General features: G+C 47.1%; 2 protein-coding genes across 2 annotated transcripts; both read right to left on the bottom strand.

Moving 5' to 3' along the window:
• Positions 1-28,715: 28,715 nt before the first annotated feature.
• On the bottom strand, positions 28,716-29,579 carry LOC135369388 (uncharacterized). The gene has a single exon (XM_064602980.1). The coding sequence runs from the start codon at positions 29,577-29,579 to the stop codon at positions 28,716-28,718; it is 864 nt and encodes a 287-aa protein (XP_064459050.1).
• Positions 29,580-50,355: 20,776 nt separating this feature from the next.
• On the bottom strand, positions 50,356-60,396 carry LOC135369304 (uncharacterized). The gene is made up of 6 exons (XM_064602901.1): positions 60,258-60,396; positions 59,045-59,109; positions 56,227-56,304; positions 53,513-53,539; positions 52,715-52,785; positions 50,356-50,529 (listed from the first exon to the last, which is right to left on the bottom strand). Exons 1-5 carry the CDS (start codon positions 60,379-60,381, stop codon positions 52,738-52,740), a joined length of 342 nt encoding a protein of 113 aa, XP_064458971.1. The 5' UTR covers positions 60,382-60,396; the 3' UTR covers positions 50,356-50,529; positions 52,715-52,737.
• Between the last annotated feature and the right edge of the window lie 11,693 nt (positions 60,397-72,089).

The following is a 72,089-nucleotide window of genomic DNA, read 5'->3' as shown; positions in this document are numbered from 1 at the left end:
CAGAATATTTCAGATGTTGAGCAAGGCATCTTAGCACTCCCTGTTGACATTAAAAATTCAACGAGTGCTCTTGGAGGCGTCTTGAAAAGCATCAGACTCACTGACAGGCTCGGCGCCCCTGCAAAGATTCCCCTGTGTGCACCGTGAACAACTTCTGCGGTTTCTTAGCCAGCTTGGTGTATTGTGAACTGAGACACGACTGGACAGTTCACGTTTTTGCAAGTGGGCTTTCTGCAGCACGTGGACGTTCGTTGCGTCTAAAGGATCTGGATCCGATTGGCAACATTCATGTTTCAGGAGGTTTGTACAGCTGGTTACTTGTCTGCATCCATATAGTGGTCATTCTTAAACATACTTTTGAAGTCCTGGTGTGATAGCATATATATTGCCCTATGAAGTTACAGCGCTTTTTCCGCAGTCATTTATCCTGTTGTGATATCATTGCCCTTTAGGCCTCTTATTGGTGGTAAATACTATGAATCTCTATTGTGCGCTTGTGATATTTTTCTGAAATGTCCCCATCGCAGGTGTGTATCAGTGATATAGTGCATCACGTTTTAATGAAACATTCTTCAGATTGCTTGTGCTTATTGTTCATAAAATTATATAAATAAATCAAATAAAAATTAAAAAACCTACAGCGGAACGCGTGGATGGCCGGGTAATAGGACGCTGCCTGGAAACAGTCGAGAGCAGGTACCGGGAATCCTGATCGGGCCTTTGTCCTCTTTGTGTTACAAAACGTACGTAGGACCGTTGCTGGAAGGCGACACGCGTCCGACAGACCTCTACCGAGAAACGTCATCATGTCATGGTAGGCAGACTGAAACCAGAACAAATCGGAAGGAGAGGGCTGGGTTCCACGAATGGGCAGTTGTTCGCCTGCGTCCTATCTAAAGGAAAGGAGGACCGACTGTCGCGTCCCTTTCAGGGACCATCGTGATCCCTTCAAGACCGTGGCTTTCGGGAGCGACTTTGTTCACCTCTAGCTTCGAGCGAAGTTCAACTCTACCAAAGTGGTGGCGCTGTCGAATAGTATGACGTCATTTGCTTACGTACAGGGAGAGGTCTATTCGCGTGTCATCGGTCCGCGCGGCTGCCAACGGGTTGTGTTGCTTGGCCCTAGCCCTGATGGAGCCCCGATTCGGTTTAGGCAACACTTCACCCGAACTCTATGTAGGGAATATGTGTGATATAGATGTTTCAGGAAGGTCCCCAGCTGAATAATTCCTAAGCAAGTGGTGCTATCGAAACACAAATACCTTCTTTTCAGTGAGCATCCCTGAGATTCTGAGAACTGAGCAGTGACTGGCTCACACCCTCCCCCTTTGCTCTCATTAATTACACAAAAGTCATTACTTTTACATTTTATTTCGGACCTTTCGGAACCACTGTTTTACCGATCGTATCCTTTAGTGAAAAATATTCCAGATAAGCATCCGCATCGGCCACTGCACGCTTTTTCAGTAATTAATTGGTTTCGTTTTACACACTTCCTGCAAGGAGCAGCGTACTAGTGCACTGTGTCGCTCAGCTATCCACTGCCAATTATGTGTTTATCCGTCTCACAATTTCCGTGGTAACTTCGCCCCGAGTTCTGCGAGGAGGACTTCGACGCCTCGGGTTGAAATAGACGTGGTGTAATGTGGAAAGCGAAGAAAGAAACCCATGTCGGGGACTCCTCAGCAAACTTGTTTAGAAACTTCGTAAATATCGTTTCCTTGCGTTTTGCGGGATTGCTCAGTAGGAGCTCGGCAAAGTAGAAAAAATAATAAGAAAGAACAAAAACAAAGAGCCAACTCGCCAACTCCGTCTTTAAGACGCCAATCGAAACACAGTAGCCCAATCTGGCAACCCAGAACCAGGGTGCATCGATATCAAATTTTCTTAACCTTGAGGAAACCTTAAGGCGGAATCACTTCTTCAGAAATCTACGGGCGATTTTCGTTCGCACAAGACAAGCGAACGCTCTAAACGATCATCATAACATTGGTACTACGTGTTCTTTGACCTTTTCTCTAGTCAATGACGTATGTTTTAGGGGACAAGGTTGACCCGTTGATTTTTAATAATTAAAGTTTGGTTGCGTCTCGAACATGTGCTGCCATCTCGATAGAGCGTCGCACACTAAAACATTTGCGAATTCGCGCTCAATACAAATCAATGTATAGTCGTGGAATTCTACCACGTGTGTCATTGACAAGGGTAATACAAGGAGAACACGCCCGTACCTCTGTTTTGACGATATTTTACCCCGTTTCTGAGCGCTGTACGAACAAACTTTCTCTATTGTCTTGCGAAGAAGTGATTCCCCCTTAACACGAAAGCGAAAACATTCATTGCACAATATTGTTGCAAGGAAGACTTCTACCGACGACGGATGGCTGATGAATCAACTCAAGCTTGTGGAAGCAGCTGCCATTACTAGCACCAGCCTTCCATCACTCGTCTCCACTCTCGTAACTTCCTGTTTGTAAAATACATTTTTTTTTTTCAACAATAAGGCCAAATAAATTTTTTCGCTGGTTCAGAGTCGTCTGTTGTCTGGTGTGTACGGTATGGTTTCCTCAAGCCCAGGAGCCGACTTTCTGCCCCTTCCTTCCCAAGTTCCTCGACCACGGGCACGATACTACGAAGCGCGAATATTTCTGCACTTTTCAAGATCGGTTCGTCCGACTTCTGTCAACCTGTCTTTTCACCTTGTATGAATCCGTAATTTTCCCCCCGTAGAGACCGTGGCGGCAAATCGATATTAAAAGGTTATACTTACACCATCGGAGCTTTGGACAGGCTGCATTCCAGAAATGTGGTGAGAGTCGATTCATCCATGCCTGAATGAGGAAGAAGCACTCCTGAGACACATACAACACCGAAACACGCTCGTATTCGCACTATTGCTCTATAAGCAGTTACCATGCTGTGAGTGACTGCACGAAAGTTAATGATGTAGCTGCAAATTACAAATTCCTTGACTGGTAAAATCAAAATAACGAAAGGTACTTCGTCACTCAACGAATTCTGCTACTCCCATCGTACTCGCATTCTTCCAAGGAAGAAAACGTAAGTCGACACGCGTTAATATGACACTCGTTAGTATGACATCCTCACTTTATGACCAATTTTCTGGCGCACCGTTTATTCCCGGTGGAGGTCCTATGTAAAGGCCTCTCGTTATTATGACAACTCGATAATCCGTCTATGACCAACATTTTGTGGACGAACTGGAAGAACACGTGTATTCTCATCCTCTGGACCGAAAAGTCCAGTGGCACGGGAAACATACCCGCGGTTAATGCCAAACTCACGGCACGATTCTACCGAATCATCCTCCTGACCCACAAGTCCAGTGGTCCAGGGATGACCTACGCGCGATATCTATTCGCCATCGCCCGGGCGATTGAGTCACCGGAATAGTTTTTCAAGCAGACACTTTTAGCAGATTTCTTTCAACGATCAATTGTAAAGAAATTGTAAGGTTGCAGATATTCAATCATTCAAGTTCAAATTCATCAAGTGTGTTGGTAAAATAAAATAAAATAAATTTAATTGAAATACTGTGCCTGCAATATCTGCGTCTTCAATAAAGGAGACAGAGTGAAAGAGACTTCCTTTATGAGGGGCTTACCTGGAGCACCATAGATGTTGCTCGTTAATATTACAATTCGATTTATGACCAAAATCCGCAGGAACGGCCTTGGTCTATAAAGAAGGGTTGACTATATTCCCCAAATAGGTTGCCTACCTAATCATCATCTTCAACTATGTACAGTCGTAACGATGTCTACAGCCAACAACGGCACGCTGTTATACAACGCCCGGTATCAGTACATCTAATCGCGTCTGCGGCGAGCAATGAATAAAACAAAAGGTACTATTAATTAATACATTCATTTAAGTAGCGACGTAATTCACCGTTTTTAGTAACGATTAAAATGAGCATCCAAAATGCTCGCATACATTTATAAAAATCATTCTGAAACTCGGGAAGAAGATGCGGTATAGGGCTTGAGATATTTTATGAGAAGGCATCAGGTTGATGTACCAAGATAAATAAATGAAATATACAAAAAATGTACGTGCACATGACTGGTCGATTCAATGTGAGTCACGAAACCGCTGTTGCTTTCAAGGATTTAATTAACAGGTGTTTCCTTTTTCTTCTTTTTTTCACTGCACGGGAAGCACTAGCTTTTGCGGCCCTTTTTTTTTTCATTTCATTTCATTTATTTACCCGAAGAGCCTCAGAAGAGGCATTACATCAAGGGGGTAAAACATGCGCCCATAACCTATATTCGAGCACTAAACAAAAACTCTACTTCACACAAGGTAACAAATTCATCATGATTGGTAACAGTAGCAATATGAGAAGGTAAGCTATTCCATTCTCGAATACCAGACTGTAGAGGAGAGTTGAGAAAATATTCGGTAGATCCAAATGTCGACTGAAGTTTAAAAACATGATCAACACGGCCAGAGATAAAGCATGGCGGCCTTAAATATGTGGACTCTATGTGGAATAATTTATGCATGAATGACAAACGTTTGATTAAGCGTCGGCCTTAAATATGTGGACTCTATGTAGAATAATATTTGCATGAATGACAAACGTTTGATTAAGCGTCTATTCTCAAGAAGTGTGACGTTATTTTGCTGTTTTAATGCCATAATGCTTGTAGAATTATCATGGATATTAAAGATAAATCGTATAGACTTATTCTGTATACTTTCTAGTTTTCCAATCAGGTACTTCTGTGATGGACTCCAAATCATGGATGAGTACTCTAATTTCGGACGAATAAGTGTTTCGTACGCGATTAACTTAATTTCGGGAGGTGCCAAGTATAGCTTACGTCTTAGAAGACCATGGTTTCGTAAGGCTTTTGCGCATATGTGATTAATATGGAAATTCCATGACATATCATCGGAGAAGTAAATTCCTAAATATTTGTAGCAGCTTACTCGTTGGACGCAACAATTTGGCAGGAAGTACAGATTCATCTTGTGCTGGTTGCTTTTAGATATGGTCATATGCTTGCTCTTGGACGTGTTAATCTCCATTTGCCACTTCTTGCACCAGTCCACAATATGATCTAAATCAGACTGCAATATTAAACTGTCATTTTGATCACTAATTTCCCTATAGAGTACAACATTATCTGCATAGAGTCTAATATGAGCGAATGTCATTTCGAAGATCATTGATATAAATTTGAAACAATATAGGATCTAAAACAGAGCCCTGCGGAACACCCGACACAACATCAACACTCATCATGTGAGTGTTGATGACCCAATATACATCGGTTCCTACAGCGCAGAAAGGTACATATCCAGTCAATGATACTAGCATTGATTCTTAATGCTTTTAGTTTATTTATGAGCCTCTGATACTGAACACGGTCAAACGCCTTCGCAAAGTCTACAAATATTGCGTCTATGTAATGTTTGTTATTTAATGCAGTGAAGAAATCTGAAACAAACCCAAAAAGCTGTGTTTCACATGTTTTCTGTTTTCTAAACCCGTGTTGATAATTGCTTAACATGCCATTGGAGTCGAGATATTTCATTATATGTGAGCAAAGTATGTGTTGCATTATTTTACAAACTACACAAGTCAGGGATATCGGTCTGTAGTTCTTTACATCAGATTGTTCTCCGCCTTTGTGAACAGGGACAAGAATGGCATGTTTCCAGTCCAAAGGAATTTCGCAAGTATCTAGCGAAAGCTGAAAAATACCTGATAAAATCTTGCTCGAAACATGTTTGGTAAGTTTCAGTAACTTTATTGTAACTGTGCACTAGAGAAAGGCAAAAAACAAATACTTCCGCCAGGATTTACCTTCGCTCCTTATTCACAACCCAAGGAGATTCTGGAATGATATATCTCCTGTTAAGGACAACGGATCACGTAATCACGTAATCACTAACCTCCTTATCTTTCTCTATGCTTGCCAATTCTTGCCTGTTGTCCCGTTTCGTCCACGTGTTCGTGAACCTTCCATTTTTCTGTAACCGGTCTGTAGCCGAGATCACTACGTTCACATAATCCCCTCCACACTCTAACAAAGCAGCCATTCACTCCGGCCGTAAAACCCCGTACGGAACCTTTCTTCCCTCCGGGCTGTTGACCCACAATTCGCATGACCCTTTAAACACGTCACACCTAACCCTTTAAATACCATGCCAATGATGAGGACGGTGCCCAGAAGAAGAACAGTCTCTGTTCGAAATATCGGCGGCTTCTGTCCTGAGGCAACTCCTTCCTACATTCTACCGGTTCGCTGGATCTCTACCTGGCAAGATTGAAGTTCGCTTTCTATGTTTGGTAAGACAGTCTGAATCTTATCTACGTCTCTTTTTATTATGTCTATGTCCTTTTTCACTGCAATTATGGCTTCGATATTGGATTCGAGATTTGTCATTCTTTCGGTTAAATCATTGACACCTTTCGCTATATCACGCAATTTCAAAGAATTTTCTCTTTGGTTCTTGTTTACGTTAGAGGATAAAGATTCGATTGCCGCATATAGCTCCTCATAATCAGAAGGATCTGGGTTCAGTTCCACGTCTCCAGATAATAAAAGCAAACGGCTAAGGGGGATGGCCAAAGCAACATTGGTGGAGGAATGACGGACAGATAGTAACAACAGGACAATATGCACAAATTCCCCTTCAAACGGAAACAAATGCATTAAGATACGTCCACAGTTCAACTTTAGGCATTCAACTTGCGTTTCCACTTTTCAACTCGAATTTGGCTTCGCTACTCTCCAATCATCGTCATCAAATAAAGTTGTGTGTTTTCTTTTTTTTTTTTTTTTATTGTTGCACCTACGATCGTTGCGCGCAAATTGTTTGGCCGGAGTCCAGCACATTTCCACTTATTCGTTCCGCACGAACGGCTCTGGCGGTTTCATCACAACGCATGTAACTCTTGAAATAATCTCGCTTCGTTGAAACTTTATAGCCACTGATAACACTGCTGGAATAAACACATAAGGACTGAAAATAAAGTTGTTGTTGTTGTTTTTCCTGGAAGAGACCGACACGCGATCTTACGCAATGCAAAGGCCTCATTAAATGCAACCCGTCAAGTACTTGGAAATGCCCTCGACGTACGGGCTGCATGTGTAGCTCTTATTTTTCTTTTCTTTTCTACAACACACTTTATACTGTTCCTACTGCGTTGTTCTGGTTTTGTGAGGAACAATCGATATTGCGTTTTGGCTCTCTAGCAGCATCTTTGACAACTACAACAACAACAATAAATGAAGAAAAAGCCATGATGATATGGGATGCTTCCCCGTCTTTTACGGTGTATTCACATTCCCCAGAATACTCCAGCGGAAGATCGAAGAAGAAAGAATCCGAAACATAAAGAAGGGAAGCGTGAAAATGTCATATAGCTTTCTGCTGTCACGTTGGCGCGAGCGCTCAACATGGTGCTGGTGGGTGGTGGTCAACGTCGTGTCTTCACGCCACAGCCGCATATTAAAAGTTAGTCTGGCCATTAATGAGTCATACCTATACCTGAATCTCCACCCACTTTTTCAGCTTTCCGACCAATCAGGTCTTGAAGTATGGGGCGCTATCAATCAACCTATCCTCACTCTTTCTCCCTGTACCCAACATGGACAGCGCCATTTTGGGTGACAAGTGGATTGGATGGGATTGAAATGGATACATCTTGGAATCTGCAAGTCTAGTGGATTTTTTGTGCAAATTTGATGAACGTCACCTAGGGAGCGTAAGGCACGTCGGGAATTGTCGTCTGCCTCCGTTGTTGTACCGCTGCCGGCAGAACCACCTGCTGGGACACATTCTGTTGTCGGTATGATTCTTAAACAAATCTATATTAATAGTTCGAATATAAAGGCAAGCATGTTAATATCCATGAAATCACGAATATATGCAGCTAACATGGAACCTGTAGATCTGATATCTGTATACAAAAAGTGTAACACGCTTTCCAGAAAATCAGTCATGAGAAAGATATGAGATGGTTTTGAGATTAATTTTGAAGTTTTACCGTTTAGTACGCGGGGAAGTTTCATCACTGCTCGCAGACGACGGTGGTTCGTTTGCATGGCTACGACCGCTGAAAGCTCGTTCGTGGTTGGCCACAGCCGTTGAAAACACGATCCTGAATGGCAGACTATTACTTGTTACTTCACGTCGTGGAGCAAGCAGGCTTTCTTTATCTCGGTGGTGTTGGAACTGCTAACTGTGGGGAATATCCTGCGACACAGACACAAGGTATTCCGTAGCAGACGACACGAGCTGGCGGTGTCGTCTGCTAAGTCGCGGGGTACGCCACTCCAAATAGTGCTTACATAGGCATAAAAATTATGCGTGTGTAGTATAAAATGTACATGTGTAGATGTTTCAGTTATTAGCTCCCCCTGTCCCCAACTCGTTCCTGCTGTCCTCTCTCCATCTGTCCATATCTGTACGCCGCTCATAGCCACAGTTGCTTCGCGGTGCTAGCACGGAATAAAAAAGTTGCTAGCTCATGTGTATTTTAGTTACCGTACTACTTGAGCTAAATGCCGACATTGTAGCTCTTTGAACCTGGTGCCCTCGTCCTTGACACGTATACAAGTGGGCCCACATCCTCGGTTGAGCCTGCACAGTTGATGACTCTCTGTCCAGGTGGAACAGGCAGATTTCCGCCAGCAGACCAAAAAACAGTTGATATGAAATACATAGTAACACTTACTTTTTTCCCTTTTCTTTAATTGCAAAATATAGGACATGTTTCGTGACTACTGGGGCTTTTGCCTCTTTCAACTACCTCAACTGGTGACTTCAAGCATATGTAACACCATAGTATAAAGTGGCAATGAAGCAGGCGAGCTGGTGTCGTTAGTTTCTGTCCCCCAGTCTCTCGGTTGATTATGAATGCATTACAGAGTGTTGTAAAAGTGGTTAAACAACAAATCTGTTAAACTTGCAGAACACTCCTACAGAATACGCTGCATTTGAGTTTGTGTAGGCATGGTTGTTGTTTATGCTAACTGTTCATATTTAGGACGTGCTCAACACTGAATACCTCATAAAATAAAAACACATGCGTGAAACATATTCTTAGGCAAACAATAAGTTCTTTGACGCAAGGAAATACGGCCAGCCCGTCGCGTCTGTAGACCAGAATCGTAAATCAGAACCGTTTGAAAACGCGAAGCTGCTTCGAATAATAATAGTAATGGTGAACACGAGTTGAAACAAGGTAAAACAATACATTAGACCATCCAGTCTTTTACATCGATAATTCGTGCAAACAAATCGTGCAACAAAACGGGGTCAGCTTCCAAATATCACAGTCGCACTTCGCAACGCACTTGGTTTGTTGTCAGGTGCCAACACGTAAATATAATTGCAACGCCAGGCAACCACCAGACACTTTCCATTTTTGACGACGACACAACCAATAGAACGTCGCGGTGAATCGCCAGAGGCCCCACGTATCTCGTCAACAAAATCCTCATAGCCACAGAGATGGGTACTCGCGTTTCCTATTGTAAACGGCCGCGTCGAGTAGCGCCGAGGACACGCCAGACTCTCACTGGCTTCATAGCTAAGGACATCATACCGCCGGAAGCCCCCTGGTCTCTGCCGGTACCGCCGAGTTTTGTACGCCTTCCAAACCTTCTGGAAAGAAGAGATCAGGTCCCCCCTCAACTCCTCCGAGCCCATTTTCATGCTCTGGTAGACGAGAAGTTTACGTTTACGGCAGCATATACCGATGGCGCATCCCGAAACAACAAGTCCGCCTCAGCATTCGTCATACCATCCGAAGGCGTAGTGCACGGAAGACGCCTTTCACATCCAACCTCCTCCAGAGCTGCGGAACTCCATGCCATTCTTTTCTTTCTACAACACATCGCTGATTTACACCGCGGGAATGGGTAGTCTTCACAGACTCCAAATATGCACTTCAAGCAATTGAAAATTCCGGCATACGAGGCCCATCCGCGACCCGTAGTCACTGATGTGTTAATGGCTTACCACACTATCTACGCAGCAGGTCACAGGCTAGTTCTCCAGTGGGTTCCAGCCCATTGTGGTGTCGTGGGGAACGAGCACGCCGACAGCGCCGCAGAAGCAGCACTCTCGTATCGGAAACGGATCAGTATTATTCCGCTGAGAGGAGACCGCCGTTCCATTCCGCGAGGCCACAGTTGCAGAACGGTGAAACCTCTAGGAACAAAGCTGCTCTGCCCTCGGGTGTGCTAGGGGCGTATACATTAATGATTCTGCCGTTTTTTTCGTACCGGCACGGAAGTCAACACTTAGGAATTTACCAGCTCTACCTTCAATAACATCACCAAATACAAGGCCGTCTAAACTTCGCCTGAACATCAAGAAACACTCACCCGATCTCCCCCGTGAGAACACATAAAATATGCCTCAGTATTTCGCGAACACCCCACGCGCGACATGTAGTCGCTCAAGGGATGATATCTTGGTTTCCTGTATAGCAACAATGTCTGACTTCCTGGCTTTCGCGAACTGTAGCACGTAAAAACTTTTTTTTTTTCGGCTACAGAGGACACTTAAATTAATAGTGGCATTTTTTGTACCTTCTATGTCGAAGAATGACGATTGCGCCGACCACGCCTAGGTGTCACTGCTGTCCACTCTGTGGCTTCACTTCCACCACAGTCATTCAGGTCAGCGGAGGCCCCATCAGACTTCATAGACAGCGAGATAGAGACAAGATCGGAGCTGAAGCTTCCCGCTGTTTCGATTGAAGGGCCAGTTGAGGTCCTTGTTGGCTTCATGGCTGCTCCAGCTGGCGACGAATGCCTCCTCTTTGTCGGTGCGTCCTCGCTGTCCATCACTTCAGCCGATTATGAAGGACCCATGAGGTCTCGGCTGGTGACATTATGCTCCCCATCAACAGGTGCAGTTCCTATAGTCCTGTAGCAACTACAGGAGCCTGGGATGCAGCTACTGCTTCAGCTCTGCTGATTTCCTTGCTACCTTTACGACTGTCACAAGGCATATCCGTGTTGGCCAATGGATCTGGAGGGCGTTGCTCCTTCACGGCGTCGGCTTGGTCTTCGATATGGTCCATAAAGTCGATATCGTTGTCTGGAATAGCTACCATGGCCGCGTAAGACCTCGGGCAAAGTGCTTTCTCATGGCCAAAGCGCCTACAGGAGCCACTATGGGGTACACGGCATTCGCGGCGTATATGGCCTAGATGTTTACAGCGCGTAGGCAGAGTTTCGGGCCCTTCTTTACACAACACAAGCACTTGACAGCCACAGATAGTGATCAAGTGCGGAACATCCATTGGTGTCATATCCCTCTTCAAGCGTAGCTTTACAGAACGAGGCAGTGTTTCGACATTGCCCAACTCAGGGTCAGACAATGTGATCTTGCTGGTTTCTGGTTTGTAGCTTCCAGCACAACACATTGCTTTCCTTTTACAGTGAGCCTGCTGTGCGACATGAAGGCCGATTTAGCTTCTGAGGATCTGAACTGCAGCAGCTACACATGATTGTATTGATATTGATCTAGGTCTTCGACGTCGCTAAACTTCAGAAGGTGTCGAAGAGCAAGCTTGTAGTCAGCTAACGTTGTAAGGCCTACCTGAGACATCCCCATGCAAAACAGCACAGAGGCTCAAGTCGAGAGCAGACGAAAAGCGAGTCAGAATAATCTTGTAGTCAGTAGGGATGTCCATTGGGGCAAGCCCACATCGTGGCTAACCTTTCCTTTCTCTTTTTTTTTACTTTGCATTAAACATATCCCCCCCCCCCCCACTGGGGCAGATGAACTTGAAGAAGATACAGCTAGAAGACGAAAGTTTAGATACCTGGCTCGTGGCCATTGGAACTCCGGAGCTCGGGGTAAGCGCGACCCCCATGCACGAGCACCTCGTCGCCTCTCCAGTGACTTCCAAGGGTGCATAATTTCAAGGGACAAACACGTACACTCTGGCGAGGCGTGTAAGCTTAGCTCAATTGGTAAGGGACCTGAGGGGGCTTAATCGCTTCATCGTCGTTACGGTCGTTACAAGCTAACGAGTGGCGGGAAATTCAAAAAGGAGGGCGGGAAATTTAAAAAGGTGTTCACGTGATAAAACACGTACACGGCACTCTTCGCGCGATACGTGAAGGCCGTGGTACACGTCACGTGCAATGTGTCACGTGCCCACCTTTTTGAATTTCCCGCCTCTCGTTAGCTTGTAGCGACCGTAACGACGATGAAGCGATTAAGCCCCCTGGACCAGTAATCCAGAAGATGTGGGTTCGAGTCCTACAGCTGGCTAACCGTTTCAGTGACTTCCTTCTTTCATCATTAATTTCTTAAACACTTGAGACTTTGTACGTACTTGTCCTTTCTATGTGTTCCAGCCTCAGAACACCAATTCCCATCATGTTCAGCTGAGACAAGTTATAAAACATTGCCACATTGCTGTCGCACTGAAGTGTAGCATCCCGTCGTAGACTCTCGAGGAGCGCCAACAGCGCTGTGCTTCGCGATGGACCGTTCCCATATTCGCGTCGCCCCCGGCGGCGGAATGTCGAACGTCGTGCCTTTCCCCCAATAATGGTGACGCTTTACGAACTGGCACGTACATTGCGTGGGAAAGTACCAAGAGAAGATTGGAAGAATAATGCGGAAAGAGTGAAAGCGCATTGTACTCATTACCAGACCTCAAACGTCCGCGTAATCTTCAAACCGATTATCTCTCCACAATGAACATGACAGTCGCCCGCAGGTGGGTCTATGGCGATGTTTTCCGCTCAAAAATGGCGGACTCAAGGGCGCTGGGCATGCGCATACGCGTTGTCGGAAATGGTTCATTAAAACACCCCGCATATCTTACCAATTTCCTCCTCTGGAAAGCCTTAAAATGCTGGAGAAACAGTTTCATTCATACTTACTCACTGAATTGGAACTCGGTGATCCCGTCAACCCTAAAGCCATTCATCGCATCGTCACTCTTTCACGAAATTTTGCTGCCTCAACCATAAGCTTTCCATCCCAAGCCACATGCGCACATAATATAGCTCACGGTATTTCTAAATTTCGCCTTGCTCCAACGATCACCTCGATGAACAACCCTACACCTCTTAAGTCGAACTTGATAGACAATTTCCGCGGCCACCAATAAATACAGGGTGTCCCAGAAAACGTGTCATGGAATTTTATTAAAAAGCTACGCTACCTAGAATCATGCGGTCAACGGCATTTGTGATTACTCGGTTTTTGCCACCTCTTCATGTGCACGTCATGTAATCTGAGTTTAATTATGTAAATTTTTGCGAAACGAACTCGAAAATTTGCCAGGTAAAGGTCACTGTTTTACCCCACCAACATGAAGAGGGTGCCGAATTTACTCAAATTCATGATAATTGAGAGTGATATTCAGGATCTTTCCTATCGGGAAAAATAGCCGAACATTATGCTTCCCGGGGCACTTGAGTAAAACGCGCGAGGACTTTTCGAGCGCAATCGCTCTCGGTCCGACGAAAGCTGGTTGGAAGCCCAGCCCACAGAGTGATAGTAGAACAAGTGACAGTTCCTGAAATTGGGAGAGGGAAGGTATGGTCCTAGCCGAAGCCGCACGCGATAAGCCATGTTTGTGTTATGTCTTTCTACCATGCCGGCGTGGGCTGGAATTCCAACCTTCTTTCGTCAGACTGACAATGATTTCGCTGAAAAAGCCCGTGCGCGCTATTCTCTGCGAGCTCCGTAGAGCATGATTTTCGGCTATTTTTTCCGACGTGATAGCTCCTCAATATTCCTGTGAATTATCATTAATTTGAGTGAATTCGGCACGCTCTTCACATAGATGGGGTAAAAAAGTGGCATTACTTGGCAAATTTCCGAGTTCAGTTCGCAAAAATTTACATAATTAAACTTCGCTTACGTGACATGCACATCAACAGGTGGCAAAAACCTTGTAAGAACAAATGCCGTTGACAGCATGACTCCATGTGGCGTAGTTTTTTTCTATTAAAATTCAATGACACGTTTTCTGGGACACCCTGTATAGTCTTTGCTGCTTCATTAACTACCTGCCCGATATGGATACCCACAGCTTGCTCAAAATTTGGACTACTTATTCCGAAATATTTTTTGAGGCATAAACACAGGGTATGCAGGCACTTTACACTCAAAAATTGTACGTTTTATCGTTTCTGTGCGACTAGAAAGCGCGCAGTTCCGTCTACGAGTTTTACCCCATAAATAAAATCTGTCTTTCACAGGTAGTACACCATGCCCTATTACACATACACTAACCATAATATATACAACCCTACAATACTCTATACAATAACCATTTCCTTTTTCTATCCAACCAGAAGCTATTCAGTCTTCTCTCGTATTATCTGGGAAGAGGAGTTCTCAAGTAATTCTTTCCTCAAGTCCTTCCTCAAGTATTTGTGAATTTCCACGACCTTGCAATCGGCATAGTCCTTATTGTTGTTCACCTCTTTAAGCTGTACAAGAGCCTGTTTCGCTGCTTTATTGTATAGTCTTGACCGGTTTTACAGACATTGGCACGCTATGATCAATGGTCTCTTGTCTAAAGAGTTTTATGTTAGTGCTCAGCCAAAATATCGTTAACAGTTTCCCGAAAGTTTTCTGAGCGAGAATCCTGTAAGTTCCATGTACCGCGTATGCCTGTGCCAAATGTCGAAATGTCCGAAAGTTGCAGGCCACAATCTTCTACCATCTTTAATTTCTCTTGCGCCACCCACTAAATCTTTCCACTCCAAATGAAGCTAAAACAACGTTTCTCTACTCCTCGACATACATTAATGTGTTTGATGTGAATACCGCCGAAGAATTCCAGATGTATTGGCATCGGAGCGGAAGACCAGCAACACAGTCGTATGTGCAACTGCACAAGGACGAGTGAAAACTTGCCCACATCACATGAATGCCCACTTCACATAAACATGAGGATGAAACAGCCGCTGAAAACCACAAGCGACTGTAATACCACGCTGCTAGCAGTCGGGCCCGAAGAGTAATCGGCAGATCAACAAATTTAAAGGGACTCTGACCAGAAGTTCGACAAATATTTCGTTTGCATCTATTACGAAGGTATAATATGCCTCCAAGCCACACGCGAAATATTTTGGCTGTGCGCGGAGGCAAAGTTTGCCAAACAGGGAGCTGAAAACCGGCTTCGCCTTTCCTCCTCAACTCGCGCAATCGGGGCCGAAATCTAGCCTCTTTGCAGTGGACATCCGCCAATTTCCGTGTGCGTGACGAAATCACGAGGGCCACGTTTCATTGGGCGCCCGGACCGGAAGTTCTGTTGTTAGTGAGTTTGTGAGAGCGCCGGCATCCGTCCGGAAAGCGATCTTCAATATGGACGTCGAAGGCAGAAATGCGGAGACTTCGAGCCCGGAACTTCTTTCTGACCTTTCTGCGATCGAGACATCGAGAAGAAAATTCTGCGTGCTGAACAGCTCGGTAGGCTTTCGAAACGTCGCCGATGCCGCGAATGCGAGACGAAGTTATAGCTCTACGAACATCAGTTACAGATGAAGCAAACAGCATGAGTCGCCTGTCTTCAGGTAAGCGATGAGCTTTTTAACGCACACTGTGATCGAACATGTAAACGTTCTCAGAAATTTCGTGTTCTGATATCTAATGCGCACTTGCTGTTCATGGTGCTGGTGTGGCTGGTGTGTCATAATGCCGAAGGAGATCGAATGCTTGTGCTGCAAGGAGCTCGAAAACACTGCCGAATGACTGCAGTATGAGTGCATTACAACCCACAAAGATTTCCAACTTCTATTCTTCAATATGACTGTCCTGAAGGTCGCATATTGAACTCCGTGGGCAGCGCGAACCTATGAGCGACTGTATTCACAAGTAAGTCACGTGTGTCCTTGTCGAACGATGTTAAAATTTGGGCGCCCAAAACTGGTTTGGTCCTGCAATAGAGTCGTTAAAAACTCCAGTACAGGGCGCAGCACATAAAAAGGCTATACAGTACACGACTCTGAACTGGAGAAAACCAATATAGGCAATTTTGTAATTGTCAGTGTGCTGTGTCCTGAGTCACGTTTTTATGTATTGCCCTGTGCATAAGGTTTTAGCGTAGGTTTTTAGCGATATTGAGTGTTCTTGATTGTCGAATCAGTGAAAAGTAAAACAATTTTGGGTTCTAAAAGAACACAGCATGTGTAGTAATGTACAAGGTGTGGGCAGGTAAACTGCAGTTACTCTCAGGTACATGCAGAAATGACAATGCACACACACTGTACTGTAACCAGTTACCTATTTGCCTAAACTATATTTTATGTACATCTGTGTAGACGATGCAGATACACTGCGTATCACCAGTTTGCAAGGTGAGTATGGCACAAGCTTGGAAAAAACAAGATCATGGTCATCCCAGCCTGTGCAGTGAAGAGGGTCTGGCAAGCCTTTCCCACAGAAAATGCCACAGGCTTCAAGTACCCAAGATCCTAACTGGGGGTACCTCTTCGCACAGCTCGTCTATCACATTTAAAATAATTCAGCATCTGTATTTAGGATGATCTATAGCTCTCAGGATGATGCATGGTTCATGAGTTCAACACGTTGTGTTGAAACACAACACTAGTCCTTTTTAATGAGTCTTGCGGAACGATAGATGAGCACTCCTTTCGTGACATTGTGTACCATTGCTACAGTGAACAATTTCTTGAGCAAGACTGATGAACGAACAAAAAATAGAGTCTTGTCTTCCAAATATGTATGTTCCTTGTAACTTCCGTATTTGTTAAGTGACCCATGTTGATGTCCCCCCTCATGTAATGCCTGCAACGGCCTTTGAGATATATTCATAAATAAATAAATATCAAAACCGGAAAAAGATGTAACACGTATCCTCTCTTTGTGTGAATGATACATAGACATTCTCAGAAGATTTGTACATAGTCACACTTTGCCTCATTTTGCATAAAGCCTAGTTCCACCTCTTACATCATCTCCACATCTTCAATCTCCAAAGCAGTACAAGGCTAAAGTAATCAGCTACTACATAAAAAGAAGGAGGGGAGCAAAACAAATGCTGGCACATCTAAAATTCAAAGAAACCCTGGTACTTTCACGGGGCTACTCACGGCTCTGGTAGATGAATTCTTGTTATTTATAACCAGGTACCCATGTTCTAGTAATCTAGAAAAAGCCTTGGCTCTCTTGGAGGAAATTCCTAATGAATCTGAGTGTCTTTTGTGGAAACAGGTTGCAACTGCCTTTCTATCCACCCTTCTTAGTTGCCCTAGCAAAAGGAAATATGTAATGCTGTACACCATATCTGATGCTAGCACACTAATTGCTTTGAGTGTTCTCAGGCTTCTGAAATGGAGCTACCTCGTACATACGCTGTGCCATGTCGGCAAGAACATAACTCAGACTGCCTTTACTTCTTAAATTGGCCCTTCAGTGCTTCATGTGACTGCAAGAATGGCACCCCAAAACAATAGGCAACAAGAATGATTTCTGCAATGTATTGAGCTTTGTAAAACAACAACTTTATTTGAAAATATATTCCAAAAGCCGGGTGACAACCTCATAATGTAGCGTCCTTTACTGCAAACACCGCTCAACACAACGAATAAAAACAGAGCGTAAACGTTTTGTCGCCTATCCGGGTAGCATCATCAGTACAACAGAGGCCAAAGATGAGCACATCAACCTATCTAAGAGGGAATCTTACACATCCGATAGGGGGCCACGGTATGTATTACAGGCTGAAGCATCACGCCTGATAAAGCAGGATTCTAAGAACTTTCTAGGGCCCCATCGCTAGTCATGAGCAAAGGTTACTGCACCATCAAAATATATGTCCCTTAGGACAGCAGTGGTAGGCTGATTCGGTCCTGTTTAGTGAAGCTAAGCATTAGTAGCCCTGGCAACTGGCTCTTTTAGTCTTGTCCCACGTCTTTTGTCTATCTCTAATGTAGGTTGCATCAGATTCTATGCACTCAACTTGATACGCACAGTCAAAATGCCTGATGGGCACAGTGGCCTCCAAATAGCGTATGAAATACATTGGATGAAAGGAATGCGGACCACCGATTTGACTCCTTTGATGTTGTTTTTGATTATTCTCTGTTGGAGGGATGATGCCACCTGGATAGGCAATGAAACGTTTACTCTCTTTATTCTTAATTGTTGTGTTAAGCCAGTGTTCTGAGTAAAGCATTTTACATTATGAACTTTGTTACAATGATGATTAGTGGTGAGCTTCATACCCTGGGCCACTACTCTAACAATTGCTTGTGGTAGTGTGGCGAAATGGAATAACGAGCCTTGTAGACAATTTAGTTGGCAATATATTTATTTATCTCTCATAGGTTGAAGAACCCAGTGTGGTGTTACATAACGGAGGGGCACGTAATTATACAAGACCGATCACCAAAAGGCCTTGCTTTTGACTAGATTAAAATGTGAAGCGATTGTAATATAACAAATGCTGCATGGTGGCGATATGATAGGTTCTCCTCACGAGTTGTCGCCACAGTTACGGTTAGTTGAGAAACTGCATATCCAGGTAGCAGGATCAAATTTTAATTAGGCTACTTTGGCCAACACGCAAGCGTAGAGCACAGTGTCAAAAGCCCTTACAAAATAAAAAGAATACTACATCTACGTGGACCCAGAAATCAAGACAGTTTGAAATGCTGTGAACGAATTCCACTACGTTAGTTTTGCCTGAATACTCTTTTCTAAAGCCATGCTGGAATTTAAAAAAAGAAATTGACAGAGTCAACTTGGTTGACAACGTGGTAGTACATGATGTGCTCCATTTGTTTACAGGGAACCCTAAAAAGTGGAGCTGGTTAATAGATAGAAGGAGCATAGTTGTCACCCCTTCTGAAGACAGGAATAAGCTTGAGACCTATGTCCTCGACTCGCACACATACTAAGAACCTTTGACACAGATTAACGTATCTTCATTCCAGCTCTTTCACTTTCAGATGTTCATCTCTGTTGAGTGGTCTGTCATTCCTGTAATACAGATTGGAATTGAAATGCAGGTGCATAAGGGATGCTCTGAAAGAAAAGTGTTTGGTTTTAGTCCTCTTAATGTTTCTGAAAACAAACTTCACGGAGACTATTCTTCTGAAATGAGCAATTCCAGGATGACAGCAAAAAAATATATCTTGCCATATCATTATATCCACCTGGCACTTCAATTGAATAATGGCAGTTGAAGATGACAATGATTCAATTTAATGACGCATAAGCAACTCGGGCTATAGTGCGCCAAAACCATGGTAAAACTGTGACTTGTTAAATATCAGACGATTATACTAAAATAATATACTTTGTTGGTTGGTAAATTGAGATATAGACAAAAACATGATATGATAAAAATAAGCAATTGAAGAAAAGGCAATTGTTGGCTTTGTGTGACTGATGTCGAGCTTGCCACACTACGTGTTGAATAATAATGTACGCTGATACGCTGTAGCATATAAAGTACAATCATACACACGCTCAATATGTGGTGGATATATGAAACCAATATACACATACTTACATTTCAAACTTTCTTGAAAAAGGCAGTCCAAGTCTGTCGGATTTGCCAGACTCTATACAAAGCCAGTAAGCACAGTGTGGAATGCTACCACGACGCTTCGTCATCTCAATGCTTCCGAGCGGCATAGCCTAGTAAGAAGCCATCAGAAGGATCGCATAACGATAACTTGGTCGAAAAAGTGGAGGATTCTGTGGGATATGTAAGAAAGCATACGCGTTACACAACAGCTACGAGAATGATCGACTGCACCTGCATGGTTTTCAGTACGTAGACTTGGAACTGAAAAATAAATGTGCTAACCTTGTTGATACTACTTTTCCGTCAGGACCACACGAGAGCACATTTGGTTTTTTTAGTTGAAGGTATCATCAGGTCCCCATGCTCCTTTGAGATGCAGCAGACAGAAGTTCGCTGAGGCGAGTGACTGCCGTTGCGGTTCGTCGCTTCGCAGCAGATCAAGAACAGTACACCGCAACGATAGGTGAAACGTTCAGAATATGGTGACCAACACCAACCCAATGACCCGAACAAAGAGGATGAACCGGGAGTCACACAAGTTCGCAGTTCGCAAGCTCGGCATACGGCATCCATTACAGCTGACCGGATACGGAAGCATATATCGAACGCCGTGTACAGATTGAAAAGAAAATCGTAGAAACTGTTGCAGGTGATAAATGCAGGGTATATTTTTCTTTTTGAGGCTCTGTAACAAAAACATATTAACGTAGAAATGCCATTTCATGAAGGAAATTGACAGATATTGCGTGACCACGTGACGCATTTGAGCCAATTGTGGGTGTTGCGAGTGGCCCCCGTGTTGACGTCATCTTGATGGTGGTCCGGGGTGGATATGTATGTATGCGTATGTTTTCTCGGTTTGACGCTAGGCGTGCTGCACTCGGATGAAGTCGAATGTTTAAAATTCGAGTTTAGAGAAACCGTGGGGTTTTAATGCGTGAATTTTCGCATGGAGAGTCCTTGTTGGGTGCTTTATCGACTACAAGTACGAAAGAGCTCCCACAGTTTCTGGTCAGAGTCCCTTTAAGCTCCCGCAGCACAGCACTACAGCGGCTCAATATTCGAGGCCAGTTGACAGCTGAGACCCCTGCACTGTCAAAAACTACACCTAGGATTTTAACCTGAGGTCTTACAGGGACCTGAAAAGTGTGTGTATTGTGATCAGGCAGGCGAACTACCTATGGAGGTAGTCCCCTTTGCATTGACACTAACTGCACGTTACAATCCCACAGGCTAGATAACAACACTCTCGAGGAGAGTTTGCTTTTCGTACTGCCCATACCATGCGAGCAATGGAAACACGGGAGAGTCACTTGGGGGATGGTACAGTCCTAGCAAGCTGGCTAGAACATGACTTGCCACTCACCGTTACGGTAAAATCGACTAGACGACAGCCAGCGGCGACAGCGTGTGTATGTATGTATTGTCATCAAGCAAGACAACTACCTATGGAAGTAGCCTTTTTTACACGACGACTGCATTGTGTATTGGCGTCGAGGCGGAGGACCAGTCACAAGGCCTGGCTCCCATATAGTGCACTCCAAATGAATTGATAATGAGCGCTGCACTCTTATCCCTGTTTATCCGCGCGTTCGATGCTCTACCGTAGGCATCCAGGATGGATAACACTTGACCTATCGCGTCCTCACTGCTAAGGATTAAGGATAAGTCATCTGCATATGCAAACAACGGAAGGGCTACGGAACCCGTACGTAGTACGAAGCGAGATTGCGAGAGCTTCCAAGAGCGGGCTAAAGACCATGGCATACAAAGCAGGCGATAAGGAACAACCCTGTCGCACCCCCGATTTGATGGAAAAGGTATCAAACATTCCCCCATTGACTCCAAGGCAGGCAAAGGCCTCAGCGTAGAGAGCTCTTATCCAAGACACCACCGCACGATTGAAACCGACAGCTCCCAACACCCAGTGCATGTACTCATGGTTCACTCTGTGAAAAGCTTTGTTCTGATCAAAATAATCCAGCGTTGCCGACTGGTGGCGACTATGAGCCCAATAAATCGCGTCTCGCAAAGCCTGAGTGTGAAGCACAAGGGACCGCCCAGGGACGGCGAAGCCTGTGAAGCAGAGATGACAGAACCCAGGACTGGAGAAACTCGATTTAGAATTGTGGTAGAAATAATCTTGTAATCTGTATTTAGAAGAGATACCGGTCGGTAGGCATTAGGGTCACGACTCCGTGTGGGATCTTTGCAAAGCATAGACACTATACTCTGCCTCATGGAAGGGCAGAGGAGGCCAGCAGCAAAGCGGCTGTTAAATAATTCGGTCAGGGTGCGTCGAAGTACCCCCCAGAAACCCTTATAGAATTCAGCAGGGAGACCATCAGAGCCGGGAGACCTACCAGCTCGCAAAGCCTTAACAGCTGCCGTATACTCATCCTGAGTAAATCTGGCTGTGCTCAGAACGAACTTTTTGGGCTCTGGCAAAAAAGTCTGGCGTCCTGCATCAGGAGGTACCACCAACTCGTACAGGGTGGAAAAGTGGTCACGTAAAAGTGACCGCACGGAGTCAGGCTCCGTCAATACTGACCCATCACTCGCCAGTAGCTCCTCGACAGTGTTTCGAGGGCGGCGAAAGTAACGGCCAAGACGAAGACGAGAGCAACATGCTTCTCGTGACCTGCGTTCGACTGACTGCGAAGCAGCGAACTGGTCCCAGGCACGTAACTTCAAATAGGTGATCCTCCTGAGTACGTCCTGAATAGCGTCGTCGCTTCCAGAGTTCCTCGAACCCGGGTGACGCAAGATAGAGAGTACTTGCCGGAGATGCTGTATCTCCTCCCAGCTCTCACGAGCACGTCTTGCCCGCCACTGGCGAAAAAGTCTCGCGGCTCCGAGCTTCGTCTGTTCCCACCATTCTGGCGAAACAACAGAGACAGCGCACTGACTCTCGAGCCACAGTTTGACATCATTACGTACCTCCGAGTCACTCAACAGGGAAGCAGCCAGCCTCCAATAGCCTGATCCAGCGCGGTAACGCCGAAAGCCACCAAGAACAAAAAGAACCCCTTCATGGTCTGATAAGTCCCCAGAAGGGCAGACAACACACTCGCGCATAGTTGAGACGATGCCAAAAGAAACATGAAAACGATCTATACGGCTATGTGCACCACGAGAGTTCGACCAAGTGGACTGGTACTGCCCATTGTTGAGGTGCAGAAAGGGAACTACAAGTCCAAGCTCGTTAACTAAGCGAGAAAGCTCCACGTTAACTGGTCTTCGGCTACTCACATGCCGGTCAATAACGCAGTTGAAATCTCCCGCAACCACAACATTAGAGTTTCCTAAAAAAAGAAAAAAAATCAAGGCTTCGAAAAAAGTCTGCACGCTCTCCGCGACGCGCACGCGCGTACAGATTAATAAGTCGCAACAAAGTTCCTTCCACGTCTAATTCTAGTGCGAGAACCCGACCGCCATTGTCACGGTCGTACCACCTTGCTCCACCAGGAAAAGAGGGGAAGAGAATCGCTGCCACACCTGATCGATGCGGGGAACCATGGCTAAAAAACGCCCTAACTGTGTGGAACGCTTCCAACGCTGTAATAAAGGGCAACCTCCATGGAGCGAATGTACAGCGAAAAAGCTGCGAACTTCGCTCAGCGTCAGACGCCCTGGGCGACGCGTCAAAAATGTGAGCGTCCGCCACCGATCTGCCCATGCCAGATATTTTCGCCCAGCGTCCGCGATTCCGTAAGCGTCAACTGCAGATGAACCAATCAAAGTGCTCTTCCACTACGAATCTACGCCAGATCGCCAACACGTGGTCGTCTGCTCTCGTAAATCATCGTCATCGTCCTCTTCTTGCAACTGGGTGCTATCGTCTGCTAGCTGTTTCGCCAACTACATCGTTAGAACGTGAGGCATTCTCTGCCAAGAAACATGTTTTCCTTTCGCAGTAGTGAATATGCTTTTCGGTACGTTACTGGGCGCATCTTTTCAGACAGTTGTTGGATTTAGTTGCAAAATTTGTGACATTAGATGCACTTTTTCGAGCAACTGATTTCACTAAGCTTTCACCTTATACCCTGGCAACACTGACATCACAGCATAACTTCCCGACGCCGTCCGCTGGTTTTTGCTCCATGGAGCTGGTGCCGGCGAACAACTGGCTGCGGAACGCATGTGGCAGTTTGCAGCGCGAACTTCGTTGCGAAAATTCGCTCCATGGAGGTCGCCCTTAACACTGGCAGATAAGAGTTGTCTCTACACTCCCGGTGTTCACGCGCGCGCCGTCTCTACCCCAACATCGAAAGCGATCAGCTGCTCCCAGCTTCAAAGCCTCCCAGTGATCGGGCCCAAAATCGGGTACGGAACATTGTTCCGACAGCCAATGTTGCATATCTTCTTTAATTTCTTGGTCTTCTTGCAAAGACGCGTTCAATCGCCAAAGGCAGCGACCGGAGCGAAAATTCTTCAGCTCTGACAAAGATAAAACGACTCCATGATGATCAGTGAGGTCCCCAGCCGGTTTCGTGTTGCACCCAGAGACAGAATTCAGCATTCCCGGCGACACATAGAAGCGATCCAGCCGACTGTGGTGGCCACGGGAGTTAACCCAAGTGAATCCGTATCTGTCGCCATGAACGTGAGACCAGGCGTCAGTTAAGCCAATGGCGCTTACAAGGCACTCCAATTCTCTGCAGGCCTGCCTACAGTGTTGATGCTCGATCGTGCAATTAAAATCAACAGCAAGTATCAAGTTTGGGCTGCCAAAAAGAAAAGTGTCTAATCGACAGAAGAAGTCCAATCGTCCGCTACGACGTACCACCCTCCCATCGGCATCGATGTCAAACCATCGGACGGAGCCCTGAAAGGACGGAAAAATTAACATACCGGTGCCAGCTCGCTGAGGCGAGCCACAGCTGAAGAATGCCTTGACCCCGTGTGACGTTTCTAGAATGTGAATGGGTGTGTATTGTCATCAAGCAAGATAACTACCTATGGAGGTAGCCTCTTTCACATAAACTATATCTTACATACCAGATAGCAACGCTCCAAAGGGAGATCGCTTTTTGTACGTGCCATACCCTGCGAACAATCCTGAAACTCCGGAAGAGTAGCTACGGGGGAGCAGTACAATCCTAGTGGGATTACTAGAACTTGATATGGTTTCTAGAATTTGAATGGGTCTTCCGGATAATATATATATGTATTGGCATCGGAGCGGAAGACCAGCCACACAGACTGGCTCCCTCTAACGTTTCACACGGAGCAGACTAAGGCTACGTAGATGATGTAGATGATGTAGATGATCTCTAGATTAATATGTGTGCTCGACTTCACCACCATGCAACGAACGAATACTCGCGGAAAGTTGCGAACGTGACAACGGCACACTCTACTTGGCCACCTAAAAGTGAAGCACATACGTTCCTCTATCATCTTCAAAGAGGACCGAAGATGTCTGCCATCGTCTTGCAAAGTGCACAGCTCCCAGCACAGCTCTCTCTCTACGAAGAGCGCGACGAACCCCTGCTCGAACAAGATTTAGTACCTCTGCTACACTACGGATGCGGTCACCCTGTGCTGCAATGCAGCGAGAAATCCACACCTGATAGTTAATCTCAACTGCCAGAAGGAGGAACTGTTTCCTATCGCGATGCGGGGACGGGAGGCTGAAAGAGCGTTTGAATGACAGCCCACCGAATGCGTGGCACTCCGAACAGGACTTCAACGTTGTGCCACAGCGTATCGGGCACAAGGCACTGATGAAACGCGTGTTCTGCGGTTTCGTGACAAGCACAGAATGTACAGAAAGGAGTGGCGACTCCGTACCGAGCCAGACGGTCCTGAAGCGGTAAAACGGCGTGTGCCAAGCGCCATTGCAGGCTTGTAGTGCTAGAGGCACAAGACAGTACACAGACGTGAGGAAAGACCGGCCAGCCGAACAACGGCCCGAGCTGGCTGTGCAGTCGTGTTTTATTACCCGCGCGCCTTGATCATTGGTGCGCGGGGGATGATGATGACGATGCTGCTACAGGGCTCCCCCCCTAGCGAGTGGCCGGAAGGTAATGAGCGATGTGGAGGTGTGGTGCCCAGGAAACTCGGGGGCGAGGGTGCATTTGCGGTTGTTGCGGCGGGCAGCAGGACTGGAGGGGGGGTCGATGGGGAGGGCTAGTGGGATTGCCAAGTTCCAGGTCCGGAGAAACACCGATGGAGCAAGCGTTGGATGTTTCTTGAGGGGCCTCGAGGAAAGCTGGCTTGAGACGTTCCAGCACGACAGTTTGTTCTCGGCCGCTGACCAGGATGGTGTAGTGGGTGGAGGCTCTGTGCTGTACGGCGTGAGGACCAGAGTAGGGTTGTTGCAAGGGTTTCCTCACGGCGTCGCACCGAAGGAAAACATGCGAGCATGTTTCGAGGGCGGGGTGCTGGAAACCGGTGGCAATGCGTGGTGTGCGGGTGGGGCTGGGACGAAGAGCATTCATCGTGTCTCGTAGGCGGGACACATAGCCGGCTGGTGGTACGGCTGCGGGGTTCGCTGCGGCAGAGATGAGGTCGCCGGGGAGTCGCAATGAGGTTCCATAGACCAACTCGGCTGTTGAGCAACCCAAGTCGGGTTTGAAAGCCGATCGGATCCCGAGAAGGACAATGGGGAGAACTTCGGTCCACGGGACTTGAGGCGACGCCCGGAGGGCGGCTTTTAGCTGACGGTGAAGCCGCTCCACCATGCCATTGGAGGCCGGGTGGTACGCGGTAGTACGAATCCGTCTGGCGCCCAGTATGTTGGTGAGGCTGGTGAAGAGGGCGGACTCAAATTGGGCGCCGCGGTCCGTCGTGATGATGGAAGGAACGCCGTACCGCGACACCCATGTTGTTAGGAGGGCCGAAGCGACGGTGGCCGCGGTGGCGTCGGGGACCGGGGTTGCTTCTGGCCAACGGGTGAAGCGGTCAACGATAGTGAGCATGTAGCGGTGACCGTCGCAGATTGGGAGTGGTCCCACGAGGTCCAAATGGATATGCGCGAAGCGGTCGTCGGGGGGAAGGAACTGGGATGGGGGTCGGTGGGTGTGTCTCTGTATCTTGCAACGCTGACAAGAAAGACAGGTCTGCACCCAGTGCTTGATTTGCTTGCGCATGTTGGGCCAGACATATCGTTGGGTAAGCAGGCTTTGCGAGGCGCGTATGCCGGGATGGGAAAGGTCGTGGTAGGCTTGGAAGAGTTGACGTCGGAGTGATGCGGGAACGAAAGGCCGTGGCCGACCTTGAGATGTATCGCAGGCGAGAGGCCGGACCGAGCCAGGTAAGGCGACGTCGTCAATTGTTAAAGCGGATGTGGGGTTGGCGCGGTACTGTGCCAGCTCATCGTCGGTGAGTTGGGCTTGTGCCAAATCGTCGAGAGACGGTGGGGAGGTCGGTATGCCGATCGTGCTGACACGACTGAGGGCGTCAGCTACCAAATTGTCGGCACCACTGATGTGCTGGATGTCGGTGCTGAACTCTGCCACGAATGCAAGGTGTCGAAGTTCCCGGGGACTATATGTGGTGCTGGCGGAGGAGAACGCGTGGACGAGGGGTTTGTGGTCCGTGAATACCGTAAATGTGCGACCTTCCAAGAAGTGACGAAAGTGCTTGATTGACAGGTACACGGCGAGAAGCTCTCTGCCAAACGTGCTGTACCGCGTCTCCTGGGGCTTAAGTTTACGGGAGAAGAAGGCCAGCGGTCGCCAGGCCCCGGACACATGTTGTTGGAGAACGGCGCCAACGGCTACGCTGGACGCGTCCACCATGAGCGAGGTTGGGGCGTCGTGGCGTGGGTGGAACAGAAGGGACACGGATGCAATTTCCTGCTTGATGCTCTCAAATGCAGCGGTAGCTTCTTGTGTCCACAGTAAACGAGAAGGAGATCTGTCGCGCTTGGTAGTGAGCAGGGCTTCGAGAGGGCGGAGCTTGGAGGCACAGGATGGTATAAAGCGCCGATAGAAATTTATGAAGCCCAAGAACTGGCGTAGCTTGGTCACCGAAGTGGGCAAAGGAAAATCTCTAATGGCGGCGACTCTAGTTGGTAGTGGCCTGATTCCTTGGGAGTCGACGTGGTGGCCAAGGAAATCGAGCTCCGAAACGCCGAATTCGCTCTTCGCCGCGTGAATGATAACGCCGCTGTCTTGTAGGCGGGAGAAAAGCGCGCGTAGATGTTGCTCATGTTCTGCAGGAGAGCGGCTTGCGACGAGGATATCGTCAATATAGGCATAAACAAAAGGAAGCCCGCGGATGATGTTGTCAACGAACCTCTGAAAGGTCTGGGCGGCATTCCTCAATCCGAAGGGCATCCTGAGAAATTCAAACAGGCCAAAAGGGGTGGTAATGGCTGTTTTAGGGATGTCCTCTTCGGCCATGGGAACCTGGTGATAGGCACGAACGAGGTCGATCTTGGAAAATGTATTGGCGCCTTCCAGCTGTGCAGCGAAGTCTAAAATATGGGGGATGGGGTATCGGTCTGGAAGCGTCTCTCGGTTCAGGGCACGGTAGTCGCCGCACGGGCGCCAGTCGCCGGTCTTTTTCGGCACCATATGTAATGGCGAGGCCCACATGCTGGATGATGGTCGAATTATGCCGAGCTCCAGCATATGATCAAACTCGGCTTTCGCTACTTGGAACTTTTCGGGTGCTAGGCGACGCGGGCGGAAATGGACTGGTGGGCCACGGGTGGTGACGTAGTGGAGGACGTCATGCTGCACAGGCTTGGTCCAGTCCGGCGGTTTGGTAAGAGCCGGGTACTCCTTCAATATGGAGGCGAAGGGCAAGTCTGGAGCACAGCAGGACGAGACGCGCAATGGAGAAATAGGCAGTGTGAGGCCGTGAACAGATAAGGAAGTGGTACGGTCTATCAGGCGCTTCCCGTTGACATCGACGAGCAGCTTAAAATGATTCAAGAAGTCAGCTCCCAGAATTGCTTGAGTGACGTCTGCTACGAGGAAAAGCCACCGGAAATCTCTTCGCAGCCCGATATTTAGGGTGAGAGATTTCTGGCCGTAGACGGGGATAGTAGAAGCGTTAGCGGCCTTGAGGGAGAAGCAGGGTTGTCGAGATCGGGAAAAGCTGCTGCTGGCAGGAATGACGCTGACCTCAGCCCCTGTGTCGACGAGGAACCGAGTGCCATTGGCACGGTCGACGATGTGAAAGAGGCGGCTGTCGTCAAGGCCGGGTCCACTTGCCGCCATTAGTGGGAGGCCGGCGGGTTTCCCGTCCAGGTACAAGGAAGCAGGCAATGATTGGCGTTCGCACCAAAGCGACGGTGGTACCAGCAGAGGCCACCTGAACTGTCCGACCGAGAGCGCGATCGGCGTTCCGACGGGGGGCCTCGGCGGTGTCGAGGGCGGCGCGGACTTGGGGATCGCGGGCGGGTGACAAGTGACGCGACAAGCTGCGTGAGGTGGCTGATCTGCTGCGCCATCACCTGAATGTCGGGTGGAGAAAGGGGGGAACGATGGTCGGCCTGTGGCGGAGGAGTGGCGTTCTGTAAAGCCGCAGGTCGCTCAAGGACGCTGACTTGGTGTGGTGAGGCGACTTCCATGACCGCGTCAGCAAGGGAAGCAAGCTCGTCCAGGGGTAGGTTCGACGCGGTGGCCAGAACCATTTGGACGTTAGTTGGCAGGCGTTGCATGAAAAGTTGGTGCAGGAATCGGTCACCGGCTGCGGAAACGTCGTCTCCCAAAAGCTGCTTCATCCGACGTAAAAGCTGCGTTGGACGCCTATCGCCGAGCTCTTCTGCAGATAACAACTGCCTGAGACGTTCGCGGTCCGATGTGGAAGTGCGTTTGAGCAAAGCAGCCTTAAGTCGGTCGTACGGGTGCTCGGGTGGTGGGGAGGTGATGAGATCGTGCACCTCTTCGGCGGCGGTTGGAGACAGAGCCGAGATGACGTTGTAGAACCGGGTGGTCTGGGAAGTGATGCCGGACAGATGAAACTGCGCTTCGGCTTGGGCAAACCAAATGGCTGGATTGCGGTCCCAGAATGGAGGTAGTTTGACGGCGACAGCGGTTACGTGTGGTGATGATGGCGCCGCGTTGTCGCCTTGAGACATCGTCGGAGAGGGTTGGGATTGTTCGAGAAATTGTTCGGGTCACCAATGTAGTGCTAGAGGCACAAGACAGTACACAGACGTGAGGAAAGACCGGCCAGCCGAACAACGGCCCGAGCTGGCTGTGCAGTCGTGTTTTATTACCCGCGCGCCTTGATCATTGGTGCGCGGGGGATGATGATGACGATGCTGCTACAGGCTAGCCCGACGTGCGTCCAACCAGCCCGCGGTGACAAGACGTCAAGCAACCTGCCGGGGCACACCAAGGCCCACAGCCGCCGGAGGCATGGGGAGAAGCTCCAAGAGGGATTTGTACATACGCTTCACAGTCCACGTAGAAATGCGTTCACCAGGGTAGGACCCACGCAGGCGCCGCATGGAGGAGACATACTCCCTGAGGTGGGGTGCGACAAACTCACATCGAGGCCTACTCAGCGAAAAAGCCGAAAAGAACCTGACATCAGGACCCAGGAGGAGCTGTAACAGATCATGAGCAGGGTGGCACGGTTCCATGAGCGCATCAAAAATCCCTTTAAGACCAAGGGCAAGACACTTGGTCTTCATATGTGGAACCCATAGGCCACCTAACTCCCGCTACAGGCACATGCGGGCGCGTGACACCCATTCCCCGCTGCCACCCCAGATGAAACGAAAAGCTGTGCGAGTAGCAGCCACCAAGATGTGACGAGGGGGAATAACGACACTGCCTTGGTACCAGTACTTACTGAAAAACCATGAGGTGTCAAGACGGGCTCGACATGTGATAGGGTGCACCAAACCTCTGAGATCAGGGAGAACAGGGACACGGCGCTGGTGCACCCTCAGCCACGAGGACGGCGACAGTCCGCAGCTATTAAAGTTATACCCTAGTATGCGAACATAGTCTTTAACAGGAATGCCAAAGGGCGCAGGGCACGAAGGGGTAGCACTCAAGCACTCTTCGCCCGATTAATGCCGTGCATTTGATACGCTGCCATAGACATCTAGAACACCTAAGACAGCGGCAACAGAAGCTTCATCTCTAAGTATTAGAGACAGGTCATCCGCGTACGCAAAAAGCGGAAGAGCTGTAGAGCCAGGTAGTTAGAGCATACGTGAAGGGAGTAAAGTTGCAAGAGACTCCAAAAGTGGACTAAAGACCATGGCGTAGAGAGCAGGTTACAAAGGACAGCCCTGCCGCACACCGAACTTTATTGGAAAACGGTCAAACAGAGCCCCATTTAGCCCAATTGTAGCTGAAGCTCCGGCGTACAGAGTTCTGATCCAGTCAATAACCGTAACAGGGAAACCAAAACCGTGCGGGACCTGGTACATGTACCCGTGGTGCACCCTGTCGAAAGCCTTCTCTTGGTCAAAAGAGGCCAAAACTGCAGGTTGGATGCGACTATGAGCCCAATAAAGGATCACGCAACGCAGAAGCATGGAGCTGCAGGGACCCTCCGGGGACAGCGCAGGCCTGCAAAGGAGAAATAACAATGCCCAAAACGGGAGAAATTCGCTGTAATAGCGCGTTAGAAATAATCTGATAGTCCGTATTCAATAGAGACACGGGCCTATAAGCGTTCCGACAGTGCCTGCGAGACTCGTCTTTGCAGAGCAAGATAATAACGCTGTCGCGCATGGAAGGACACAAGAGGCCGCCCGCCAAGCAGCTATTGAAAAGGATAGTCAAAGGACGGGACAAAGTCGACCGGAAGCATTTATAGAATTCGGCAGGATGTCCATCAGAGCCGGGAGACTTCTCAGTGTGCAGGGCATTGACTGCAGCGGAGTATTCAGATTTCGTAAAAGGGTCGGCACTGAGAGCAAAGTGCTTTGCACAAGTCAAGAAAGAGCGGGCCTCCCCAGTGGGCAGGGTCGCCGCGTCGTATAGGGTCGCAAAATGTTCTCGAAAGAGCGACGTAATGCCATCGGGCTGCCCACAGACAGACCCGTCAGACGCCAACAGCTCCCCAATGACACTCTGGGGGCGGCGATAGTAACGGCCATGGAGGAGGCATGGGGACAGCATGATTCCCTTGACCAACGCTCAACCGACTGGAGCGAGGCAAAGCGATCCCAGGCCTGCATTTGCAAGGAGGAAATCCTCCGCAGGACTTCCTGTATGGCCTCGTCATTTCCGGGGCTCCTAGACCCCGGATGGCGCAGTATAGATAGCACCTGCCGAAGATGTTGCATCAGCTGCCGACCTTCACGTACACGTCTCGCCCGCTAGTGACGAAAAAGCCTCTCGGCCCCGATCTTCGTCTCCTCCCACCAGCCTGGCGTGAAAGGAGGGGACGCACAACGAGCCTCAAGCCACGATTTCACATCATTGCGAATTTCAGAGTCTTCCAATAGCGTGACAGGCATCCTCCAACATCCCGATCCTGCGCGATAATTGCGGAAGCCATTAAGGACGAGAGAAACCCCCTCACAGATCCGGCAGATCCCCAGACGGAACAACAGCACACACACCCATGCGCGACACAAGTGCGGGAGACACCTAGAAACGGTCAATACGACTATATGCACCACGAGAGTTGGACCGGGTATACTGGTACTGCCCCGGCTGCAAGTGCGTGAAAGCGTCCACAAGACTTAAATCCCGGACCAACTGAGACAACTCCGCGTTTATAGGGCGACGACCACTACCATGGCAATCAATGCAGCAGTTGAAGTCTCCCGCAACAATTAGATTAGAATTGCCCAGAAAGAAGCAGTCGAGACTTCGAAAGAACTAGGCCCGTTCAGCCCGCCGAGCTGGAGCATACAAATTAACAACTCGAAGGGATGACCCGCCAATTTGTAATTCAAGAGAAATGACACGCCCATCATTATCACGATCATACAAGCGTGCGTCGCCTCGAAATGGAGGAAATAATAAAATCGCACCACCAGACTGATGCGGAGATCCGTGGCTGAAGAAAGGGCGCACCCCATAGTCTGTCACTAGGTGCCTAATAGTCCATGCCGATAACACGCGGGTCTCCTGAAGCAAGAGGACATCAACACCTAAACTACGTGCCCACTGAATAACGGAAAACTGCTTTCGGCCACTGCAAAAGCCCCTGCAATTGAGCGTTACCAGAGAGCAGACCATCATAAACCAAAAGCAAAAGAAGAAAGAACTAATTGTGGCATTAATGAAGCAGCTGGCAACACTGCCCCAGATGCCACAGGAAGAGACGCCCTGCGCTTGACTGTGCTGCGAGACATTTTCACGCCACGACCATCATTGTCAACACTCCCTGGTTGCAAGCCACTGGGCGAGCGCAAAGCCTCTGAGCCCGTTACAGCACCTGTCGCATCAAAACCGAGGGCAACCACAGAGTCGGACACCCTCCTCTTAACACAGTGGCGGGACACTACCGCAGCATTGTCCGCGCTAACTGCGCTTTCCATACTCTCCAGCGACGAATCACTAGGAAACCACTGAGTCTCTGTACCTCCCTCGCACCCTAACCGGGCCTCTCCCTGAACGACGATCTCTTCGCCTGACAGAGCAGGCACAACGCGCGCCTGGGACGCGCGCCCTCTACTACTGGCCCAGAAACCTCGACAGAGGCAACAACGGCAGAATGCGAACAAGTAGCGCTCGGCTCCTTCGAAGCAGACACCGCGGGCCCCATTCCCCTACCCTTCTCCCCATCTACCACGCCTTGGCGCTCGGACACTGCGCCGCCGGTCTCTGAGCCATTAGGCATGGCCCCCACACGGCTCGCCATGTCCTTACCGAGCATGAAGCAGACGGATGATCTCCCCCACATCGACGGCAGGGCCGCTCGCATGAGCTATGACCCACCTCACCACACCTAGCACACGCAGGTACCGTGCAAGCCTTTTTGAAATGTCCAGACTGCCCACACCTGAATCACACTCGCCACATCCCTTGATAGCGAATTATACCCCTAAGACGCAGGAAGTTGGGCACCGGAGACTTCATCTCCATCACCACACGGCGATTGCCGGTCTCGATGAAGCTCAAATCAGGGTGCTCGTACTTCTCCCGCACAATGTCCTTCATTACACCAAATTGGTTCAGCAAAGAGATTATGTGCGCATCATCTATGCCCACAGGGGCCTTGGACACCGTCACGACGGTCAGGTTCGACTCCAGAGAAACCAACGGGACATTAGTACATCCTACATCAACTGAACCCAGACCCTTCAAGAGGGCAGCACCGTCAAGAGATACAGTCCTCAATTCAAAATCACTCTCGTCCTGGTGCTGAAAGGATCGAATGCACCCTCGAGGAGCATTCTTCACGAGGGCAAGTAGAAACTCGACGCGTGACACCGCTGTTGGTAACGTGACGCGAAAATCTAACGGCCTACTGGCCATCTCAAGCACACTAACTAATCTAACCCATAATAAATAAAGGAATGAGAAAGAGCGAAATATATACAAAGCGAACACACAAAAGGAAATCAAAGCTTACCCAAACAGCCTGTCGTCGTCGTCTTCTTGGAGAGTTATCACTACTAAGCGTGTGATTATTAGTGCGACGATCGCCGCGAACACAAAGAACACAAAGAAATGTGCACCTTTTGTACCTGTTTACGGCCCCTTTAGGAGAAGCGAGAAGACAACTTAAAAGTTATGAAGACTCAACCGGTGTGTATTGGCGTCGAGGCGGAAGACCAGTCACAAGGACTGGCTCCCATATAACTATCTCAACAAGCTAAAACTAGAACTAGTGCAATGCCAACTCCTGCTTGTGAAATCACGTCACGTTAAGGATTGCTGTTCGTGCTTGTCGTCGCCATGCAACAGACCAAGACTGCGGAGAGTCGTATTGCCAACCGTAGGATGGGACAAACGAAAGCTTGCCCTTGCGTACGGGATAACGGCACGAAGGAAAGTAATGCTTAGTAGTGAACAACTTTATGTATTGGCATCATATCATCGTGGAAGACCAGCTATATTGGCTGGCTCCCTTTAACGCAACAAACGCACTAGTCTACAACCATCGCAACGCCAACACCCGAAGACGAGCTCACGGCAGGTCTGGGATTGATGTACGTGCTAGATGCCACCTCGCAACAAACCAAAACTCACGGTGAGTTGCTCGTGGGACAGCAGCACGAAGGATATTAGAAGCGGATGATATACCTACCATTCCTTTCTTCGAAGAGGGTCGCTGATGTTTGCCACCGCCTATCAAACTGGACGGCCCCAAGGACTGCTCTCTCCCTGTATAGCACTTTACGGATGCCCGCTCTGAACCTGTTCATTACCTCAATGGCGGTGCGAGCACGGCCACCGTGCACAGCTATGCAGCGTGCTATCCAGACCTGGTAGTTTGGTATGTCCTGGTAGTTTGGTTTCTGGTAGTGAACATGTATTGGCATCATCGTGGCAGACCAGCCATTTTGGTAGTGAACAGCTTCGTATTGTCAACTGTAGGATGGGACAAGCGTAAGCTTGCCCACATCACGCTTACATCACATCACGCTTAGTGAACAGCTTACTAGAGTTACTGCGACAATGCCGCAAACACGCAATTTTCGATCGCCCAATACTACATATCATCAGTGCCAGCTATCCAAGATTGCCGGTGTGGTGGAAGCTCAACAATGAAAGTGTTCTCCTCTCCCGCCCCCTAGCGGTACGCGATGACGGCGACGTTTCAGTGTTTTAGTATAGTTTCGGTGTGAACTAAATGTTGACGATGGTGATATGTGGACAGCCAAAGTTACAGTGCGCAGACTTGTGCGTATTGCCATGCATCTGTATTTAATAACTAACCCAACAACTTTGCGCAGTTTTTTACTAGAGCCGCATCAAGTCCGCATAGCCTGAATGGATAAAACATGATGACAAAATCATGCACCAGAGAGTTTAGATGTGACCCCTTGGGCCAAAAGGAACCTCTCCACATGCATTTCAAAGCGTCTTCACAGGCACCAACAAATGCAGCAAGTTTCGGAACAGGCACTGATAGTTTCCTCAAGTCAGCATTCTCGACGATTTTCACGCTGAAGTACAGCGGTACTTTGCTGCTGTCTTCAAATGTGGCATTGCCTACCAACAAGCAGCATTTCTGTCCAGAACAAACATGGGTGCTCAAAAATTTTGCTTCAAGCCATCCAGCGAAGAAGGTCATACAGGTGGAGCCTAGCGGTGACGGTGATTCAGAGGGTGCCAATACAATTTCGTCCACAATATGAGTGGCAGCAGAAGCACCTTACTCATGAGCCTGCTACCAATATGGTCAGGAAAGAATATGCATCTTCTGCGCGTTTGGAGCCATGTGTGGTGTTGAACAGCTGACCAAGCAGTATGTGCCTCACTGCTATCTGAAATTGGTGACATGTGGAGTCAACGTTGCACTTTCTGCGTATTATGGCAAAAGTGTTCTTCAGAGCATCCTGATTCAGCCTCCTGGTCATCAGGCAGTGAAGGCCTTGATCAAAGAGCTCTTCACAGAGTTGAAGCCCACAGGTTACGGTAAGGCAAAACCCACGGTCGCTGTCTTCTGCAGCCAAGAGAAGTAACGTTCTCGAACACGGACAAGCACTTCTGCAGAAACTGTGTGTGCATAGACCGCCGCTGCATAGCTGAACCATATGTTGTTTTTCCGTGCAATTGACTGCTGTTGAGCACATCAAACAGACGATCCGCACGTTCAACAAACCAAGCTGTGTGAATGGCGTCAGCCGGTACTTGCTGGAGGGTAGCCAGTGTGAATAGCGCTGCTGCAACGTGGTTACTGAAGATATGTGCTGCCCATTTTAGATGCAAATGTTAGGCGGAAATGTCCCTGAGTAAGTCTTGACATGGATTGTATTTTCAAATGTCGGTCGACTTTGCATCGCCAACTCTAGGATGGGACAAGCATTAGCTTGCCCACATCACGCTTCAAAAATAGACCACAAAACAGAAACCGCCTGAGATCCCTTAGAAGCCTTCATTGGGATCGCAAGGGATCGCAAGATCGGTCGACTTCTATTGCCAACTGTAGGATGGGACTTCAAAAGCATTTAAGATGTGTTGCCCACTCACAATGTAGTTTCCGACCTAAAAGTCATATTTGAACAACATGTTACGAAGGCACTTCAACAGGTGAAGTGTGTCAAACATGAAGTACAACTTTTGGCTGCTGATGGTATCATATTGTCACGAAGCGAAATGGGCCGGCGAGTCGTCGAATAAACAGTAAACGGTTTATTAAAGTACTTGGTAGCAAAAACACAAGAGTGATAGTTCTCTGAACACAACTGAGTCCAAAGCATGAATGCTCCAGCTTGGAGCGCACTAGCATTTAAGCGTCGCGCGGAGAAGTCTAGAAACAGCACGTGCGTTTGCCAGAGAGCAGGCGACGTGTCTGGAAGCCTCTTGCTTCTTCTTCAGCATGCGCCGGGATGAGATGTACCGTTTCGTGCCTGCCATGGAAGTTTCTCGAAGATGATTCGTGGCAATATGGCTCTGCTGTGGTGACCAGTCTCGTAAAAAGAGAGACATTCTGGCTTCCCTGGTCGCATATGCCAACTTTTAGCTTGAGGCCTGCATTCACCAGTTGGTCGTAGCACTGAAACAGACGTTCCTGCAAATCCGATGCAGATGCTGCTTTGTGTGCAAAAAAGTAATCTAAAACCTGCCACCACGGATTGCATGTGCCCCTTGCCATAAACACAAATGCTTTGTTCGCAAGCTCTCTTTCGGTTGAGTTTCCACAGTTTGCAAAGCCTTCGAAACAGTCCAGTGCTGCATCATACAACAACACTTTCTTTATGTGCATTTCGTCGAAGGCAATGGCACAGAGCCTGTCGGCTTCAGCGAATCTTGACACTCGTTGTCTTATGGCGTCGAAGACATCAGTGGAGATACCAGGGTCGAGTGGGGTATGTCTCATCCACCGCACTGGCCGCACTGATGGCAGATGGAAAAGTCTGCGACAGTGCCTGTACTGACGCGGACTGCGGAAGTACAAATTCAATTCAAATATTTCGTTGGAGGAAGACCAGAGGCGCCCAAATTTACTCAAAGTGCTCATTTTTAGCAGTGCCTCAATGAAAGCTGCACCAGATGCACTGCTGGTATGCACCAGATCCCGGACCGTTCTTGATCGCTGACGTTGCTGCAGATCCCTGTGCAGTCTTTTTCGGCAAGAATGAAGGCTGTACACCTTTCGCCGCAGCCCTTCCACTTTGCTCCATGGGTTTGCAATCTCGTATTGCATCACACGCTGCTGAGGGAGACACTGTTCACCCATGCCTAGGAATGATGACAAAAGAAAGGTTACGAATTGCACTCATCGTGAAAACAAAGCAGCTCATGGAGCACACATACCTGCAACTTGCGGAGGTGGTCCTGATGGCCCTGGTAGGACATGGTCGAATGCAGGTGCATACGCCCTGCTTGCATAGCAGTAGTCATGAAGGGATCATTCAGATGGCACTGCGCTCGGTAATGTGCTGGCATGCAATTCAAGGTGGTGCACTGTTAACTTCAGGGTATGCCACCGTTTTCATGTCATCGTACCACTACTATCGGAGTGGTGGTGATGTTCGTGAAGGGGGGAGTGGGGTGATCCAGTGCAACCTTCTGCCCCCACCGTTTGACCACAGGCTGGTCTTCTTGGCACCACGATAACAGCATGTTGTCTGCTGCCCTCAGCAACACTTCTGTGTTGTGCTATATAGTGTCAGCAATACATGCATCTTCTTTACTCCTTCTAATGCCACACAGTGCAGAAGGCAGATATGAAGACATTGACATAGAAAATACTGGTCAGTTCTATGTTCTTACTGGCCTCATACTTAACAGCACTATGTGAAGTGCGCTTCAGTGTTGGCATTGCATCCCCCGGAGCCCTCCTGTTCGCAGAAATGCAGACGCCGCAAAGTGTTGTCAACAGAGCACCCTGGAGTGCCAATGAAGGAGAGAACTGCTGTGCACTTCCACGTCGCAAAACTCCAGCCACGCTGCACATGTGAAATGATTCCCATTGTAAGTTACAGAAAAATGTATGAATGATATTATAAAAGAATTGGCCAGCGTCCCAAGCTTGTATCACTGTACAACACCAAGCACCAGAGCTCACTGCCACACCACCTTCAAATGCAGAAGACACAGGTGTGTGTATCGTCATCAAGCAAGAGAACTACCTATGGAGGTAGCCCCTTTTACACAGACCTACCTACAAGATAACAACGTTCCAAAGGGAGATTGCTTTTTGAACGTGCCATACCATGCGAACAATTCTGAAACTCCGGAAGAGTCGCTACGGTGGACAGTACAGTCCTAATGGGCTTACTAGAACTTGATATGCCACTCACCTTGATCATGATCAATGAGCCGAGTCACTGTATTCCACAGCACGAGCATTCCACACATCCGAATAGTGAGTGCCCACAGATGACATATGCACGCAGCCCGGCTCTTACTGCCTGGAAAATAGCCATGCTCCCTACGTCTGGGCGACCGAAGGCCAGCCGACACCGGCGGATTCAAACTTGTTAGTTTGTATTGTTGACTCTATGAGATGAGACACAGAAGATTGTGTACTCATTTTCCTGAACTTTCTCGAACCATTTAGACAGGTTGTTCTCCGTATCTTGCCTATTTCTATTATTGAGTCAACAACTGAGACAATGATGAAAGAAGGAAGTCACTGAAAAGGTTAGTCAGCTATAGGACCCGAACCCACATATTCTGGATTACTGGTCCAGGGCTCCCACCACATGAGCAAAGGTAACATGCCTCTCCAGCGACTTCCAAAGGTGTATCCTTTCAAGGGACAAACTCATACACTCACTTACTCACTGAACTTTCACTCTTACATGTTTTCTCCCTCGCACACACATTCACACGACAGGGGGGGGGGGGATATGTTTCATAGCGTGAAAAAAAAAAAAAGAAAACGGAAATGTCGGCCAGGCTATTGCCAGCTTGCTATTCCGAAAAAGAAACTGAAAGGAAGGAAGGGAAGGAAAGAAAAAGCAAGGAACTGAAAAATAAACAAATAGAAAGACGAGGAAAGGAACTGAGAAAAAACAAAAGAAATCAAGGAAAGGAAAAGATGAAAGAAAAACAGACACGCAGTGCAGTGCAGTACAGGCACGAAGGAAAGTTCCAAGAATGTCCAGTCAGAGGGCAGACGCAAGGCCAGAGTCTTTTAAGAAGCGGAGCAGGGCTGTGGTGATGGCCCACTGAGTAGGCCGAGGCACGGGACCGAGGAGGGTGGCCATGGACAATGTTTTGCAGCCCAACTGTATTAGACGGCGATGGAGGGCTTGCCGTTGGGGAATGTGCTGCTGGCAGTGCAGAAGACAAAGAGGAATGTCGCCCACCTCGCCACAGCTGGAACTCAAGGAGGCGCTATATTGGCCCATTTTGTACAGAAGCAATGGGGTCCGGGCAATGTTGAGACGGAGGCGGTGCAGCAATGATTCCTCCTGACGACTGCAGCGACACGCAATGAAAAAGGTAACCGAGGGGTCGATGGACTGCACGTGACTGTTGTAGGCGACGGCCTGAGATGTAAATGCTTGGGCACGGGCTGCACCCCGGCGGCGAATAGCTAAATGGCAAGCCGAAAATGTAGGTGGTGGACGTGCAGTGGCAGTAGCAGCTGCGGCGGCTCGTCTTGCAGCCGCGTCTGCGCGTGTGTTACCGGGGCAACGCAAGCATCTTTTGAACATGATGGGAATCGATGTTCTCAGGCTGGAATACATAGAATGGACAAGTACGTACAAAGCCTCAGGTGCCTAGGCAATTAAGGGGACTATGAAATTATTTTTTTCTTCTCGTTTTCATCAGAAAGAAAACATTTTTCTGAGTCTAGAACCAAAATTTAGCCTTCGTCGTGCGAGGAATATTCTCGGGAGCGAATTTAAACGGAGCGGCGAAGGGGAGAACAGCTGGCGCCGCGCAGAGACACTGTGTGCAACTTGACGGAACCACGACCGGGTCCGCGACCATGACGTATCGTGGTCCCGCCACGAGCATACGCCATAGGATCCCGCGTATGCGTTCATCAGGAGTGGAAATCTCCATGACGCCAGCTTCCGCGCGATGATCGCAGTCTATCGCAGTCGCATCCGGTGGTTTTCGCCGACATGCCTAGACCATGTTGGATGCTTGCCCTAATTCGCGTCAATATTTGCCGGGCATCCAATGGCATATGCTTCCCAGTGACGTATGGACATGTTTTGATGCCACGAAGCAATCGGGCTGCAGAAATGGAAAGACGGTGCTGTGCCATCGACTGCTCGTGTTCGTAGCGAACATTTTCATGATTGCGATTACGAAGAGGACACTGAATCTCTTCAACGTACTGGATACCGACCTCAGTGTCGTTTGAATCAAGCTGGAGTGCCTTCACAATACCAGTCCACACCGGGACAGGAACATCCACCTAAACGGCGTAAAAGTGTGAGTATTTTTCGTTATTGGGGCTAACAAAGATCTCTTAGTCCGTGTGGTCCAAATGCTATCGCAGATTTCAGGAGTGTGTAAATGGGTAAATTCTCATCTGCGTGACTTGGAACCTTACGGCAGCTTACGACACACAAGAGGGAGAGCGTAAAAAAAAGGACAAAATAGAAGTTACCGAATGTAGTCACCAAACTCAGGTGGTGCACTGTTGATCAAAATAGACATCACTTAGCATGATCTTAAAAACCACGGTTCATCCGAATATATATGTAATATGTTGAACGTATGTATCCGTTGTTTTCTTTTCACTCATCTGGTTTCATGTTTACGGGTAGCTTCTTCAGCGGAGCCTGAAACTCCTGAGGTGAAACAGCATGATCACTACAACTCACTATTCAGAGCCGGCAAATGCTGTGCCGCCTCCTTCCAGATTCCTCTTTGCAGCATTGTCTTGCCTGCATTTGGTGCTGCCATATTGCTCACTTTTTTTTTTAAATTTGATTTCAGTTTACTTTATCATGTGCACAAATACGATTTGAGGAGGACATTTTCTTCTTGGCGCCTGAATAAGCGTTGCTTTTAAGAGGTGCAGACTTTTGTTCCTTATCTCATATATATATGCAGGAGCTCTTTTATTGGCATCACATACGGGATTCCGACTTTTCATAAACAATGGAACATCATCATTTCCATAAGGAATGACCTTGAGGGATCAGACGCTATTCGCGTGTAACTGATCCGTACTCAAATTGGTAGCTGAAATATACGGCAAACACTAACTGAGGATTACACGTCAATGAACTCATGAACTACAAGCTGCAACCCAACTAATCGTGCGCAAAAATAAATAAATAAAATCAATATGTATGCAAGACGCAAACGCGAAAACACATGAAAATTTGTAAGTACAACGTGATCTATTCAGTGACATGAGAATATTCAGTTAATATCACAATCCGAGATAACAGCTAATTTGTAGCTTGAAGCATAAAGTAATTATGAAGTTGTATCTTGAGGACATGTATTGATGTGCTGCTTTGTATATGCACTGCATCCATAACTATCCATACTTGACAGCGTAATATTGAAAAGAAAAGTAACCGTAGTTGGTTCTTATCTTAGGTAAACCTAGGGAAAACGGTCCGTAGTTTCTTAGCGGAATGGTACATTCACGACTCTTCAGAGTAATAAATGGCAAAGAATATAAGTTGTTTCTCAGTTTCTAAATGATGGTACATAACCTGCGCTGAAGTAAAACGTTTACCTCAGGAATATTGAACAATTTAAATTCGAAAGTAATACTTTCATTATTTGGCGTAGCTAACATCGCTCGTAATGCCTTTTTCTGGGCAACACGCACGGCTTAATTGTAGAATCGTATGTTAGGGCATAGCATGCGATGCCATAGGAAATATGGCTTTGAACAAGAGACACGTAAACGCTTCCAAGAACCCGTAACTTTTTTATTGCGTAAGTACCCGAATAAACTTTGTTGCACACGTGTGACACATGGTCGTGCCATAACACGTGCTCATCAAGTGTTATGCCCAGGAATTTCGTTGAGGAGCGTTTGGCAATAGTATGAGGACCAAACACCAAGTCGCTATTACAACTTCCCGCGAATAATTGGGGGGACCTGTAGATGACATATGAAGACTTGGACGGGCTAATCTCTAACTCATTGAAAGTAAGCCTATAATGAAGCCTCGACAGTGTATTATTTGCGCGTGAGAATAAGTCGTTAATCATAATCATTACTCAGGTGAATTACCTCCATTTGCATTCACCGCCACTGGAGTTGCATACTGTGTTATTCTTTTTCTCCTCCGAAACCAGGGCGGCCCAAGTGTATGGCAGCTAAGGTGTTTCGCATGGGTAACATGCCAGAACAGCTCCAGCAAGTGCCCGGCAGTTTACCTCTAAAATAAATAAACCTAAGTTTGATGCACTATGTCGTGAGGAGATTTTCTTCCTGCTACAGCTCTGTGCTTTGTTTTACAATACCAAAATTAACCTTACGAACCACAACTATATCAGTGGCGTACTGCTGTGTTCAACCAGTTCAACTTGCTCTTGGCATCCTATAAAACCTGCGCAGCGACCACGGAGTGGCAGCGACTTCTTTGCTGATAACTTTTTTTTTCATTGCGTGTTAGCGCCGCGAAGCAGCTGTGGCTATGAGCGGAGTACAGATGGGGACAGATGGAGAGAGGACAGCAGAAAGGAGTAGGGGGGACAGGGGGGGTTAGTATGCGTCCTGGGACGACTTCAGGGGGAACTTTGCCGACATTCGTCTGGAAAGTCTTCGGAAAACCCAGGAAAAACCTCACACAGTACAGCCGCCGGTAGGATTCGAACCCACAACCTCCCAGCCTACAGCACGACCTTGGTTATCACCAATGAGCGGTAGGCCTTAACCCACTCGCCCATGCCGCTGGTGATAACATTGGCGCCAATACAGTTGTTAGATGAGATGTGTGTCAGTTTAAATAGAATACTATCGTGTGAATGCTGAACATAACAAGGAGTGGAACTTCGGCTCCAAAGTGGAACTTGCTTTGTCTTCCACCAGAATATTCCGTGAGGGTGTCGCTCTTGTGAATACAAGGTTACGTAACACTTCTGTACAGGCAAACTACGTTAGCCGCCTCAGTTCCGTCTGTATAATAATAATAATAATTGGTTGTTTACGTCGCGAGACAACCGAGAGTTCCATCTGTCATGCGTTACTTCAGAAATGTTCGTGAGCCTGCTGCTTGTAGTACGAAAAAGAATGCCTGGTCAGGGAGCTGCCTTAGCTGACTTACAGAGACACTAAAGTGCAAAAATTTCTCCTCGCGGAAGAAGCGTTACCTTGACACCAAGGTAGCATGAACGGCATTAGTCAGTTGCGTCGTTCGCGATTTAAGGAACGGCGGTGTACGTTTTCCCTCCCTTTCTCGCCTCAGATTGGTCTCCTTCAAAAGTGTCCCGCGATGATTGGACTAATCGTTTGAGGAGGCCAATGAGGAGGCCCGCTCCGCATTGCCGGCCTTCTTCAGAATGAGAGAGAGAGAGAGGGGACGTGTACCCTGTAATTTATTTCGCTCATAAATCGCGAACGACGTAACGGATGAGTCCCGTTCCTTTTATGCTGGTGTCAAGGTAACGGCACCGCTCATTCGACGCGGATAAATTTTCGCCGTTTAGCGCCCCTTAAATCAAAATAAATATTTTTTTGTAAAAACCTGTTGTTTTACAACCACGTACACACACCTACTGCACGTTTTTCATAGCACAGCTCAATATGTATAAAGTTCACGAATGCTGAAAAGAGAGACAGCTTTCGTAGACTCCTAAACGTCAGGGACATTTACGGTGTCGAAATTGCGACAATTTTGCAATTGCAAATTGTTTTTGTCAATTGAATTTTGAAAATTGCCAAGCGAACCTCACTTTTTTTAGATAAATATGAAGTCCGCCACGGATAACTGCAGACCCAACAAAAACTGTGCACAGTATTGCAACAGGAATAGTAAAAAAAAAAAATAGTAAAACTTACGCTTTTGCGCATATTTTGCATGCGCTTTTATATTTAAGCGCTTTATGTGCATTGTTTTTGTTGGGTCTGCGGTTATCCGTGGAGGGCTTCATATTTCCGTAAAAATGTAAGGTTCACTTGGCAATTTTCAAAGTTCAATTGAAAAAAATAAATTTCCCGCAATTAAAAATTGTCCAAAGCCTTCGTTAATGGCGGCAAAAGTTTCCAGAATGTAATTGCCGAAAGTCCCACAATCCTCCGGCGAGTACGTCGCCAGTTAGAATTGTTTATCACGTTAGGTGAGACACCCTGTATATATATCGTCGCGTGTGGAAATCAGATGTGAAATCAAAAGGGTGAACAGCTTACCGCATATATCACGCTGCATCTGAGTTAAACCGGCGTGCACGCCGAAGCACAAAACAACCCAGTGCGTCATCGGGATCATCTTTATGGTCTTCGAGATATCCCACCCCAACCAAAATCGCCGCTGTGCTCGAGAAATTCTTATATATAGAGCCCGAACATTCACTGCGTGCGTGTGTCATCAGTATTAGTCGACATTGACATGCGATCCTTTTTTCCATCCGGAGATATATTGCGTTTCTGCAAACGAATTAATGCTAATGCAATGAACTCGACCTTCGTCTTGGTTGTTCCAACTGCTGAAAGCGTGTGCGTTGTCAGGATGACTGTATTTGAACATCTGTTTTTTCCTCGCGGTACATCGACGAAATATCCCCGGAACAATAACAGCGTTTCGCGGGGTCATCTTGGGTAAGTTTCGCCGAAAGGGCTTTCCCCGTTCACTAAGAAAAACCGTGAAATGCGTTGTGCATGCGAATGTATTCGAGCCAAGTTTTGTGTCCACGAAAAGGAGGACAAGATATGCAAATATGTAACAGATACACCTTCGATTTAGAAATATTATTGTGTTCCGTGAGAGCTCCGCTGTTAGGATTAAAAACCTTCTCAAGTGGTTGTTCAATTTGCATTTTGTATCCTGTTATTAGATGTGTGTTTCGTTTTTCAAGTGTGAGTGTCATGCGCTGAGCTGCTTACAGGGTGTAGCCGGGTGTCGTAGGTTGAGACGCCGGCAGAGCAATGGATGAGAGCCAGGATGACCGCATCCTGGTTTTTAAGGTAGGAGCCCCTCAGAGCGACTTCGGGAAGGATGCCTTGGACGCGTGTAAGAAGGTGGGCCCCAGCAGAGTTCGCCGTATGAGGTAGTTATGAATGATATGGAGGGTGTCAGGTTACTGAAGGAAGAGTGTGGTGTAGTGATTGGTGGAAAACGGGTAGAAGCATATTATTTGGGAGCGAAGAATGGCCAAGGATAAATGTATTTCGATACCCTGTGTCGATTATCCGGGACACCGACAAGGAATAGGAGGATGAAAAAGATGGATTGCTGATTAAGACTCAAAGGGAGGGGGGAAATAGTAGAGAGCATGAACGCTGCGAGGCTGGAACAAGATTGGTGATCATGGAGCTTAAATGGGGAACTTCCAAATTATTTGACGGTGAGGGGAGTTAGAGTTGGGTGCCTGTACCATGGGGTGACACGAAGAGTGTGCGAAGTGTGATGCAACTGATCACCTTTTAGTGAATGTAAGGCTCATGTATGCCGATGGTGTGAGTCTTACTACGAGGTAGACTGTGAGAAATGTAAAAGTGGTCTGGCAAGAAACAGGAACGCCTCGGCAGATGTAAGGCCATCGGTTTGGGGAGGCGTGGTTGAGCCAAAGAGTACGCCATGGGTGTCAGAGGAGAACTTTTCACGTTTGGAAAGTACAGAGCAGCTGAAAGTGCACCAGGAGGTTGTAGAGGAAGAAAACGAGTTGAGCACAACAATTGTATAGAAGGATGGTGAAGTTAAAATGGATGAAGTGATCAGCTTTTTTGTCTGAAGGATGTGCAGAGGAGCCGTTCATCATGTCAGTCGATGTATGTGATTTATATTACTCGAGTCCCCATAAGCCACTCTTTGAGGCGGTGAGGTAGTGTGTAGAACTAAACGACAGGGTCAGGTTCCAGAACCGGTGTGGTATATCTGTGGAGAACTTCATGAACATTTTGAAGATGTATTTAACCTTTACCTACATCCGAGACAACGAACACATGTTTATTCTGACAAGAGGAATATGCATAGGCTCGTGCGTGGCACCTATTCTGAGCGACATCTTTTTAGCATCTGTAGACCGTCAACTGTACACAGCTTTGGTGTCTCTGGGTGATGCCCACGTGTTTAGATACGTGTTTGTCTTCTGCCCTGTCAGTCCTCGTTGCAGTGCTAGTTTACTACGATTGATACGTTGATGACTATCTAGTGTGCTGCAGGAGACAGATACAATCCTCTTCCACTGGAAGACGAACGTGTTCTTCAAATATTCCACAACCATGGGGAAGTCTCAGCTTTACGAGTGAGGATCCTTGCAGTACCTAGACATCCGATTACGCGTAGAGGACCAGCTTGCGTGTTGGCGGTATGCACCCAGAAGTAAGAAAGGGCTGCTGCCTTACCTATGCCCATCCGAAAACTGTGAAGAGAAGAGTTTTGCATTACTACTTAAAACATGCATTGGACCGGTCGCGTTACCACCATGTCAGGGAAGAGTACAAAGGTCATATGGAACGCGCTCGAAAAGCAGGACACCCGCAAGAATTACTGGTAGCTGTTAGTGAGGCACTCCTGAAGTCTGTTAGAGGAGGGGGACGCAAGGAAAGAAGGTCGCATGAAGGACGGCGGTTGTTGCGCCATATATGCACAGATTGTCACACAATCTCAAGAAAATTGCTGGGAGATACAACGTCCCGATTGCGTTCGCTGCGACGGAATAGATAGGAAAACTATGCAAGATCACCGGCGGCATCAGGGCTACCAGCCAGTGAAAGAGTTAAACTGAACACAGACATTAGGACCTCGGTCGAAAATTATCCGGTGGGGGTGGACTTCACCGTGCTGGAGCTACGGGCGCCGTTGCGCGCTTCCCGTCGGAGTACTTCCCCTGGCCTCGCCGGAATATAGAATCGAACGATTTCAAACCTGGGACATGCAGCCTTACATTCGACTCCTACGGTTTATTAATGAGAGTTGGAGGAAGGGCAGAGTCCCAGGCAGCTGGAAGGTGCCGCAAGTAGTGCCTGTGCTGAAGCTTGGAAAGTCGCACAAGGCTATTGACTCTCATCGACCCATCAGCCTTACGAGATACTTGTGTAAGGTCACGGAGCGTATATGCTCCTCAATCGGGTAGAGTGGCATAGGCAAAGGCACTTCTGCCTCAGGCGATGGCCGGTTTTAGGAAATCCCGATGCAAGATGGATTGCGTTCTTGACCTGGTATTGAGCATTGAGCACGAGCATTTGGGCATGAAGAGGGCTGACTCTGTAAGCCACACCCATGTGCTGCATGCATTGTGCATCTTCAGCATGGAGGAAGGAAACAGGAGCGGCCGTTTCGAACAGATTTCCGTGGGACCCCTCTGGCGGTCGGTACTGTCCAAACCGCCATTGCAAGAGGTCCACCACGCTGACCTCTTTAAAGTTTTGGTTTAGCAACGCTTTGTTGCTTGCGCTGCGTTCCGTGATTTTATGCTTTTTCAAAGTCATTTAATTTTAAAATGTGAGCACCATTGCGGAAACAACGTTTTGTTAACGTGTTCTTACCGCGGTTTCGGCTGTCGTTCAACAGAAAGCAGCTCTGTCACCGAAATAACGTTTCATTCGTAAGTACGTACTTAACGGTTGCTTCGTACCCCTATCTGTGAGTCATCTTGAATCGTTCGTTTGCAAGCGGGCGCTGTGCACAGCCGCAGATTCATTTGACATTGTTGTACAAGTTCGGTTACTGGCATATTTTATTACTTCAGCAACAAACACAAAACCTGGCCACGTCGTCACACAAACATCGCTGCCACGAATGATGTTTCTAGTCCTGCGTGCTCTTGCGGGCACACCAGCTTGTGTCTGTGTTCTTTTCGCGGTCGGACGCGAAATGCATTCTACGTTCCCTTCGAGAGCGGTTCAGTAGGAACCTGTGGTTTTCTGGCAGTGCACGGTCCTCTGTGCTGTTTACCATCGACCCTGAGCTAAGTTTCCGCGCCCCACAGTCTTCCGCGTTCCATGGAGTGCCTTATCCACCGGCTCCGGCTGAATGTTCCCTATACTTGCTTCTTCCCATACTTGTTGCTTCACAAGATAGGGAAGGGGGACTCGCCCAACTGCCCTGACTGTGGTGTCCTCGAGGACTCAGAGCATATACTGGTGTTGTGCACGCGATACTCTGATGCACGATCTAAACTTCAGTGCTCGCTCGCGGCCCTAGACAGTCGCCCTCTTGGGTTATCTATGGTTATTGCTGCCCGACCCCCGCATGAAAGTCTGTTTGCGCTGCGTTCCTTGATCTCGTTCCTGTATGATATTGGTGCCAATGATAAGCTTTGACTTTTGTGCCTCTGTTTCCATTTCTCTTCTGTTCTTTTCTTTTTTGATTTTGACTGTTGTGATTCTGTGTGACTATTTGTATCTGAGTCTAGTGTATGTTTTCTGAGTCGTCTACGTGGTATAGATCAGCCCGCTTTCATGTTAGTTGTGCCAATTTTCTCAATTTTATCGTTTACATTTTCATTCACTTCACTTCACTTCACCAGCGAGTGCAGCATAAAGCATCTTACAAAGATTTCTGCATGCAAAACTAACGTGATCTATGACATCCCGCTATCACGTGGGAAGTCGTACATTGGACAAACTGGTCGATGCCTTAATACAAGGCTGAGAGAAAACCCCGCCACATTGAAAGGATCCCCATGAGGCCACCTGGCCGTCGATAGCAGTAAGTGCGGCTGCACTCCACAATTTTATAATACAGTGATTACGGGGCGTTCAGCGGTTCAGCGCACAAGAGAGATTATGAAAGCATTTCAAATAAGAAAAAGGGGAGCATTATGCGTCAGCCATGCATCCATGGGGTTATACGATAAAGAGATATTGTTCCTGAAGAAGTGGGATAAAGCGACTTGAATTGCAGACTGAAATGTGGCACGTGAAATGTATAACAACGGAGGCATTCACAAAAGGAGCATTTTTGGTTGTCAATAAATTTCCTGTTGTTGGAAGCTTAGCACAGTGTTTGTCCTCTCCCTTGTCTGTCCCCGTTTGAAGTGCTAGTTTGCATCGATGCATTCATACCAACCTGCACGGTTCACCACCGTCATGAGATATTCTGGCATACTGAAAATTACGGATATACCTAGAGATGCAAAATTTCCGGAAATTTTGAATCGCTCGAAAAAGAACCGGATTCTTTCGTGTGTTTTTTTTTTCTTCGAAAAATTGAAAAAAAAAAGGAAACAAACGCGGTTACTGCTGAGTCGAAGCATTGCCAGCCAGACCACAGCATACATTGAGCTCTAATCTTTAATACGGTTCATCATATAGGTATAAATGCAGAGCAGAGCATCCCATGAGACTGCTGTCAGCGATAGGTACAACCTGTCCACTCCGACATTATGTGAACGCCATGGCGATCGCTTGGAGCGGACATATGGAGCTCTAAGTTGGTAATTGTTGGCAGATTAGAGGCACCTAAGGCACTGATGGTGGGTTGGAACGCATCAAGGCACAAAAATTTACATTTTTGAATTTTTTGTCGCCTGAAATTTTGGGCTTTTTTTCCGGAGACGAGGAAAAAACAAATGAAATTTCCCCCCGAAATTTCCGTTTTTTTTTCCCGGGGTCTCGCACCTCTAGATATACCACAACCTTTCTGGTGATTTTGTGGCGGAGTCCCACTTTAAGACGGAGAACCGAAACGCACTCACGTACAGAGCAACTATATATAATTACTTCAAACGCCCAGCAGCCCCATTACTACGATGTGACGGCAGTACAAGAAATCATTCCGAAACAGAAACAATTTATTTGTCATGTATATGCATGACTGCACTCATGTCTTAAGAATCACATTGAAGGTTCTCACAGGACTTGAACCTGTTAGGAACAATCCGAACAGCTCTTGAACGTCCTAGCAGCGGTTCCGGAACCATATCCAGACTTCCTATAGGCAGCACCTATAGGAGACATAAATGGTTAAAAACATACCTCCTTCTTCGCACCACACACTGGGCATACGATAATAAAATATATAGCAAAAGCAACTGTGACGTCATACAGCATCTTGCGAGAACCCGACTCAATAGTCGAAGGACAAATTGAAAGGGAAAGATCATTTCTCTCTCTCTCCTTTGCCACGTGGACGTACAGAGCCGATGTTGTCTGCATCAGCCAATCAACGTGAACAATTTTAGGAAGCTGCTATCTGTGGCTACCAATGGCCACCCATGCGGCTAGTGGCGGCCTGCCCCCATGGTTACGGCCGCCTAAAGCAAGTCGTGGTTGCCAGGCTCTTACAGGAGCAGTTCGGTGGATAAATTTTGTGCGAACTAAACCCGAAACAAGGAGCGCTGCCAAATTATCGTTAGTTCGCAGTCAAGCACCAGTTTGTCAGCATCATTTCGCTTTCGTATACAACTTTATGTGTTTTTAGCGTTGCGGCTTTGGCGTTCTGTTGACGTGCTTGTTGCCGTGCGTTCTGCAACAAATAAAATGAGTTCCTGCGAAAGTACAAGGCCAACAGGTCATCTGCATTCTTAAAAATATAACTTGACGACATAGCACGGCGAATGCCAACTATTACGTAGAATGATGTGATCATCGCTCTTCATACTTTTTGTGCTAATTAATTTTGAAAGGTGGCGGCCCTCGACGTTCGCCGAGCGCGAAGTGGGAGCCAAGCCCGGATTGATGGACAGATATCACGTGATATTCAATTACTGCGTAGCGCTTTGAGACAGGTTGCCAATTACCATTAGACTCGTTTTGAACAACAAGGGCAACTCTTTAGTACTTCGTTTTAAGCTATTCACGTCCTAGCTTGCGAGCTGCAGGTTTCAGTAGGTTTGCCATCCACACTAGAATTCCATTGAGATTGTGCAGCGGACGTGAAAGGGGGAGCCTCTGCTTCCCACACGTTTTGAAAGAGCGTGTAAGAGAACGAGGGAAGCGCAAAGTAGTTCGGGACGTGAGTAACTCCCCTGGGAAGATGATCAAGTGTCTTGTGACAACTTGTGACAAGGTAGACCGGCGCAGCAGAAGCAGGTGCGAGCGCGCGAGCAGAGGAAGGAGGAAGAAAGAGAAAGAAGAAGCCCACCACCCCACCACACGCACATTTCCCTCTTCTAACCCCCCAATGTTTTGTTAGAAAAGAGTTGCACGCCGGGTTTTCATAGGCTGACCTCTCTACCCATAACAAACAAACCAACAAAGAAAAGCACGGGGTGCTGCCGTGGTCACACGAGGATACCGTGCCCCCGCCGACGCAGTGCAGTGGCGATACATTGCACAGCGAAAATATTTTGCATTGTGTCTCCTGAGAGACAGCTTGTCGAATGAGGCGGTGTTTCCTGTCATGCTAAATGACACATCACCTCTGCATTTTGAAAGACAACGACACATGCTTTAAAGTGCCACTACGGACTGTATTCAGAATCCTACTAAAGTTATCTTACTGAAATCTTCTTGTCTCACTTTGCATTCCTACAAAATATTTTGCCTCTACGTGGCGCGAAAGTTCGAGAAAATTAATTTTTATTTTTGAGAAATGTGAGGTCATGTTAGGCTCCGACGGAGCGCCCGGTTCTCATTTGGCAACGTTGTTGCCCATGGCGTCTTCCGGGGGGCTCACGTTTTGCACCTCTTTAGCGGAGCCCCACGTGACATATCCTCCGACCGCTCCGACCTTCGAGAAAACACAAGGAGGTGGGAGACATCCCTCCAATATCCCCCTCTCCGGACACCGGCGTCGTTGCAAGGAGAAGAGCGCTCTCTCCAGATCATGACATCACTTCACGTTGTGCGCAAGACATGACGTCACCCGCTCGTCGCGTCATCGAAGCTCGTGGAGGTCAGCAGATATTCAAAAATTTATAGAAATGCACAACGCTCGCAAACAGGATTGAAATTTCGCGTATAGAATTCTTGAGGTACCTTCTTTTCATTGACCATATAACATAAATACCGTTTTTTCCGAGTCTGGGGTGGCATTTCAAACGACCAGACTTTGCTTACTTTGGTGGCGCTGACGTTGTTCCTAACAACAAATGCTGAATTTATTCGTATTCTTCATACCATTGATGAAGTGCGTGTACAGTTACGTTACTAATTAGCTGCAGTATTTGTGTTGCGTTTGATACGTACCAGTCGATGCTACCAGATGGTTTCTAAACGCACTTGTTGCTGGCTTCTTGCAGGAATTTAACTTCGTCCGCCTGCAGAACAACAGGTGTGCCATAAGATTCAATGAGAGAGAAATCAAAATCCCCAATGAACCTATTACCAATTACCAGGGCACAAAAACGACTGCATCTTTACGGACAGCACAACGCGTCTAAATCCAGTTTCTTTGTGGGGTCCATTGGCTGGCAGGTATTGGCGAAACTCCTTTCTGAGATTACATATGTATTTATCGAAATTATAATATAATAAGGGGATAAGTCGAAAAATTCCAAACCGAGAAAAGGGGCCTGATCTGATTGTCCGTCCCATTGACACACATGCATTTCTCGTTTCTTACCCTCCTGTAGCGGGCCAATAAATTGCGTTACGGCCCTAAATTTTCTTGGGGAGATAGGTACTGATATGTAGGTGTCATTGCAGCAAAAATAGCAAAAGGGGATAAGTCGACTTATCCCCTTATTGCGTACAGAGGTTCAATTATTGAAAGCCTTTCGGTACGTCGCCATTTTGTCTTCCTCTACCACATCACATCACTGTGTTTTTTTTTGTTTTGTTTTTTTGTACTGTTACGTGTTCTTTCCCGACTGGTTCTTCACACAATGTAAGCGTACTGCCAACACATTCTGATGATCACGTGATGGTGGAACGTGACGGTGTGACGTGGCAGGTCACGTGACCCTATATAGCCAAGGACGGACGAACACGATGGTTGGTCTTACGAAGCTATCTCCCTGATAAGAATTACTGATGCACACTTACCGTGTAAAACAGGGTAAGGACTTCCTCCTGAAAAAGTGAAGACAGCATTATCCGAAAAATGTCATTCATGACGTACAAAATACAAGCGAAAGTACGATCCCTCGATCTCTGGGCACTACGAAGGCAATGGTCATTGCGAGCTAATTATCCGCCTCTGTTTTGGCACTGAGACCACACGTTAGCCTTGTGAACACGTACCGTAAACGTGAAATCTGGCAACCCAACTTGATCAAGGCTGACTCGAATGTTTTCTGCAAGCAACGCGTGTTGCGACCAACCAAATATAGAAGGACGGGCACAGCACATTCACAACGCCCAGTTTCGCGTATATCGGTTAGACAGGATACGCCGGCGCTGTGTGTGTTCGTCCATTGACGTAGGTTTAATTGACTTCGTTTATTTCTAGGTTAGTCGACGAAGACACCGCCTGTAACGCGTTTGTTCGCCTGTGCGTATCTGGGTGAGACTGGCAACAATGTAAGAGTGAATCCGAGCGCAACGTCCCTGTATTTCTTTGCGTGACATCGCGTATTGGTGAGAGAAAAAAAATCGTTTATTTTCTTTCATTCTCATACCCGTGCTAAAGGAACTGTAAAACTGTAAAGCGTATGGAGACATCCCTTCAGGCCATTACACGTTATTTCCCGTTGTCAATTTCTCCGTTACCGCAGAGTGGGTGCAACGAACTTATCTTGGCACCATGCCATTGAGCTTCTAATTGCTAGCCCAGCTGATTAATGAGTCCGGCTAGACTGCGTTGTGTACCATTTCCTACTGTCGATGGTGAACGATAGACTGAGTAGCAGTCACTGTCACCAGAGCGCATTATGTAGTTGTCGTAATTTGTAGAAGTCACCGTAACTACACAGTACGGTACTGGTAGTATAGTACTCCATACTAAGGATGTCTCACCTAGAGTCACTTAATAGCTTCGCTCAGGGTATTCCATTCCTTTTCCCCGGCACTACACTGTTAAAACAGAACTTCACCACATAGCACGCTCCTAGCCAACCATCATTCCGAATGATATCATTCTGTGCATTGATTTGGTGAAGATGAGAGGAGGCGCCTATCTGGGACAGATTATCTTGTCCCAGATAGGCGCCTCCCCCCTGTTTTGAACAAATCATGACACGGAATAATATCATTCGGTATGATGGTTGGCTAGAAGCATGATGTGTGGTGAAGTTCCGTTTTAACAGTGTATGCATGCGACAGCCATCTGGCCACATTGAGAGCGCCGCTCTCCCATTGGACAACATATGCAACTCGTGGGCATTGTGTTGACACGCCCGTAGAACCGCACGCTCTTAAAAGTCAACTTCGCCGCATAGCACGTTCTTAGCCAACTATCATCCCCAATGACATCGTTCTCTCCCCTGATTTGTTGAAAACAGGGGACGTATACTCCTTTTTTGTACCAATTATGTACCGCATAACCGATACAAGAAGACGCACGCCCCTCGTTTTTAGCAAATTAGGGGCGAGAACGCTGTCATTCGGGATTATGGTTGGCTAGGAGCGTGCGGAGGAGGAGGAGGAGGAGTGTCGTTGGGAGGAACCCGAGAGGTCTGCCTGCCTGATTAGGCGGCATGTTTCTCGGGAAGGGAAAGGTGATGGAGAGGAAAGGGTGAAGTGGATAGCTGGAGCCGATAGCTGCGTCCATGGGCCGACTTCAGGGGAACTGTGCCGGCATACTCCTATTACACATCTGAGGGAAACCCAGGAAAAACCCCAGACGGCACAGCCGGCCCGCGGATTCGAACCGCGGACCTCCTAGTCTCCAAGCGCACGCGTTACCGCTGCGCCACCGGAGCTGGTCTAGGAGCGTGCTATACCGTGAAGTCCATATTTAAGAGAGCCGTTTTTTTTTCGAACAGCCGAAACGCCCTCTCTTTCTTGTAGGATTTCTTTCTTTCGGTAGCGGTAGCCCCCCCCCCCCCCCCCTCCCCTCTACCAGACGAAACGACCGTATGCTGCGGCAAACGTATTTCACCTCGCTTGCAGCACGATGACCGTAACAGCACGTGCGATTTTGTTTACAGGGCCTTGATCCATTGCCGTCAAGAAAGAAGAGGGCACGAACGTCTACAGACGGGTACCGCCATTAACACAGCAGACGAACCTAACGGAACCAACATGGCGTCCTCACGCGGCGCCCCCTGGTTTAGAACTTGCAGTATTCTCTAGCATGGGCATACCGAGAGGAGGCAAGGGGGGCGTGCCCCACTCCTAGAGCTCCAAAGTCGCTTGTGAAAATAATACGCTGTTTAGTCGTAGGCCGTCATGATTATTCTCAGATGTCATAATAGGAACCTCTAAACACGTCCACCTCCAGAGAAAGAGGTCCTGGGGCACCTAGAAAAAAATCCTGGGAACGCCCATACTCTCTAGTCTCAGCGATGGGCTACACGGAAAACGAAACACGGCAGAGCGGATCTAAACGTCTTCTTTTCTTCTTTTTTTTTAAAGCCTTCTTGCGAAAAATCGACGTATCTCTGTAAGTGTCACGAAGAGGCGTACGCTTGACGTTTCAAAAAAAAAAAAAAAAAAAAGAAAGACGGCGACGGCATTCGGGATGACCGTTGCCCTGGGGAGCGTCATGGAGTAAAGTTTCCCTGACACGCCGTGAAAACTATTTGCAGCATTAATGATACATTTTTGCTGCTGCCTTTATATTTTACAATAGTATAGAATGAGGCATAAGATCTCACCAGTAGCACGTCCTTTTCGCACGCCTTGTGCAGAATCTCATCTCCGTGTCTGTTGAAAGTTCGCAGAGAATCCGCAAGCTGGAAATAGAAACACACAGGAACATGAAACTTTATAATGAGATAGATATTCTTGTATTATATTTATTGAAATTAAAATCGATAAAAACTCCAGTGCAGGGCTACACGTAAAAGATATGACACAGCACCGAACTGACAAACCGAAGATTATATTTTCCAACTTGAGCTACTTATATCTGCTGTCTCCACCTCTCCGGGATTTGCTACTTCTCTTCCTGTTGATGTCTTTATCCTCATGGAAATACTCGCTTGAGATAAGCGGTTCTATGTTCTGTGATATGTGAACTGATAGACTGCTGACGCATCTGCCGCCTGCCATTTTTATATGCCTGACTTCCTGATAAAGCAATGCTCCGACCGTCTTATCTTTGTTTTGTTTTGTTTATTATGCGTTCAAGGCTCCCACTTGAGGGCATTACAGAACGGAGTGAGTATTTACAAGATACATGTGTAAATAGTGACAACGACACAGACAACCGCCCGACAAGAGAACACAACGCGAAAAAACAAATATTGCTGGTGCACAGGGGTCGGATTCACAAAGAGCTCGTGCGACGAAATCTATCGTATCTCCGTCGTACGGGAAAGTTACGACGAAGTGTAGATTCACGAAGGGCGCGCGTCGCAAAATCTTCGCAGCTTACGGCGGAATCCTGCGAGAGCTCACGACCAGTCTTACGAAGAAAGATGGCGGCGTTATTTGGCAGCGGTGGATTTGGAGATGGCAAACAAAGACTCCGTAATACGCGCCAACGCATTGCACTTTGCCACAGAACCTTCGAGACCATCCCCGAAGTGACATTGAGGCACTTTTTTGCTTGGTAACCTTCAACGAATGCTTCAACTTTATGCTCCGTAAAATCGGGTTGCAGGGATTTTTCAAGCATCCCCTACACCCCGCTAAGACACCCCCAACACCCTTCCAAATTGTCTGCAAGAAAGGCAAAAGAAGACATAACAGCTGCAAAACTTCGTGTCACACACCGCTTACAAAACACCCTCACCCACCCCCTCCCCGAGACGAATATACTGGGAATATATTTGCTGTGTCATCGAACGCGTTTCGCCTGTGATTGCATGACATCCATTATGGCTACCGAAAGACCGAGAGCACGTGCAGTAACAAAACATTTGGGGACGAACAACTTCGTCTTCTTCTAACGGGACGACTCTGAGGATGCTGCCTGGATAGGCGGCGAAACGTCTACTGTGGTGTTGTTTTAATTGTTGTGCAAGTCGGAGCAGTAAAGGTTTTACAGTATGTCGACTCTGATTGGTGCGATTACAAATTTTCGTCATCGTTACCATAGCAAAAACATAGTCTCGCACCCTTTGGCTGTTCCTCTCCGAGGTGCACGTGACAGGAAGCGAGGAAATTCCTCTTCCTCGTCAAAGGGGGTACCCTCTCCACTACGATAGCTTTGTGAATCGCGCTTACGACGCCGTCGTACGCGCGTCGCAGGCTACGACGTCTTAGCGCATCTTAGCGTAGCTTACGATCGCGTTTGTGAATCCGACCCCAGATTAGTGAGCATTGTATTGTAAATTAGTTCGTTGGCAATGTGCTGATGAAAGATAGGAAATCAACGCCTGCTTGAAGTGTGTCATGGAAGTACCTTTATGTATAATCCTGGTACTATAGAATTTTGGTTGGCAGCTATTACAAACCTGCCGATGTTCCGTCAATTTAACATATCCAGTTTTTTTTTTAGATTTTTTTTGTACGCATTATGTTCTCTGACCCGACAATTGACAACAGCCCAATTTTTAATCATTTTCAATAGATGTTGAGACATATGTCTTAGGTACAGATACTGAGATAGATACCGATGTACATATCAATTCGCAGACAGACACTTATATAGAAACTGATCGTAACTACAAGTGTGTATGTGTGAATATTTTGCTTTTGTGGAAATGCTTTCCGCCAACGAAGCAGAGTTGCCATAGCGTGATGCAAATTGGAAAGAAATGTTGGCGTTCAGTACTTAAAGTCACACACGTAAAATAAATATGAGAACAAGCAGCGGAACTAAGAGTACTTTTAAGTATTTCCTGCACACTCTAAAAACAGAGCTTCACCGCATAGCACGCTGTGCGCCAACCATTGCCACGAATGATAGGGTTATCGCTTCTGATTCGAGGAGAGAGGAGGGCGTACGCCTTTTTTGTGGCAATTTGGATATACGGTAATTGTCACAAAAAGGCGTATGCCTCCCCCGTCTCCTCGAATCAAAAGCGGTAGCCCTATCGTTCGCGACAATGATTGGCGCGCTACGTGCTATGCGGTGAAGTTCTGGTTTTAGAGTGCCGGCGCAGTTAGTGTACGAAGATCTGGACTGTCCACTATGCGCACGGGGACGCCAAATAATAGGTGTGTGCAATAGAGGTAACTATTGAGACTGTGGGGGAAACAGCAGAAAGTATTTAGTTCAATACAATTATGTTGTCAACATGCGACAATATACATAAAAAAAACAAGTAAAAAGAAACATGCAGTGCACCGCGGTAACATATTTTTGTGGAGGTAGATCAAGGGTCTCGGATGCTGCATGGCAATCGGCAAAGCTTACCGACACTATTCGAAATAAATAAACCAATAAATTGTCGCTATGCGTTTTCTGATCGTCCCGCGAATAGTACTGCTATGCTGAGGGCTGTGAATTTCTTTTGTATCTGCTTTCGAAAGAGAAAGCTGCAGACTTAGAGTCAAAACTAAGAGGGTACAAGCCTCACTTACATCTGAACGCGTCACTTTCTGCCTCATGCACTCCAACCTTTGTTTGATCTTTGCTTGGTCCTTATCTGTAAGAGACAAAAAGAGAGAGTGAGAGAGAAAACAACATTATACAGCACATGTAGGTGCGCATAAATGTAATACTATCTGTGTGGTATGATGGTTAGTGTGGGCTTGCGACAGTGGCGTGGCCACGGGGGCCTAGGGGGGGCTCGAGCCCCCCCCCCCCCACTGCCACAGACTGACCCACGTAAATCATGCAAATCCGAGGAGAAAAAGTAATATATATATAGCGGGGGTTCCAGCGGGACGAGCAGCTACCATCAGCAGCTAATCATTGCAGCTACCGGTGTCTGTCTAACCAGCATAGTTGAATACTTTTGAAACTATAAGCTTTTCGAGCTACTTGGAATCTCGTGAGGTGACGTCACTGCTCATGACACCACATATATAAAATCATTATTAAACGTTCAATACTTAGTATTGTCATCTCTCATCTCGCTGTGTGTGCAAGCAGGAGTTTGTTGGCGTACCCAGGATCAGCGGAGGAGGGGGGAGGGTCTTTTTTTTTTGTATCGAGTCCCCTCTACCTTGGAGGTCTGGCTACGCCACTGGCCTGCGACCAGTATAGAATCTTGTCATAGTCGGATTTCGGTACAGTTCTCCGTGAAGTCTGTCCAGGACGCAAACAAAACCCGCTGTCTGGTACGTCCTCCTGCTCCTCTGTTTTGGTACGTCCATGTCCGTACTCAGTTGCTTTAGAGTGCAAATATTAGCTCTTAAAACGCGACTTCACCGCCTCGCTCGCTCCTATATATTCTCAAAAGTGAACTTCACCGCATAGCACGCTACTAGCCAAACATCATCTCCAATGATACCGTTATCTGCCTTGATTTGTTGAAAATGGGAGGCGTACGCCTTTTCTGTGACAATTATGAACAGCATAAGTGTCGCAAAAAAGGCGTTAAAGATGATGGTTAGTTGGGAGCGTGCTATGCGGCGAAGTTCATTCTTAAGTGTGTAGGCTTCCAGATATATTGGAACGAAAAAAAAAAAGTCTGAGAGGTCGAGCGGACCACCTTTCCTGAATCTGCTTGAAATCACCTTACACGAAAACAGTGCCACTCCGTAGACGCGCAATCCGGACCAATTTGCATTCGATAACGTACGCGGTAAGTGCACTCCGCGAGAAGATCCCGGCGAAAGTTCTACCTACCGCAGATCTTCTGAAAAGCCTCCGCGACGCACATGAACCCGAGCACGACCACAACGCAGAGCACCACCTTGTTCATGTTGCCTTTCTCGATTGCTACTGTCCCGTCTTTCCCCGTGGCCAACATCTTTTATATAACGAGCAGGCCGTTGCACGACATGCTCGACCTTGGACTTGCTCCATACATGACGCATCGGCGATCATTATCCGCACCTTTGGTTTTCCTCCTTTTGGAACTGGCCGGGCCCTATGCTGATTGGCCATCCCCGTCAACGAGTCTCCGTATGCGCGTCTTGTTGTTGTTGTTTTTCGCAACACAACCGCCTTCTATGTCATTTATAGCCCTTGCTGCGGGTATTTTACTTTCGCGACGGAAAGAAACTTGGGATCAAGTATTCCTAGAAGGTGTCCTTGCTTTGTTTCGTCACGGCGACACCGAGGAAACTTTGGTTCGCCACCGGGCGACCTTCAAGTTTTAACTCGTTTTTCGCATGTTTGTGCCTGGGATTTACGTCGAAGTGGATGTAAATAAAAAAAATTGTGTTTTTTTCGTCATCTCCTAATAGTCTAGTGGGAAGTGGCGCACGTGAAAGGGTGTGGTCAGGGTGCAAAGGCCCCTTGCCTCGAGCCTCGGGTGGTGCATGCAGGTGCCGTCAGAGGGGCAGAGAAATTGGACAATAAAAAAAGAAAAAGGGGGAAAAAACTTAGCTTCGGTTAGTACTATCTTGTGAAAATGGCAAGTGCCTTTGAGTTGCAGTTTTTTTTTTCCCTTCGTAATGCAGACTATTACTATATTTTTTTATTCTATCTTTCTAGCTATTGTTATCTGTCGACTTTTGAAAGACACGTTTTTGTCGATAAACACTTCTTTATACTCCACAGGTTCAACTAGAAGGGGTAATGACACTTGGTGAAAAGGTGCTAGCAAAACGCCCGTCTGATACACCTTGCTCAATTGGCGTTTGTATATGCCGCTCCAACTGGTACTTTTTGTAGAATTTAGAAAGGTATCTTACTCCATCCACGGGTAGTGCTGCTTGATAACAACAGACCATTCATAGTAGGGTGTCTTACAACTTCCACTAGAAATATTCGTACGATACCGGAGAACAAGATATTTACACCCGAAATGTATAAAAAATACTGTGTAGGAGCAGTTAGAGATAACACGGTAAGTAGCACAGTTATTTGACAGTTACAATTTGGGCAACCAAGCAAATGCATCATTCAAGAACTTCTTTTGAGCACTTGTATTTTCAAACTGCAAATTTCTTTAACGCACTCTTGGACGTCGGTAGCGTAGCGTCAATGGAGACTGGTCCATTCATTTTCGTTATACGCTATCTCCCTCTGTTCTTTTTTTTTTTTCAATTTTCAATTTTATTCACGTTGTTATAGTGTTAACATAATAAAGAGGAAGAGGAACCAGAGGGAAGGGGTCCCGGTTAAGGCTCCTGGCAACAATGATAACGAATAATAATAAATACATTTCACTGAGTCACGTTAATAACAGCGAATATCATTCAAACGAGCTAGTAACAATAAAATTCACAGACGTGGCACGGTTTATATTTAAACATTGCCTTACATACAAACCATCACATTAAAAACAACATCTTTATTATAAGCACTACATTATACAGATAGTAATGAAATATAAAAAAAGACACTGACATAACACACAACCAAACACACATCACGATGATGAAAGTTAAAGGCATCAAAAGGCACATGAGGCGCTGTATGCATTTGTCCTTTCTATGTGTTTCAGTCTCAGAACATCAATTGACACATCACAAGACAATACAGGTAGCTATGAGTTTGAGTGAGGCGTATTTTGTAGTCATGTATTGAAAGGGATAACCACGTCATAATTAGAAATTTACGCTCATGCATCTGCGGTAAGTAAGTGATGTCTAAGTGATCCCGTTGGTTTCTTTATCGCGGCACCGGTTCAGTGGGGACACTTTTAAAGGCTAGAAGATATTTAGCGGATCGGAAGGTCTTTACGGTAACGGTTCCGAAAATATGATCAGCAAAGCACTTGATTCCTTCGTAGTGGCTAGCATCATGTTGTCGTTCTTGAGCATGAAAAGCTCCAGCTCGCTTATTCGTAAAGCGCGTCCCATGTACCAAGCTCCAAGGGATAGCGTTTGTGGTTCCGCGCATTTACGTGCGCATTTACGCCAGTTTCGCGCATTGCGCAGCACCACCACGCTATTCCTTACGCACGCAAAGGTGACAGCGTACGACATACTGAAACTCACTATATTGTGCTTTTTTTTATTGCGCGTTAGCGCACGAAGCATTCTGAGTCTTTAATGTGGTGATGGCGTGCGTAAAAATCGGTAATTCTTCGCAAAGTGTCGTTTTCCGCGTAAGCAGATGACGTTGCCCTCTGGACAGTAGGAAAGTCGCGTTCAGCCATTCAGCTCCGCTTGCAGCTGCCTTTATGTAACGTACGTATGTACCTCACGCAACTTGGGATGGACCTTCCGCCTGAATACTGCATCGAGCTCCCTTTCACACGCAAGGCTCTGACTAAAGTCCCCTCTTTGGTTTGGTGCCAAGAAGGGTGAGCCTGTACGTTTCCGTCGCTTCCTTGGCGTGGTAATCGACTAGGAAATGCGCTGGGCTTGCCACATCAAACCTTGAAACCAAAGTGCAGCGGTGGCTCCTTGCAATCCGACGTATTTCTGGCTTATGATGGGGCCGTGATCAGCCCTCCCGGCTCTGCCCCCCGGCTTTGGTGAGGGCGACTGTGCTTTACAGCCTTCCTATCCTGCACAGGATTTCAACAACACCATTAAATAACTTTCTAACCCTCTTGGCTCGAAGCTTTCGTCACTGCCTTGGAGCTCCGATAATGGCTGAAACGCGGCAAGTCCTGGCTGAAGCTGGTGAACTCCCGATTGAGGTTCTACGAGAACGTGAAACGGCTCGGCACTTTGTACGTTTGCGTGCTCACATTCCTCGACACCCACTCCGCAGGAAAATTCGATAACGCCCTGAAAGCGACTTCTATCGAGTAGGGCAGAGGACACACAAGGGTGTCACTGACTTCGTAGCTAAGAAGGTAGCACCGCCGGAAGCCCCCCGGTCTCTGTCGGAACCACCGACCTTCCTAAACCTTCCGAACCAGAGCTGAAGGGAACGCGTTACAATGAACGCGTTACTGTTTTTGAAAACCAAGTAACGACATAGTTATTTTCTAAAAAAAATAACTATTTTCTAAAAAAAATAACTAATAACGTATTTAGTTACAAAAATTGGTAACGCGTTAGTGCAAGTTACTTGTTCCCTTTTCTTTTTGCTCACTGTCACCAGCCACGATCGCCGGTTGTGGTTTTCCCCGCCCACATGCACTCTCAGAAAAAAAAAAAAAAAGTGAGAAAGTGGTAACTTCTATAGTTACCACCTACGTCAACATAGCGTCTGATAAAGGGTGTAAAAGGGTGGTAAAAGCAATTATCATATATCCAAATTGTTACGAAAAGGCGTACGCCCCCCTCGCTCACCGAATCAGAAGTGGTAACCCTATCATTCGTGGCAGAGAGTGAGGTAGCAGGTAGAACTTTTCAACCTTTTAGGCACAACATATGCGACAAATATTACCTCCTGAAAGGTATAACTGCTCCACCTTTTTTCTGAGAGTGTGGCGGTATTCCACGATGCCGAAGCACGCGGAAAAATCCTGAGCGGAGAGAAAAGGATACCAGAGAGCAACGCCTTTCTCATTGCTCTAGCGTCCTCAGTGTTTCAGCACACTCAACGTACGTGTTCCTTCTTTCAAGTATTCACTGCGTTCAGGGCGTTTAGCTTTGTCTCTCAACTCAGGAACTCGTGTCAACGATCATGTGAAGGCCTCCTTGTTAATGAACGTCGTTTTCTCCTGAAAATCCCTCTTATGGATCAGCGCCTTCAACCCTGTTCTTTGGTGTGCATTTAGCCTGGGGCTTATTTGATGGAAGCGCGGGTCGACGGTGTACATGAGACAATCAGATATCTAGGTGATATAGATAGGAGATGCTTGATATCTTGATAGGAGATGGTAGATGAGATGCTTTCGTATTTCTACTGTCTGGTATGCAAATGTAACGCATAGGAGTAACTCGTTACTTCTGGAATAACGAGAACGCGTTCCTTTCATTTGTAAGAAACAGGTAACGTATTTAGTTACTATTTTTCCGATGGAACGAGTGACGTATTTAGTTCCTTTTTAGGGTAACGTTTACAGCTCTGCTCCGAACCATCTAGAAAGAAGAGATCAGGTTCCCCGTCAAGCCTTTCGAGCCAGCTTATATGCTCTGGTACACTCTAAGAATAAAAGGCGTAAAATGGGGAACACACACACACACACACATAAATGGGATGATGATAAGCTGGGTCATTCTCCGCCGTTATGGCGGTACAAAGTGGGGAGCAATTGCAGCTTGTAGTCCCCTTGACTGCAATTATTCCACATTATAGTCCCCTAACCCCGACATTTACTCCCCAGGACTGCAAATTGTTACAATTAACTTCACGAATGGTCTTCCGAATGCAACAGTCTACGTAAATATGTGCTCTTGGTCAATTTGATGGCATAAGGCTGTATAACTCGGCAAACTTCACAGTAAAAACGACGCCACTTCTGCCATTGAAACTTCACAGTTTTATCCCACACTGACTAAGAAAAAGTTAGCGCTTCGTCCTTCGCAAATTGTGCCCTATGTATGATATCGCAAGATTTTATATCACTCGATATATCACGGTCAACTGGAGTAGGTGATGTGCAGCGGAGCATTCAACAATTCGCGCGCGTATAGCTCGCAGACATGCCGGATATGCTGCTGCGGATGATACGGACACGGTGACCGAAGATGTGGAACGTAAGCAAGTGCGGCCCATAATGTTAGGACTGGAGCTTCAAAGCGTGCGGTTAGTTGAGTGAAGAAGTCGGTGAGCATCCTCTCCCTTGTGCCTTCTGCTCGTGCGCCTTTTGTATTATAATGCTAGGAAGCGGCGTGTGGCAAAGAGTGTAGCCATTATACGCTCTGCCAGATGTTCAGAAATGCGCACCAAAGAGACTTCAACCACATGAGAGAACGCGATTGCAGGCGAAGCCCGAGCCCCATAGCAGCCCGTGGTCAGGTAGGCCTTCGCGCCGCACGCATATCGCGTAACTGTGACAGAGCAGGGACCATCATTTGTCCATGACTTGAAAACCCGAGACGAGGTAGGGACGATAACAGACAAACACAAACGCGGTCTCAAACTTAGCTGTCAGGTTTATTGCACAACAACATGAAACGTTGAAACAACAACCATACCAACAAATTAAACATCATCAACATCAAACATAGCCTCGTTTACATGAACTCCACAGAGCGGATCGTGTTGAGTGTCGGGTCGAGTTCAGCCACTGATCTCGATTGTAAAAGGCTGGATCGCGGATAGGGAGCGCGATCGTGCGGCAACCGGCCGCCATCTTACTGTACCCAAAACAGTCACCGCAGCGATCATGGCAACTTCTTGCAATTACGGTCGTACCAACAGTACCGGCAATGATACCGGGCCGAAATTTCTACAGGTGAGTCATTCTTTATCAAGGTATAAATAGGCGTCCATTCTGTACATTTATTTGACAATTATGAAGTGTTTTTTTGTCCAAAACCAGCACTGGGTGCAAGTTGTTTGATCGCTCTTCCGAAGTTCAATCGAACCCACTTGCATTTTACCCGTCGGCAAATACAGTTTGAGTGCATAACATGCTGGAGATAACATGTTACACTACACTGATAGTGGTGTCATCAATATGTGCGAGCACTCGAGCGCTTTTCTGCATGCATTGCTAGCACGGTACCAAGTGTTCTCTACGGAAGCAAGTGCACAGTCATTTCTTTGAACCACCTTCGCGTATAAGTTCAGTATTACGTCATAATAAGACCAAGATAGTCACCCTTTTTCTTGTATTGGTATTATTTTGTGCCTTGGTTTGATTTGTGACAAAGAATCCTACGTAACGGTGGTGTGGTGTGACTTGGATACCGCCTTTGTGTCTGAGCTATGTTGTCAGCTTGTTGCGATAATAATAATTTGTATCTTGTCGTGTTATTTGCAGCAGTGTGGTCCCTCAATACAGGTTTCCTCACGGGGGCTACCCGGAGGATCGTCTGTGTCATCGAGCATCACCTGTGTCATCGTCTGATGCGATCGAGCTTACAGATAAGTATCATGTTCCTCATTCACGGGTTCCTACTGTACGAGGAGGAACCACCCCAGTGCACGCACTGTGGTGATCCTCTCTCAATTTTGTACATTCTCTTTACATGTTCACATCATGGAACACATCACTTCAAAGAGCTTTATATACACCTTAGACCCCTTCACCCAGCATTGTGTCTTAGTGATGAAGCTATAATTTCTTTTACAACAGCGTTTAAACGTTGAAATTTTTAAAAGATATCAAGATTGTAAACCCTGTTTTAAACTGATGTTTTAAACATTTATGCGATGCTTTTACTAAACAACATATTTATTTTTAACTAGTTGCAACCTAACAAATGTTCTCTCCTTCACAGCTGCCTCGACATACGCAAGAAATGGGTGCAAAACCTGAGCAGTGCAAAACCTGAGCAGTGCCCACAAACTTCGATCACCGCAGCACCTCCAAAAAGTAAAAGCATATGTGTCACATGAGATTTTTAAAGGTATTCATAGCAGTGATGGCCAGTAGTAAACTACATGTAGTTAAACTACCTGATTGTAGTTAAAAGTAGTTATCAACTACTTGCAGAAATGTAGTGTGCAACTACTAGTTAAACTACTATTTCGAGTAGTTGGCTACAGTAGTTAGGTTACTGCAGGCGCCAACTACTTCCGATTTTGCCGCAAGCTTTACGGCATGGCTGTGCTTCCGATTTTTACCTTGAGCTACTTGTTTGATGAGAACGGAGGTGCAGAGCAATTGTGCCGTGCATGTGTACTAAATTTTCACTTTTATCACTGCTTGTGATTCATATTTAGGGGTCTTAGAACGTTATAGAATGGGATTGGTGTTGATGGACAACATTAAGTAGTTATAGATGTAGTTAAACTACACTGCAGTAGTTAAAGAAGTAGTTTTAACTACCCTGCCTGAAAAGTAGTTGAACTACTAGTTAAACTACTCCATTGCAAAGTAGTTAGTAGTTATAGTAGAAGTACTTAGTGGCCATCACTGATTCATAGTATATAATACCTTGTATTAACTGTTGTAGATCTAACCCACCTCTACAGTGTACACCCTCAGGAATTAAAACTCGTTGCGGAACTGTGGTCATTGTTTCAGTTACTGGGCATGCACATATACGCTATAAGAAGAAAATTATTTCTTGAGAATGCACTACTGTTGATCAAACTCATGCAGCTGCAGGTTTACCTTCGTGCTCTTGGAACTCTCTGTAGTTGCCTTAGCTGCAGGAGGAGTGTCCTCCAGCATGTAAACTACTTGCAAAAATATTGACGTATTTAAGGTTATGACACAGATTGAAGGGTTTCAATTCAGGAAATTTGCAGTGGCAGGGCCTGCCAGAGTGAAACCTACTGAATATTTATGGTGTCGAAGCGGCGGTTCCTTCAGGACAGGAATATCTTGGATGGGAGCAAAAAGCTTGAAATTAACAAAGTGTTGTTTGCATTACGCAATTTGTAATACACTGAACACATAGGCAGCAAAACAAAAATTTAAAATTCAGCATGTATGAAAATTGCGTGCAACAAATTTACATAGTGTACCTGTACGTTGTCATTTCTGTGATATATATTGTCATTGCAGGGAGGTCACAAAACAATAAATGTATTGTTTTGTCACTTCCCTGCGCATTCATTGTGTCTTGAAATGCGTATATGCCAGAATAAATGTTGAACTTGAAAAATGTATATTTTCTTTATTCATAGAGCATAACATCACTTATCTTTACAAAAGCATATCGTGTTAATCTTTGTCACTCAGAATGCACAACCAAGAAAGCCATCTTCCACTAAACATCACGTTTGACAAGATTCAGTTGGTATCATTTCATACACAGGGAACACCAGGGCTCCAGTTTCAAGCTCCAAATCGTCATGTTGCAGTTGGGAAACCGTACATGTGTAGTGCAAGAGAGCCCTCGCACATGAAAATGTAAGATGGGAGTCACTGTTAATGCAAAGTGACTCCTATGAGAGAGACTGACGCTGAAGAAAAGTGTGCAAACTGCGGAAAGTGCCATAGAGGGTTTTCAGAAATCGTGCCTGGTTTCACAGCAGTGCTACCACATTCCCTTTTAGATGACGATGATAATGATTGGAGTTTCAGATGTGCAGCTGCATTTTTTGCAACGTGCTCCACATAACTAGCATGACAAAGTCAGCAGTGGATGGCAGGCCCCCATCCTTACGCAGCTTTGTTCACGCTGCAGTTCTATTCAGCAAAAGCATGTGAGTACGCGAGAAGGACATTCAATTTCACCTGCAAATAATCAGAAAAAATGAAGGAAGAAGAAAAAAGAAGTGCTGTACTTCAAAAGGATATAAGTTTTGTGTCTCAAGGAGGTGTTACCACTTACTAAATAACTTTATTAAGTTTACATCAACACCTAGATTAACTGGCCTAAGCGTAATCTAATTGCGTGCAGTAATTGTTTGGGATGCTTCGGTGTGTTCATATTTGCGAGGCATTACATCGAAGACACCACTGTCGTTCACTAAAAGACCCTTTCTTGCTTGATATCAATCAAATTAAACGCATACGCCTGTTTGAAACAACGGCTGTGATTCTACGGGGCGATTTCTTTCTACCATGCGGGTATCCCTTCTGGGACCGTTCTTTGTGGAACAATTTTTGTCCAGAACGCAGCACGGGATATTATATACATGGTTGTTGTTAACCTCACATCGTTTCTTATTGAAATATTGGCTGGGAAACGTGCTGTAGTACAATTCCCAGCGCTGCACTGCAGTGACGGTCTAGTTTCGGACTGCAAAACATAACGTTATTAAGAATCGAAATGCAGGGCACCTGCGAAACACTGTTAGGATACATCAGTATACTGGCACCTTACAAAATCGCGTGACGACAAACAATGATCAACGCCTGTAGCGCAATAAATACTCACAATCTCTGTTGCCTCCCATTGTTTCCAATGGGCACACGCAGCGTTTTAGGGCCCACCAACATGGCGGCCCGAATGCGTGCCTCTCTCCCACGAGCCCCTCTCCCATACGCGATCCAGCCTTTATACATAGAGATCAGTGAGTTCAGCTCGACCCGACGCTGTTTACACGAACTCGCTCCAACGGAAGACGACCGCAGCGACGCCCCGCGTCGAGTCGAGCTGTCAGCGCAGTAAGAGCGTCTTCCGGTTCCTGTTTCTGCTCCAGCCTGCCGCCGCCTGCGTAGAGCGATGGCGGTACTCGATCCCACAGTTCCTCGCGCCTGGCGAACTCAACCCGACAGCGTTTACATGCACTTCGCCAGTCGAGCCGAGCGCGTCAACCCACCACTTGCTGTCGGGTTGACTCAACTCGACAGGACGCAGAGTCAACTCAACCCGACAGCGTTTACATGAGAGAGTTAACTCAACAGTTCAACTCAACCCGCTCCTGTCGAGTTCATGTAAACGCGGCTCACGAAATGTAACACATCATGTAACACATCATGTTGTTGTGGAATAAACCTGACAGCTGAGTTTGAGACCGTGTTTGTGTTTGTCTGTTATCGTCCCTACCTCGTCTCGGGTTTTCAAGTCATCGATCGTCACCACCAGCTCGCTTGCTACCTAAATTTCCTTTTGTCATCGTTTGTCTGCAGCAACGCACGTCGCACTTCGTATACGCGATTGGCGGCACGCCAAAGAATACCGTTAATTTTTGTTTTTGCCAATAGTTGTTTTTCGAAGTTACGACTGTACCCAGAAAGAGATGAAAGGGTGAAAGGTGAACGGCTGCGGGTGACGTAATAGTGGATGAAGGGAATCCGATGTGTACTGTGGATGGGTGCTACGTTAGAGAGATTCTTATACAAGGCTCGCTTTCTTCAGGAAACGAGCGCAAAGTTAGGAGTTTTTTCTGGATCATTTAGCTTAAGACCCTTAGGGGTGCTCGCTAACGTGCCAGTGCTGGACTCTGCACGGTAGGTTCCCCGTATATGCTGTTGTGTTGTGCGCGCGGCATTCTTCCAGGATATGTTCGATGGTTTCACGTTGGTGACCGTCACCGCAGCAGGTATCATCCCTATAGAGCCAATGTTTCATAGTTGCGAGTAGGTGAGCGCACATCCAGTGCGTAATCTGCGAAGCATGCTTCGCACAACGCGGGGAAGGCCTTCCATAGGAACAACAACAACAACAACATAGATGAATGGATGATGATGATGTGGGATGTTTCCCTGCGTTGAGTGCAGGACCCTACCCCATTCCAAAAAGGTTCACATGAAAGGATGACGAGGGAAGGAAATCCCTACAGTTCGTGAAGGAGGCCGGTGGTCCTCAGAAAGGAAAGAAGAGCGCCAAGTGCACGGCACTGGTGTCCAGGGTTACTCCATGGGCCGAGAACTTTGCAGATGTTGAATGGCCTCTGATCCAGCATTTCAAGTTGAGATTTAAAGGCCCGTCGCTCGCGTACGTACTGGCTGCAGTCTTCGAGAATGTGTCGGATTGTTGCCGGTAAACCACAAGTTGTACACAGCGCCGTGGTGCTGTAACCCAGCCTATACCGGAGTGCAGGGGTGAATGCGACGCTAAGTCGTAAACGACGCACTAGAGACTTCCATAGGAAGAAGGTGTCGGTGATTTTATATTATGTACTTACGAAATGATGTATCTCAGGATGACGCCTTTCAACCAACAAGGTTGACCGAGAATTTCTTTAAATACCATAGAAAATTCGGGAAGCACCAAAGTACGCCAGTTTTTGAAAGTATGCACCGTCCGCATCTAGACACCGCTATCATCGCCATGCTACATTCTTAAAAATGAACTTCACCACATAGCACGCTCCCAGCCAACCATAATCCCGAATGACAACGTTATTGCTCTATATTTATTGAAAACGGGAGGCGGAGCCTATTTTGTGCGCATTATGCACGGCACAGAATAGGCTCCGCCTCCCGTTTTCAACAAATCGGAGGCGAGAACGTTGTCATTCGGCATGATATTTGTCTAGGAGCGTGCTATGTGGTGAAGTACATTTCTAAGAGTGTAGCTCTTTGGTGCCTTTAGCGTCGACAGCAGCTGACTGCTGTCGGTGCCACTACGGCAGGACGTCTTTCCGGAGGGCTTCAAATGGGTGCGGAACGTCTTTCCTCCAGTGCGCTCTTTAACACTCTCAAAACTGGACTTCACCGCATAGCACGTTCTGCGCCAACCATTGCCACGAATGATAGGGTTATCTCTTCTGATTCGAAGAGAGAAGGGGCGTACGGCTTTTTGTGTCAATTTAGATTCGTGATAATTGACACAAAAAGGCGTACGCCTCCCTCTCTCTTCGAATCAGAAGTGATAACCCAATCAATCGTGGCAATGGTTGGCGCACAACGTGCTATGCGGTGAAGTCCAGCTTTTAGAGTGAAGGGGCCTAAACAAATCACCATCTCTTGGGGCTAAACTTCGGCCGTAACGGGTGTGGGGTAAAGCCTCCTAGCGCAGTTCGGCCAGAGCAGCTACACTTTTAAAAATGAGGGAAGGGGGGGAGGGTAATGTCGTAATCGGCTCGCCGTTGTTGGCCACACAGAAGGTGTGGCCACACGTCCACACGTCGTCACGATTACAAAAAAAAAAGAAAGAAAACGAAAAGAAAGACTGAAGAGATTAACTTCCCCGCGTAGCATGCTCC

The sequence above is a fragment of the Ornithodoros turicata genome, chromosome 9 (assembly GCF_037126465.1).
Source record: "Ornithodoros turicata isolate Travis chromosome 9, ASM3712646v1, whole genome shotgun sequence".
Lineage (NCBI taxonomy): Eukaryota > Metazoa > Arthropoda > Arachnida > Ixodida > Argasidae > Ornithodoros > Ornithodoros turicata.
The sequence above is the reverse complement of the archived record's forward strand: the minus strand, read 5'-3'. Positions and strand labels throughout refer to the sequence as shown.

What these genes read in the sequence shown, in the direction of transcription:
- LOC135369388 (XM_064602980.1), bottom strand. Translation starts at nt 29,579, where the DNA reads ATGTCTCAAGGCGACAACGCGGCGCCATCATCACCACACGTAACCGCT.
- LOC135369304 (XM_064602901.1), bottom strand. Translation starts at nt 60,381, where the DNA reads ATGTTGGCCACGGGGAAAGACGGGACAGTAGCAATCGAGAAAGGCAAC. An exon ending in GGCTTTTCAGAAGATCTGCG is followed by an intron (nt 59,110 to 60,257) that starts GTAGGTAGAACT and finishes TGTCTCTTACAG; the next exon opens with ATAAGGACCAAGCAAAGATC. An exon ending in AGAAAGTGACGCGTTCAGAT is followed by an intron (nt 56,305 to 59,044) that starts GTAAGTGAGGCT and finishes TTCTATTTCCAG; the next exon opens with CTTGCGGATTCTCTGCGAAC.